The sequence below is a fragment of the Arachis hypogaea genome, chromosome 18, assembly GCF_003086295.3.
Source record: "Arachis hypogaea cultivar Tifrunner chromosome 18, arahy.Tifrunner.gnm2.J5K5, whole genome shotgun sequence".
Taxonomy (NCBI): domain Eukaryota; kingdom Viridiplantae; phylum Streptophyta; class Magnoliopsida; order Fabales; family Fabaceae; genus Arachis; species Arachis hypogaea.
In genome coordinates this window covers 95,722,610-95,794,698 of record NC_092053.1, presented here as the reverse complement: position 1 = coordinate 95,794,698, position 72,089 = coordinate 95,722,610, and the positions used below count along the sequence as shown (strand labels likewise).

At 32.8% G+C, this 72,089-nt stretch overlaps 1 protein-coding gene and 1 pseudogene across 1 annotated transcript; both read left to right on the top strand.

The window, feature by feature from the left end:
• Window positions 1–16,675: 16,675 nt before the first annotated feature.
• LOC112770175 (proliferating cell nuclear antigen-like) lies at window positions 16,676–19,146 on the top strand (annotated as a pseudogene).
• A 20,149-nt stretch (window positions 19,147–39,295) lies between these two features.
• Window positions 39,296–67,919, top strand: LOC112771912 (uncharacterized). Its single transcript, XM_025816768.3, has 13 exons — window positions 39,296–39,444; window positions 43,108–43,285; window positions 43,754–43,804; window positions 47,149–47,279; window positions 47,377–47,493; window positions 48,413–48,532; window positions 51,867–51,973; window positions 52,328–52,500; window positions 53,069–53,122; window positions 56,426–56,535; window positions 56,630–56,743; window positions 66,864–66,989; window positions 67,663–67,919. Exons 2-13 carry the CDS (start codon window positions 43,109–43,111, stop codon window positions 67,688–67,690), a joined length of 1,308 nt encoding a protein of 435 aa, XP_025672553.1. The 5' UTR covers window positions 39,296–39,444; window position 43,108; the 3' UTR covers window positions 67,691–67,919.
• The last annotated feature ends 4,170 nt before the right edge of the window (window positions 67,920–72,089 follow it).

Below are 72,089 nucleotides of genomic sequence, written 5' to 3'. Positions count from 1 at the left end.
GCTCTGTAAACTACTTAGAGAACAAGAAGAGCAAGGGCGTGAACTGAAGGAACTGAAGCACCAGAAGCTATCTCTTGAAGGGCCAAGCACTCCACAAACTAAAGAGGCATCCACCTCCCAAATTCAAGGTTGTTGAGTTCTAATCTTAGCCTTAACTCTGTGATAATTGTTCTTATTAGAAATTTACCTTAGAAGTTATATATGAGTAGTAGTAATTAGTATCTCTATTTTGATTTATCTCCAATTAAGCTATAATTTATTTTTCTCATCATCATCAAACATGAATAAAATAGCAGATTTTTAGAATAAGGAGGCAATATTTTTTTCGAGTTCTTAATAGGGAAAATTCTAATTATCTATATGTGGTGGCAATGCTTTTTGTCTTTTGAATGAATGCCTGAACAGTGCATGTTTTTTATATTGAATTTTATGAATGTTAAAATTGTTGGCTCCTGAAAGAATGATGAACAAGAGAAATATTATTGATGATCTGAAAAATCATGAAATTGATTCTTGAAGCAAGAAAAAGCAGCAAAAAAAAAGAGAGAGAAAAAGAAAAAGAAGAAGGAGCAGTAGAAAAAGCCAGTAGCCCTTAAAACCAAAAATCAAGGGTAAAAAGGATCCAAGGCTTTGAGCATTAATGGATAGGAGGGTCTAAAAGGAATAAAATCCTGGCCTAAGCGGCTAAACTAAGCTGTCCCTAACCATGTGCTTGTGGCATGAAGGTGTCAAGTGAAAACTTGAGACTGAGCGGTTAAAGTCGAGGTCCAAAGCAAAAACAGAGTGTGCTTAAGAACTCTGGACACCTCTAATTGGGGACTTTAGCAAAGCTAAGTCACAATCTAAAAAGGTTCACCCAGTTATGTGTCTGTGGCATTTATGTATCCAGTGGTAATACTGGAAAACAAAGTGCTTAGGGCCACGGCCAAGACTCATAAAATAGCTGTGTTCAAGAATCAACATACTAAACTAGGAGAATCAATAATACTATCTGAATTCTGAGTTCCTATGGATGCCAATCATTCTGAATTTCAAAGGATAAAGTGAAATGCCAAAACTGTTCGGAAGCAAAAAGCTACCAGTCCCGCTCATTTGATTAGAATCTGAGCTTCACTTAAAAATATGAGATATTATTGCTTCTTGATTTCTTTTCATCCTATTTTATTTGTCTAGTTGCTTGGGGACAAGCAATAGTTTAAGTTTGGTGTTGTGATGAGCGGATATTTTATACGCTTTTTTAGGGTAATTTCATGTAGTTTTTAGTATGTTTTAGTTAGTTTTTAGGATATTTTTATTAGTTTCTAGGCAAAATTTATATTTCTGGACTTTACTATGAGCTTGTGTGTTTTTCTATGATTTCAGGTATTTTCTGGCTAAAATTGAGAGAGCTGAGCAAAAATCTGATTCAGGCTGAAAAAGGACTGCAGATGCTGTTGGATTCTGACCTCCCTGCACTCGAAATGGATTTTCTGGAGCTACAAGAATTTAAATGGCGCGCTCTTAATTGCGTTGGAAAGTAGACATCCAGGGCTTTCCAGCAATATATAATAGTCTATACTTTTCTCAAGGATAAATGACTTAAACTGGCGTTCAACGCCAGATCCATGTTGTATTCTGGCGTTAAACGCCAGAAACAGGGTACAAGTTGGAGTTAAATGCCAGAAACATGTTACAACCTGGCGTTTAACTCTGGAAACAGCCTAGGCACGTGTAAATCTCAAGTCACAGCCCCAGCACACACCAAGTGGGCCTCAGAAGTAGATTTCTGCACTATCTATCTTAGTTTACTCATTTTCTGTAAACCTAGGTTACTAGTTTAGTATTTAAACAACTTTTAGAGATTTATTTTGTACCTCATGACATTTCAGATCTAAAATTTGTACTCTTTGACGGCATGAGTCTCTAAACTCTATTATTGGGGGTGAGGAGCTCTGCTGTGTCCTGATGAATTAATGCAATTATTTCTGTTTTCTATTCAAACACGCTTGTTTCTATCTAAGATGTTCATTCGCACTTCAATACGATGGATGTGATGATCCATGACACTCATCACCATTCTCAACCTATGAACGTGTGCCTGACAACCACATCCGTTCTACCTTCGATTGAATGAGTATCTCTTGGATTCCTTAATCAGAATCTTCGTGGTATAAGCTAGAATCCATTGGCAGCATTCTTGAGAATCTGGAAAGTCTAAACCTTGTCTATGGTATTCCGAGTAGGATTCAGGGATTGAATGACTGTGACGAGCTTCAAACTCACAAGGGTTGGGCATAGTGACAGACGCAAAAGGATCAACGGATCCTATTCCAACATGAGTGAGAACCGACAGATGATTAGCCGTGCGGTGACAGCGCACCTGGACCATTTTCACTGAGAGGACGGATGGTAGCCATTGACAACGGTGATCCACCAACACACAGCTTGCCATAGGAGGAACCTTGCGTGCGTGAAGAACAAGACAGGGGGAAAGCAGAGATTCAGAAGACAAAGCATATCCAAAACTCCAACATATTCTCCATTACTGCATAACAAGTATTTAATTCATGCTCTTTTATTTTTCGCAATCCAAACTGATAATTATAATTGATATCCTGACTAAGAATTACAAGATAACCATAGATTGCTTCAAGCCAACAATCTCCGTGGGATTCGACCCTTACTCACGTAAGGTATTACTTGGACGACCCAATGCACTTGTTGGTTAGTGGTACGAGTTGTGAAAAGTGTGATTTACAATTCGTGCACCACGTAGTGACAGACACAAAAGGATCAATGGATCCTATTCCAACATGATCGAGAATCGACAGATGATTAGCCGTGTGGTGACAGCGCATTTGGACCATTTTCACTGAGAGGATGGATGGTAGCCATTGACAACGGTGATCTACCAACATACAGCTTGCCATGGAAGAAGCCTTGCGTGCGTGAAGAAGAAGACAGTAGAAAAGCAGAGATTCGGAAGACAGAGCACCTCCAAATCCTCAATCTGTTCTCCATTACTGCATAACAAGTATTATTTAATTTATGCTATTTACTCTTCATAAACCCAATCATTTTTATTACTAATTTTCTGACTAAGAATTACAAAATAACCATAGCCTGCTTCAAGCCAACAATCTCCGTGGGATCGACCCTTACTCACGTAAGGTATTACTTGGACGACCCAGTGCACTTGCTGGTTAGTGGTACGAGTTGTGATAAGTGTGATTTACAATTCGTGCACCACGTACGCGTCGTCCACGCGTTCGCGTCATTCATGCAGACTCCACTCCACGCGTTTACGTCAGGCACGCGTTCGCGTCGCTGCGATTTCTTCATTTCGTGCGCTCGCGTGAGCCATGCGATCGCGTCAGTGTTCGCTGGTCATCTCCTTAGTTTCTCTTGTTCCTTCCATTTTTGCAAGCTTCCTCTCCATTCTCCAAGCCATTCCTGCCCTATGAAGTCTGAAACACTTAACATACGGATCACGGCATCGAGTGGTATAAAGGAGAGTTAAAATGTACTAATTAAAGGTTTTTAGGAAGAAAGTTTTCAACCATAAACAACACTAGGAAGGAATTATAAAATTCATCCAATCTATATGAAAAAGTAGGTAAATACTTGATAAAACCACTCAATTAAACACAATATAAATCATAAAATAATGGTTTATCAGTTTGATTTCAATTTTGGTTATAATTATGATTATGTTTGATTGAAAAGTGGTTGTGAATTGGCAAAAACGGAGGTTTTGTCCCGCTTACGTGTTCGTGATTGATAATGATTATTTAGTGGCAAGGTTGTGAGTTTCGTCTCGCTTGCGTATTGATTATCGACTGAATGTGGTCTGAAAGATTGAATTGGAAAGGTCAGAGGTTTGTCCTGCTTGTGTGACAAGGTCGTAGGTTTCGTCCCACTTGTGTATTGATTTGTCAGCTACACCAGACAAGGATGGTGGTTCTATCCCACTTGTTCATGGTTACGGTGTGATGTGAGAATGGTGGTCTTATCCCGCCCACATTCTCTCCGATGAAAGGTAAGACGACACTTTCTGTTGTTTTGGCATGGTTTTATATCTCCAGGGAAAGGTGAATTCTATAAAAATTATAGAGTTTGCTGGGGGTTTGGTGAACTTGCTTTAGACAAAAAAAAAATCGTATTTAAAAAATTAAAGTTGAAAAGTGGGATTTTGAAAAATAATAAATTTTTTATTTTATTTTAGTGAAAAATCCCCCTTTTTTATTGTTTTGAATTTTTCATCAAACTTGTCAATTCAAAATTCAATATAATATTATATAGCTAATTAAATATACTACTCTATGTAATGTTACATACCATATTCCTACTCCTTAGTAGTATGCTTCCTTTTTCATCTCTTGTTATATTTCTTTTTCCTAATTCATCATCTTAAATAGGAAGAAGAAAAAACAAAAAAAGGAAACATCATTTTCATATGGAGACAACCCTTTTCTATATCCTCATGTCTCTAAGGCTGTGTTTATTTTTGGAGACAAGACAGAACATGACACTGAGGCAGAGACAATAGAACGGAGACACTAAAAATGATCTTTTGTATATTGTGTTTGGATACGATATACATGACACTAATTTAATGTCCTGTATTATGTTTGAATAGACATGAACAAGATTAAAATATTATGCGAAATAACTAAAATAGCCATGTGATTCCAAATTCAGTACAAATTAATTTAATAAAGAATAAAAGTATGTAAGAGTGCAGAAAATCACAAGAAGAATTGGTCTATGAACCAATAAGATAAAAATGGTATTAAAGTAACAAAATAAAAAATAAATAAACATAAAGTAGAAGAATAAAATGCCAAAGAGAAGAGAATAAATGATAAGAAGGAAGAAATTAATTATCCAATCAAGTAAAAGATTGTACAAGGAGAAGAGAGTATCTGAAAAAAATAAGAAAGAATGCAAAAATGGAGAAAGAATTAAGAGAGCCTATCTGAGAATGACGATTAGAGAAGAAACTCAAATTAGAGAAAATAAGAAGGGGTAATAGTGGAATAATAAAAAAATATCTATGGACAAAAAGAAAAAAAATTTCATAAAAAAATCAATGTCTACCTTCTTAAATCCTGTGTCCATCATTGTCCTTCGTAAAAGAATGGGCACAAAAATATAAAAAACTGTCTCGAAAATAATGTGTTCAGTATCTATGTCTCTACTTCCAAATATTTTTTAAACATTTATTGTCCATGTCTTTATGTTCTATTTCTGAAAACAAACGCTACCTAAATTATTATTGATTATATATGTCTATCTACTTTAATTAATTATATAAAGACTAAGATGCATTTATACCATGGAAAAAGCTAAGGTTCATACATATATAAATTGTAAAGTTGCGAAGATTTTATTACAATTTTCTTGAATTAATAAGTTACGGATATCAAATTTAAATTCAAAGATATTTAATTATTATTATATAATATATAATTTGAGTGAAAGGTGCCAAAGAAAATCCAAAGCTTATCAAAGGGGTATATTCTTTAAGAAAGAAGACAAATATTGGATTTATTTTGTCATGAAAAAATATTTAAATCTATATATTTAAGAAAAAATATTTAAATCTATATTTAAGAAAATTTTTTAATGCTTTATGTCTTAAATTTTTTATTAATAGAACAATAAAATTACTTAACACGCGCGTCAATAAAAAATTATTATTTTTATATATCTAGATATTTAAAAGAGACAAAAACGAATTGTTTTAATAACATTTTAATAACTCATAAAAGTTAACACAATAGATGGTTATAGATCAAAGTGATAGATCAGATTGAAAATTGTGATAATAGTGCTTGGTGATAATTAATTATAATTGGGCGAAGAAAGGGTGGGAGCAAAAAAAAAAAGAGAAAGGAGAACAGGGCAATATAGCAGTTGCGCTGAGACAATGACAGATATATGTATAAATCAGACCGATTAACCATTGACTCTGATACCACTTGTTGGGCCACCGTGGGAGCTCTCGAACAATGGGGAGACTTCGGAGAGGAACCAAGTGAGAGAATATAAGATGAGAAGACACCACATCCAACTCAAAACCTTAACGCATTAAGTTAATAGACCTCTCATCTTATAAACTCCTCACTCTAAGTACTAGCTCTATAATTTTACTGAGAATTCATGCTTGTAAATGTCAGATAATTGAAAGGACAATAATTTGTATGATAGTTTACTTTAAGCAAAACAAACTACCAAACTTTGAAAGGAATATTTTTTCTATTATGGAAAGCTAAACAAAAATAAAAGGAGAGCAACATTCTTCTTCTTTCATGATGCGAGAGAACAAAAAAGGTACAGAGAGTTCATACCAAAACTATTGCATAGATGGCTCATCTCAAAATGATTGCATCTTTTTTTTTATCATGTGTGCGCGTGTATTATCTAGTAATAATGATAATGAGATTAGTCATAAAGAAGCTGTGTACTTGTTGAAGTTTAGAAAATGCCATACACAATCTTCCCTCTAATTGGTTCAACAATAATACTATTATGTGCGAATGGGTTGGTGTGATGTGCTGTTACTTTCCAGCCACTAATTCTCGATATCTAGAAAAGATCGAGCTCAACTCAAGGCAGCTTAACGGAACAATCCCATTAAATATTAACGAATCTCTCGTCAATTTACGCTTTCTCGATCTTGGAAACAACTTTCTTAGTGGCCCTTTGCCTTCGTTTTCGGGCCTCTCCTACCTCCAATCTCTGTACTTGTCCCAGAACAACTTCACCTTTATTCCTCACTATTGCTTTCAGAGTTTAGAAAATTTGGAGCTCCTTGACTTGAGTTACAATACCAACCTCTCACCCTAGACCTTTCCCACTAACTTCAATACCAACTCACGCCTTACCGTCATCGTACTCGAGACTACAAACCTCATAGGCTCCTTGCCGGATATCTTTGATTCTTTTCCTGTATTGCAAACTTTTTATCTCTCTAAAAACAATCTCACGGGAGTGTTGCCTAAGTCTTTTTCAAAACTAACCAGGCTAATTAGATTGAAACTCAACCACCCAAAGGATAATAAGTTGTCGAATACAATTCAATTTCTTTCATCTATGCCACAATTGTTTGAGGAGTTTATAAGATGAGAGGTCCATTAACTTAGTGCCTTAAGGTTTTGAGTTTGATGTGGTGTCTTCTCATCTTATGTTCTCTCACTTGGTTCCTCCCCGAAATCTCGCCGTTGATCGAGAGCTTCCCATGGTGGCCCAACAAGTGGTATCAGAGCCAATGGTGGTGTCATCTCATCTTATGTTCTCTCGCTTGATTCTTCCCCGAAATCTCCCTGGTGGTCGAGAGCTCTCCACGGTGGCCCAACAAGCTCCTTAAACTAGACCGATTAACCATCGGCTCTGATACCGCTTGTTGGACCACTGTGGGGAGCTCTCGACCAATGGAGAGACTTTGGGGAGGAACCAAGTGAGAGAACATAAGATGAGAAGACACCACATCCAACTCAAAACCTTAAGGCACTAAGTTAATGGACCTCTCATCTTATAAACTTCTCACTCTAAGTACTAGCTCTATAATTTTACTGAGAATTCATGCTTGTAAATGTCAGATAATTGAAAGGACAAGAATTTGTATGATAGTTTACTTTAAGCAAAACAAACTACCAAACTTTGAAAGGCATGTTTTTTCTATTATGGAAAGCTAAACAAAAATAAAAGGAGAGCAACATTCTTCTTTTTTCATGATGCGAGAGAACAAAAAAAGCATAGAGAGTTCATACCAAAACTATTGCATAGATGGCTCATCTCAAAATGATTGCATTATTCTTTTTTTATCATGTGTGCGCGTGTATTATCTAATAATAATGATAATGAGATTAGTCATAAAGAAGCTGTGTACTTGTTGAAGTTTAGAAAATGCCATACACAATCTTCCCTCTAATTGGTTCGACAATAATACTATTATGTGCGAATGGGTTGGTGTGGTTTGTTGTTACTTTCCAGCCACTAATTCTCGATATCTAGAAAAGATCGAGCTCAATTCAAGGCAGCTCAACGGAACAATCCCTTTAAATATTAACGAATCTCTCGTCAATTTACGCTTTCTCGATCTTGGAAACAACTTTCTCAGTGGCCCTTTGCCTTCCTTTTCGGGCCTCTCCTACCTCCAATCTCTGTACTTGTCCCAGAACATCTTCACCTCCATTCCTCACGATTGCTTTTGGGGTTTAGAAAATTTGGAGCTCCTTAACTTGAGTTACAATACCAACCTCTCACCCTAGACCTTTCCCACCAACTTGAATACCAACTCACACCTTACCGTCATCATACTCGATACTACAATCCTCATAGGCTCCTTGCCGGATATCTTTGATTGTTTTCCTGTATTGCAAACTTTTTATCTCTCTGAAAATAATCTAACGGGAGTGTTGCCTAAGTCTTTTTCAAAACTAACCAGGCTAATTAGATTGAAACTCAACCACCCCAAGGATAATAAGTTGTCGGGTACAATTCAATTTCTTTCATCTATGCCATAATTGTTTGAGGAGTTTATAAGATGAGAGGTCCATTAACTTAGTGCCTTAAGGTTTTGAGTTGGATATGGTGTCTTCTCATCTTATATTCTCTCACTTGGTTCCTCCCCGAAATCTCGCCGTTGATCGAGAGCTCCCCATGGTGGCCCAACAAGTGGTATCAGAGCCGATGGTGGTGGCATCTCATCTTATGTTCTCTCACTTGATTCATCCCTGAAGTCTTCCTGGTGGTCGAGAGTTTTCCACGGTGGACCAACAAGCTCCTTAAACCAGACCAATTAACCATCGACTCTGATACCACTTGTTGGGCCACCGTGGGGAGCTCTCGACCAACAGGGAGACTTCGGAGAGGAACCAAGTAAGAAAACATAAGATGAGAAGACACCAAATCCAACTCAAAACCTTAAGGCACTAAGTTAATGGACCTCTCATCTTATAAATTCCTCACTCTAAGTGCTAGCTCTATAATTTTACTGAGAATTCATGCTTGTAAATGTCAGATAATTGAAAGGACAAGAATTTGTATGATAGTTTACTTTAAGCAAAACAAACTATCAACATTGAGAGGCATGTTTTTTTCTATTATGGAAAGCTAAACAAAAATAAAAGGAGAGCAACATTCTTTTTCTTTCATGATGCGAGAGAACAAAAAAAACACAAAGAGTTCATACCAAAATTATTGCATAGATGGCTCATCTCAAAATGATTGCATTATTCTTTTTTTTATCATGTGTGTGCATGTATTATCTAATAATAATGATAATGAGATTAGTCATATAGAAGCTGTGTACTTGTTGAAGTTTAGAAAACGCCATACACAATCTTCCCTCTAATTGGTTCGACAATAATACTATTATGTACGAATGGGTTGGTGTGATTTGCTGTTACTTTCCAACCACTAATTCTCGATATCTAGAAAAAATCGAGCTCAATTCAAGGCAGCTCAACGGTACAATCCCTTTAAATATTAACGAATCTCTCGTCAATTTACGCTTTCTCGATCTTGGAAACAACTTTTTCAGTGGCCCTTTGCCTTCCTTTTCAGGCCTCTCCTACCTCCAATCTCTATACTTTTCCCAGAATAACTTCACCTCCATTACTCACGATTGCTTTCGGGGTTTAGAAAATTTGGAGCTCCTTGACTTGAGTTACAATACCAACCTTGACTTTGGAGACTGGAGTGAAGAACCCAGCCCCAAACCTCCTTGGAGCAGCACCCAGCCACCATCCACTCTTCGTCGCCAAACTCTTCTCCTCGGCAGGAGGGTGCTGTCGTCACTCAACGTTCCTCTTCTCCTCACCCTATTCTCGTCATCTGCTCGTGGTTGCTCGATCCTCCTCTGGCGACGTTCCTCCCTCGCATCAGCTTGGTTCCTCCCTCGGCAGATCTGCTCGGAGCCACTCTCATCATCAACGTCTCTGCCCTCGTCATCAAGCCCGCCTCTTCCCTCATCATCAAGCCCGTCTCTGCTCGGAGCTCTTCTCGTCGCCATCGTGTCTTTCTCTTCAAGCTCTCTGTCTCCCTCCCACGGTTGCTTACTCACAGTAGCAACCCTTGCTTTCACCTTCATCCTCCGACGGTTGTTCAAGTCCACTGCTCTTCTGACTTTGAGTTAATTTTTCTGGATTTGAGTTTTTTTTTTTTTTTGAAATAATATGGTTGATTGTTGATGGTATTTTGTTAATTTTGTGTTGATTTCTGATTTTATTGTCTAATTGTAATGGATTTTAATTCCTGAGTTTGTCTTCTGAACTTCTGTTGATTGTTTTCTGAATTTCTGATGTTGCATGTGTTGTTGGTTTGTTAATATGACTAGAAATTGTATAAATCCAGGTTGATGTGTTGGTGTTGTTAACTGTATTTGATTTATGCAAGTTTGTATTGGTGATGGTTGCTGATTATAAATTTTTATTGCAAGGTGTCTGAGAAGAAGGCTGAAGATCATGCAAGGAAGTTGAGCCCTCTTGAAAGCTGAGCATTGGCTTGGGATGAAGCAGAACGTGCTAAGTATCTGTCCAGATATATTATTATTATTTCAGAATAATAGAGTGTAGGAACATGAGTGATTTTTGTGACAGAGAAATAATAGAGATGATTGATTTTGTGACAGAGATTAAGATTTGAGAGAAAGCAAAGCTGAAAAAATAATAGAGATGATTGATTTTGTGACAGAGATTAAGATTTGAGAGAAAGCAAGGCTGAAACTTGCATGTGCTTGTAACATGGTAAGCCCTTCCAATAAGTTAAAGAGTGAGCATAATTATAATCAATATATCATTGTCCCGTTGTTACATTATTTTTTCTCCATAATTAGTTATAAATTATTATGTTGTTTTTGTTTATTTCTATTTTATTTCATCTTGCAAATTTAATTTAGTATTAAACTAAAAATAAATAAATAAATAGACTTAATAAAAAATTAATAAATAATAATAATAATATATCTTTTGAAATTAACCAATTAATTCTCTAACTAAAGATTAATTTTTAACCATAAGTGAAATTATTAATACCTTTTTTCTGTTATAAAAAATAGAGAGATAAGAAATGACATTATTTAATTTATTTATATAAAAAGAATTTTGCAGATGGTTCAGGTCACAGTAGTCCTTGTGTCAATTGTGTGAGGGTGAGGCACATGTTTAAGAATGGGATGACACCAATTGCTAGCCAAGAGCCTTCAAGAACCGGTACGCGAATTCGAGCCACTACTCCGGCAATTAGGAGTCTAATTCACTCTGGGGCTTCAACTCCGATGAGGCCCCGAAATGGTGGGATGGAATCTCATTCTGGTGAGGGTCATCAAGGATCATGGAATCCTTATTGCAAGGTGTTTGAGAAGAAGGTTGAAGATCATGCAAGGAAGTTGAGCCCTCTTGAAAGCTGAGCATTGGCTTGGGATGAAGCAAAACGTGCAAAGTATATGCCCAGGTATATTATTATTTACATGATATGATCTGAACTTGTTTTGCAACAATGATTCTACTAGTTTGTTTAATATTTCAACCCTTTAACTTGATATAAACTTTTCAACTTTTTAAAATTTCTCTTATAAAAATATGCCTTAGTCTAGGTGAGTTTTCAGAAGTAGTCAATGAATTGATGTAGTTTGTTTGTGAAAATTTGAATGTATAGGTTCAATCGTGAAGAGGTGAGGATTCAATCATATTATATGTACGGTGCCAAACTGCCATTCAACACCACTACCATTCAAAAAAGCGGTGAAGATATTATACAGTATTTGGACCTGGAAAATTCTAAATAGTAGTAGTTATAGGAAAGTTGGTACCTCCATTTTCTTCATATCCACTATGCTTGTAAATCTTGGGACTTGTGAGTACTAGCTCTATTGTAAGTGTCCTTGTAAAGTCTGATAATAGAAAGGATAAGATTGTATGATAATTTATTTAGGTCGAGCATTTGGACCTGGAAAATTCTAAATAGTAGTTGTTGTAAGAAAGTTGGTACCTCCGTTTTGTTCATTTCCATTATGCTTGTAAATCTTGGGGCTCGTGAGTACTACCTCTATTGTAAGTGTCCTTGTAAAGTCTAATAATCGAAAGGACAAGATTGTATGATATTTTATTTAGGCCGAGGATTTGGACTTGGAAAATTCTAAATAGTAGTAGTTGTAGAAAAGTTGGTACCTCCATTTTCTTCATTTTCATTATGCTTGTAAATCTTGGGGCTCGTGAGTACTAGCTCTATTGTAAGTGTCCTTGTAAAGTCTGATAATCGAAAGGACAAGATTGTATGATAGTTTATTTAGGCCGAGCAAACTGCTAACATTTAAACGCATGTTTATTCTAATATGGAAACTAAACGATAATAAAAGGAGAGGAATATTCTTCCTCTTTCATTGCGAGAGAATAAAAAAATCACAGAGAGTGAGAGAACAAAAAAGGCAGAGTGAATCCCAAAATTATTGCATAGATGGCTCATCTCAAAATGTTTGCAACTTTCCTTTTTTTTTTTTTAATCATGTGTGCGCATGTATTATCTAATAATAATGATAATGAAATTAGTCATAAAGAAGCTAAGTACTTGTTGAAGTTTAAAGAAGTCGTACACAATCTTTTCTCTAATTGGTTCGACAATGATACTGTTATGTGCGAATGGGTTGGTGTGGTTTGTGGTTACTTTCCAGCCACTAATTCTCGATATCTAGAAAAGATCCAGCTCAATTCAAGGCGGCTCAATAGAACAATCCCTTCAGATATTAACAAGTATGTCGTTAATTTATGCTATCTTGATCTTGGAAACAACTCTTTCAGTGGTCATTTGCCTTCTTTTTTGAATCTCTCTTACCTCCAATCTCTGTACTTGTCCCAGAACAACTTCACCTCTATTCCTCACGATTGCTTCTATGGTTTAGAAAATTTGGAGCTCCTTGACTTGAGTTACAATACCAACCTCTCACCCTTGACCTTTCCCACCAACTTGAATACCAACTCACGCCTTATTGTCATCATACTCGAGAATACAAACCTCATAGGCTCCTTGCCGGATATCTTTGATTCTTTTCCCGTATTGCAAACTTTTTCTCTCTCTGAAAACAACCTCACAAAAGTGTTGCCTAAGTCTTTTTCAAAACTAACCAAGCTAATTAGATTGAAACTCAACCACCCCAAGGATAATAAGTTGTCGGATACAATTCAATTTCTTTCATTTATGCCACAATTGTTTCAAGTGAATCTTGAGGGGAACTCCTTCGAGGGTTCTATTCCAGACCTATCTAATTGCAAACACTTGAAATATCTATTCCTTGCAAATAATAGGTTAACAGGTGTAGTTTTACCTTTTCTGGGACTGCTCAATAAAATCTATCAAGTTTCGTTAGAAAACAACTGGTTGCAGGGTCCTCTTCCTTTATTTAATAAAGTTCGGACTCCAAAAGTAAATCTTGCTTCTAATGAATTCTGTTTAGATCATTCTGGACCTTGTGATCACAGAGTCACTACTCTACTCCAAGTTGTTCAGGAATTTCATTATCCATATCTATTGGCGCAATCATGGAGAGGAAACAATCCCTGTGAAACTTGGAATTTCATTACTTGTGATGAGAATGGCAACATCAGAACCGTTAATTTAACAAATTCGAATTTGACGGGGTTAATATCCCCTTCATTCAAAAATTTAATGGATCTATGTCAATTGTATCTTGGTGAAAATAGATTGAATGGGTCCATACCAGAGAGCCTGACAAGCCTACAACAACTCAAGTTTTTGGATGTGTCCAACAACAATTTATCGAAAAATCTTCCACCATTTTCAACAAAGATCATGGTCATTACAACGGGGAATGTTTTTCTTTAGCAGCCTCACTCATCTAAAACCTCGCTATCTTCTACTTTCATTATAGGTACGCTCGTTATTATTTTTATATTGAGTAATGGTAAACTTACAAAAATAAAAAACAAAACAAAATTAAAATGTTAAACTTATAAATTTATACAAATAAGAGATTGCTTGTAAAAGTAGTAATTTAAAAAAATTGTATGTGGATGATGAGCTTATAACAATAGAATGTAACATTAAAATAAATTACATAACAATTATTTTGAAGTGAGTTTTTCGATGCCAAAAGATTGTGTGCCGAATTTATCAAAAACCTCACTTCTATTAATGGAGTTAGTTGGGCTGTGTAAAGTATTGGAAAATAAAATTTGTTCTATTATAAAACTAAAAATATATGTAGTTGTCATGAGTGATGTGCTATTTGGGTCCTAACGTTTGCTATATATATCTAAGCTTTCTAAATAATTCATAACTAAGAGACTAGGATAAAGATGTACCTTTCTGGAGAAAAACTTCCTTTATTTAGTATTTTTTTTTTTTGTTAAATATGATGCTTTTAAATTAAAATATTTTAAAATTTTATTTAACTAGTATGCAAATTTGCATTACCAAACAAATATAATTTCATTTGTCCATATACAATATTTGTTGGCTTATAAAAAAAATTATTCACTAAAATTATTATTTTCACTTTTAAATATAATATATATTTATTTTATATTTTTACTCTCTACAAAATTACATGATACATTTAGAAATAATTAATTATTAAATATCCATACATTGGTGTTTTTAACTCTAAAGTTATTGCTTTATAGTTTTTTTTTGTTTATTCGGTTGTTAAATATAAAATAAATAATAATAGTTTTGTAATTTTATAATTAGGTTTAACTCTTAATTAAGTTTCTCAAGTAGCATGTCATAATTAACTAAAATAATATATTTAATATTTTTTGGTAGATTTGTAAAATTAGTTAATTTATTACCTATTTTCTAAAAATTTATAAAATAATATACAGTTAATTATTTAATAAGATGATACTTAAATAGTATTTTAATCTAAATTTCTATTTTGTAATTATTTTTTACTTCAATGTCTACATGCAGGTATTTCAATTGCGGGTGTTGGTGTTATTATAATCATCTTTGTTGTGATTGTTTATTATTATAAGAAACATTTATTACAAAATAAAACTTCTATTGATCAGCAAGTTGATAGATTGATAGAAAGTTATGGTACTATAACACTAGTAAGAAGATATACTTATGCAGAAGTAAAACAGATGACAAATTCATTTTGTGAAAAATTGGAAGCAGGAGGATATGGTATTGTATATAAAGGAAGTTTAAATGATGGTCGTCAAGTGGCAGTGAAGATACTTAAGGAGTCAAAAGGAAGTGTGCAAGAATTCGTAAATTAGGTTGTTATCATCAGTAGAACATCTCATGTGAACATTGTTTCACTTTGGGGATTTTGCTACGAAATGAATAAACAAGCTCTTATTTATGAATTTATGTCCAATGGCTCTTTGGAGAGATATAAATATAAACAGGGACGTTCCTCTCTCAGTTCTCTCTTTTCTATTTTAGATTGGAAAGAACTATATCATATTGTAAGTAGCATTACTCAAGGATTAGACTACTTACATGAAAGATGTAATACAAAAATTTTACATCTTGATATCAAACCTCAAAATGTGCTTTTTGATGAAAAGTTTTGTCCAAAAATTGCAGATTTTGGATTAGCTAAAATATGCAAAAATGATAAAAGTAGTAGGCGAACATTTAGCATAAGAGGAACTCCGGGTTATATTGCACCAGAAATGTTTAGTCGAGCGTATGGTGGAATTTCTTACAAGTCAGATGTGTATGGTTATGGAATGTTAATTCTTGAAATGATGGAGGAAAAAGATGATCCACATATTAGAGGATCTCATGGCAGTGAAGGAAAAGTCTAGGGGACAGCAACTTTTGTGTTTTCTGGCCAGCACTTAACCATCAAAACAAAAGTGAGTGATCTCCCACCATTAGATGTAATCTCACACCATTAAAAATACTATTGATGGCTAATTGATGGTTACAAAACACCAAAATTGCTGACCCCCTAACATTCCTCTGGCAGTGAATCCTACTTTCCTGATTGGCTTTATAAGGATCTAGATGAAGATTTTATTTATTACAGGAGTTTGGCTTTCGATAAAGAAGATGAAATTATAATACAAAAGATTTTATTAGTGGGCTTATGTTGTATTCAAATAGATCCATTAAAAAGACCATCAATAAAAGGAGTGGTGAAAATGTTACAAGAAGATCTTAATTTAATATCACGTCCTCAAAAATCTGTCATGTCTTCTTCTCCTACATTCCCTCTTTTATCGTATTCAAGTGCATCTTATAGCGATGTATATAAAACAAATTCGATAATTGAAGAATTAAATGGTTAAGTTTACTTAAGTAGAAGGTATGTATTTATAATTTAATACTTAATTTTTTTTTTAATTTTAATTTTATTGTTAGAATTTAGTTTAAATTTAATTGAACCTAAATTTTTAAATTTAACTTAGTTTAAAATTAAGATTTTTAAATTAAAATTAATTTTAGTTAGTAAACTTTAAATATGTTATTTTAATTTTTGAGGTTGATATTGTTGATAATTTGGATAATAATTTTTTATTGATTTTGATTTGTTCGGTCTAAAATTAAAGAATTACTTGCATTTGATTTGATTGGACTGTTCTAATTATTCAGTGATATGTCTCTATAACACTTTGAATTTTGAATTGCATCTTTGATTGTGTATCATGTTTGCATAATTCTAAAGTAACAATTCAGCTAAAAGATTACTGATTCTGTTCAGACATAATAAAAAATCTTAAAAGGCAAGAAAGCAAGAAAACCTGCAACACCCCCATTTTCAAGATGCTGGCTGGAACTCCGTTTGGTGCAAGGCTCTTTGCTGAAGAAGGTTCTAGAAGCAATCAGGGAGCTCGTGAACGATGCGAACTTCGATTGCTCTGCGGCTGGGTTCTCACTCCAGGCCATGGACTCGAGCCACGTTGCTCTCGTGGCGGTCCTACTGCGGTCCGAAGGGTTCGAGCACTACGGTGCGACCCAACATCTCGATGGGGATGAATCTCAACATGGCCAAGATGCTACGGTGCGCCGGAAATAATGACATCATCACTGTCAAGGGCGATGACGGCAGCGACACCGTCACTTTCATATTCGAGTGCCCAAGTACTATTCATTTTCCCAAGAAATCTTGATTTCAATTTTCATTTTAATTTTGTCCGATTATTTCTAGGGTTTTATATCTGCATGGTTCATTTTCCTGTTTCTGTTTGATCTTTAGTTGCTAATTTTGATATGGTATTATTTTAATTCGTTAAACTTTTTATTGACGCTTAGGATTCTTTCTTGCTAGAAAACTGTACTGGAAAGGGAAGACCTATTACATTGTTTTTTGTGTGTTTGAAAGTTTAGTATTCTGCAAGGGGATGAGAGGCATGATCTTGATTCTGTAGTTGATATGAGTTCAGTTGTTAATGAATTGCTACAAAATTTAGTGTTTGGTGATTGGATTTCTAGGATTGTAAAAATTTATATGCAGGAATTAAGCTTTAGTGTTTAATTTCAAGCAAGATAGTGTTCAGCTGTGTTTCTTTCATGTATTGGAATCTGTTTCTGGTAGTGCAGCTGTTAATATTACATTTTGATTCAAGATCTGAATTATGAAGTTTTGGATATTGAAAATATTTGTAATCTGACTATTCTTTTTTTTTTTTTCTGTTTATGTCCTGAAGCACAAGATAAAATTTCTGATTTTGAGATGAAGTTGATGGATATCGACAGTGAGCACCTTGGAATTCCTGAGGCAGAGTACCATGCCATTGTTAGAATGCCGTCTACCGAGTTTGCTAGGATTTGCAGTATTGGTGACACTGGTAATTTGCTTTGCTATGAATTTTCGGGGGTTTTATGGTTCTCTTTTGGAAGTTAATAGTTTAGCTGAAACAATTTGTTCAGTGAGCGATAAATATTGTAGTTGTCATTTCCGTTACTAAGGAAGGTGTAAAGTTTTCCACAAAAGATGATATTGGAACTGCAAACATTGTCTGCAGGCATAACTCTTCTGTGAACAAGGTAACAGAGATTTATTTGTTCTTTTTTAATCATAACTTTATTGTTTGTACAATTTAGTTCTCGTATAATTTGAAATACATACTGATTGATATTGCAGCCTGAAGAAGCCACTACTGTAGAGATGAATGAGCCTGTGTCCTTGACATTTGCATTGCGGTACATGAACTCTTTCACAAAGGCAGCACCATTGTCTAACCAAGTTACCATCAGTCTTTCAAATGAGCTTCCAGTTGTGGTTGAATACAAGATTGCTGGACGGATGGATTCATAGCTTCCAGTTGTAGAATTTGAAAAATTACTGAGTACTTCTCAGTAAAAAATTTAGTTGCCCCCACTCCCAAAATAATTTTGACCCCACTCCCAAAATTGAAATCCCTAAGCCGTAACCTTCTCCTTCTCTCCTGTCTAAGTTTTTGTCTCTGCTATCTTTCTCCCCCTCGCGTAACCCTTCTTCTCCAGTTCTCCCCCTCGCGGCCTCGAGTAACTGGCTAACTGCACAGCTCGCCACCCACCTCGGCACCTCCTGATCTGTCCGCAATCCGCGTCACTGTCGCAGAATCGTCGACGCCGTTGGCTTGTCGCTGGCTTGCTGTCCCGGTGTCTCCTGACCTGACCTGCCCTGCTCGCTTGCTTCGCTGACTCGTCGCTGGCTGCTTGGCTCGTTGCTCGGTCATCGCCTCTCGCAGTCTCGCCACTCGCCTCTTGCCACTCCGTCGTCTCTGCCGCTCTGCCTCTGCGTCTCTCTCTCTCTCGTTCTCGCCTCTCCACTCTCCAGTGAGAATTGATTTTATCAATTTAGAAATAAGAATTTGAATAATTGATTAATTATTGTGATAATGTGATTCTGTGAAACTGTGTATCTGATGCTGTTTGAATAATTGGATCATTGGATTTGGATGATTTGTTTGTGTATATTTATGTATAATTGAATTAAGATAGGGTCACTCTAGTCTACAGATTGTAGATATACAGAGATGTATAGTTCATCAACACGTGTTGTGGATGTGTGGTGTCAGGAAGCAGGTTGATAGCACTGTTACATCTGCAAGGCTTGGTAGAGGTTTAGCTTAGGCGGCTTTTCTTTTTGTGTAACGGGATTTTTTTGGGTCGTCTCTATCCAGCTGCTTGTTGGGCTCTTTGGGCTTACTTATAAGATTGTATGGCAAGGGTCAATTTGTGTTGGGACTGGAGGAAAAATTTGTTTGAAATAGCTGCTATTAGAATATTGTTGATACTTCATATTTCTATTTCGAAGGGAAAAAAAAGAACATTATTCATGTGTTAATAATGGTGACATCTACATAATAAGTGTTGTGAAATAAAAGATATATATATAATAAAGTTGTATAAATAGAAGACTCTAGTATTAAAATAATTAGCTCAATAATAATTTATATATATATAATAAAATTATATGTTGTATTGTGTATATATATACAAAGATAGAAAGAAGTATTAAAAATAAAGAGAGAGAGAATCGCATTTGTTTATTGTTGCAATCTCAATATAATAAAGATGGTTAATATTGCTATTAATATTATATGCAAAGAGTAATAGAAAATAGAATTTAAAATACTTATAAAATAAAAGAAGAGAAAGAATTGTAGTAAAAATATAAGGAGAAGAGTATTTGATTGCAGCATAAAAGAGGAGTGATTTTGTTATTTGCTTGTGTTGTATCACGTACAGAGGTTTAGCCTCTATTTATACAAGTTCAAGGTTCACATTTTCAAAGGTTGGAAAGCATGCACCGCACATTCTTAAATGCATGTACTTTCCAAGAGTGCTTGCTGAGTAGACATAGAATGGATATGGACATCCATATCGTAACACTCCCCCTTGGATGTCCATTTAGGATTATTGCCTCGTTAAAACCTTACTAAAGGAAAACCCTGTGGGAAAAACCTTAGTGAAGGAAAAAGAGTACAATATCCTTTGTAATGGGGACTGCCTCATTAAAAATCTTGTCAAGAAAAACCCAATGGGAAAAAACCTGACCAAGGAAAAAAGAGTACAGTCTCCCCCTCTTGCCGACATCATTTAATGTCTCGAAATCGGCGCATCCCAACCTCATGTACCAATCTTTCAAAGGAGGATTTTGGGAGTGACTTTGTAAATAAATCTGCCAGATTGTCACTTGAACGGATCTGTTGGACATCAATTGTCCCTTGATTTTGAAGGTCATGAGTGAAGAAGAATTTGGGAGAAATATGTTTTGTTCTATCACCTTTGATGTAACCCCCCTTAAGTTGAGCAATGCATGCTGTATTATCTTCAAACAGGACAGTAGGAGCTATCTTATGATCAATTAGTCCACATGATGACAGAATATATTGAATCAGACTCCTCAGCCAAAAACATTCGCGACTAGCTTCATGAATCGCCAGTATTTCAGCATGATTAGAGGAGGTTGCTGCTATCGTCTGTTTCGTGGACCTCCATGATATAGCTGTACCACCATATGTGAATAGGTATCCTGTTTGAGACCTCCCTTTATGTGGATCAGACAGGTATCCGGCATCTGCATAGCCAACTAGTTGTGACTTGGATCCATAGGGATAAAACAATCCCATATCAACCGTCCCATGAAGATATCAAAAGATTTGTTTGATTCCACTTCAATGTCTTCTGGTTGGAGAGGAACTATATCTTGCTAGTAAATTCACAGCAAATGATATATCGGGTCACGTATTATTAGCAAGATACATTAGCGCTCCAATGGCACTAAGATATGGTACTTCAGGACCAAGGATATCTTCATTTTCTTCTTTAGGACGGAATTGATCCTTTTTCACATCCAAAGATCTTACGATCATTGGGGTACTTAATGGATGTGACTTATCCATATAAAATCTTTTCAAGATCTTTTCTGTGTATGTTGTTTGATGAATAAAGATCCCACTTTTTATATGCTCAATCTGCAGGCCGAGACAAAATTTAGTTCTTCCAAGATCTTTCATCTCAAACTCTTCTTTTAGAATTTTTATAATTGTTGGAATCTCTTCAGGAGTCCCAATGATATTTAAATCATCAACATACACAGCAATTATAACGAATCCAGATGCAGATTTCTTTATAAAAACACACGGACAGATATCATCATTCTTGAATCCGTTTTTGGCCAGATACTCAGTAAGACGATTATACCACATTCGTCCAGATTGCTTTAGACCATATAAAGATCTTTGCAATTTGACTGAGTATAACCCTTGCGAATATTCATTGGATGGTTTGGATATTTTTAATCCTTCTGGGACTTTCATATAGATATCCCGATCTAATGAGCCGTACAAATAGGCTGTTACCATATCCATTAAATGCATATGCAATTTATGATATGCAGATAAACTGACCAAATAGCGCAATGTTATCGCATCCACTACAGGGGAATACGTTTCTTCATAATCTATACCGGGCCTTTGTGAAAAATCTTGTGCCACAAGTCGAGCTTTGTAGCGCACAACTTCATTTTTCTCATTTCGTTTTCTCACAAATACCCACTTATATCCAACAGGTTTTACATCTTCAGGTGTACGGACTACAGGTCCAAAGACTTCACGTTTTGCAAGTGAATCTAATTCAGCTTTCATGGCTTCTTTCCATTTTGGCCAATCATTTCTTTGTCGACATTCTTCAACTGATCTTGGCTCAAGATCCTTACTTTCATGCATGATATCTAATGCCACATTATATGCAAATATTTCATTGACAATTGTCTTATTTCGGTCCCATTTCTCTCCTGTAAAGACATAATTTATCGAGATCTCGTCATTTTCACAATTTTCAGGTACCTGAACGTCTTCTGGCGTTATATCAGAATTTTGGACAACTGCCGGTGTCTTTACTATGTCTTTTTCAACAGGAATATTATTTACCTCTTTTCTCTTTCGAGGATTTTTGTCTTTGGAACCGACAGGCCTGCCACGCTTCTGGCGTGTATTTGCTTCCGTGGCTATTTGCCCTACTGGGACATCAATTCGAATTGGGGCATTTTCCGTCCTGCCACGCTTCTGGCGTGAATTTGCTTCAGTGGCTACTTGTCCTACTGGGACGTCAATTCGAATTGAGGCATTTTCCGCTGGTATGTAAGATTTGGTTATCCTCTTTGTATCGGAAAATGCATCAGGCAATTCATTTGCTATTCTTTGCAAATGTATAATCTTTTGAACTTCTAGTTCACATTGCCCTGATCGAGGATCTAAATGCATCAACGATGATGCATTCCAATTAAGTTCCTTTTCAGGAAGCTTATTCTCTCCCCCTAATGTTGGAAATTTTGATTCATCAAAATGACAATCCGCAAACCGGGCTTTAAACGCATCACCAGTTTGTATCTCAAGATACCTCACTATAGAGGGAGAATCATATCCAACATATATCCCCAATTTTCTTTGGGGTCCCATTTTGGTGCGATTAGGTGGTGCAATGGGAACATATATTGCACACCCAAATATTCTTAAATGGGAAACATTTGGCTGCTGGCCAAAAGCTAATTGCATAGGAGAGAATTGATGATAACTCGTTGGCCTCAAACGAATAAGTGCTGCGGCATGTAAAATAGCATGCCCCCAAACCGAGGTTGGGAGATTTGTTCTCATAAGTAAGGGTCTAGCAATTAATTGGAGGCGCTTAATAAGTGATTCTGCTAACCCATTTTGCGTGTGAACATAAGCTACTGGATGTTCAACACTTATTCCATTAGCCATACAATAAGCATCAAAAGCTTGGGAAGTAAATTCACCAGCATTATCAAGACGAATTGCTTTGATTGGATTTTCTGGAAATTGTGCTTTTAATCGAATAATTTGAGCCAATAATCTCGCAAACGCCAGGTTGCGAGAAGATAATAAGCACGCATGTGACCATCTCGAAGATGCGTCTATTAGGACCATAAAATATCTAAAAGATCCACATGGTGGATGAATAGGTCCACATATATCACCTTGAATCCTTTCTAGGAATTCAGGGGACTCAAATCCAATCTTTACTGGTGATGGCCTTAAAATTAACTTTCCCTGAGAACACACAGCACAACAAAATTCACTAGTTTTAAGAATCTTCTGGTTCTTTAGTGAATGTCCATGAGAGTTTTCAATAATTCTCCTCATCATGGTTGTTCCCGGATGACCCAATCTATCATGCTAAGTTATGAATTCATTTGGGCTAGTAAACTTCTGGTTTACAATGGCATGTGATTCAATTGCACTAATCTTGGTATAATACAACCCAGATGAAAGTGAGGGTAATTTTTCTAATATAACTTTCTTATTTGAATCATGAGTTGTGATACATAAATACTCATGATTTCCCTCATTCATTGTTTCAATATGATATCCATTTTGGCGAATATCTTTGAAGCTCAACAAGTTCCTCAGAGACTTGGTAGATAATAGTGCATTATTTATTACAAATTCTGTTCCTTCAGGAAACAAAATTATAGCTCTTCCGGAGCCTTCTATCACATTACCCGAGCCAATAATAGTATTAACATACTCTTCTTTTGGCATAAGATTGGTAAAATATATATATCACTTTTAAGAATAGTATGCGAACTTGCACTATCCGCAAGGCAAATATCTTTGGAATATATCCTTGCCATTTCTCTTCAAAGACAAATAATAATTATAATAAAATAAGCAAAAGTACATGCACAGTAAAAATTATTCACATGAATACTTAACAAACACATATTAAATTATTCCATCATTAATTAAATAGCCAATATTTCCTTCAAGATCCTCAAAGAAATCAGATACATCATAATGAGTGGTGGAGTTCTCAGCATCATTTGAAACAAAATTTGTTTCCTTTCCTTTGTCGTTCTTTTTCAAAGATGCCTGGTAAAGATCAACTAGGTGCCTTGGGGTACGACAGGTACGTAACCAATGATCCTTTCCACCACAACGGGAGCATTTATCCTCAATTAATTTACTTTGCCCAATATTTCTTTCTTCATCCCACTTCTGGTGAGATCCTTTGTGAACATAATTCCTTTTCCTTCCATAATTTTTCTTACTACCAAAATCTTGCTATTTACCTCTTTTGGAGTTATGATTTGCCGCATTTGTTTCAGGAAATGGGGCGGCACCAACTGGGCGCGCTTCATGATTTCTCAAAATTAACTCATTGTTGCGTTCAGCAATAAGAAGGCAAGAAATTAACTCAGAATATTTTTAATTTCTTTTTCTCGATACTGCTGCTGCAGGAGCACATTTGAGACATGGAAGGTCGAGAAAATTTTCTCTAACATATCGGGTTTGAGGAAGTATCACATGATTGTACCTTTCTTCAAGGTCTTTCCACAGATCTGCAGGATCTTTTAATGTGGAATATTCATTTTTCAATCATACTTCAAGATGACGATGAAGGAAAAATATGACTTTGGCTTTATCCTTCTGGGATGTATTATTTTCAGCTTTAATGGTATCTTCAAGATCCATTGAATCAATATGGATTTTAGCATCTAGTATCCATAGTAAATAATTGTTTCCAAATATATCAAAAGCATTATATTCAAGATGAAAGAGTTTTGACATAATAAAAATTTGTTACCTGAGTCTTCTAAAAATTTGATCAGAGTCTCGTGCTGATAACGTGTTGTGAAATAAAAGATATATATAATAAAGTTGTATAAATAGAAGACTCTAGTATTAAAATAATTAGCTCAATAATAATTTATATATATATATAATAAAATTATATGTTGTATTGTGTATATATATACAAAGATAGAAAGAAGTATTAAAAATAAAGAGAGAGAGAATCGCATTTGTTTATTGTTGCAATCTCAATATAATAAAGATGGTTAATATTGCTATTAATATTATATGCAAAGAGTAATAGAAAATAGAATTTAAAATACTTATAAAATAAAAGAAGAGAAAGAATTGTAGTAAAAATATAAGGAGAAGAGTATTTGATTGCAGTATAAAAGAGGAGTGATTTTGTTATTTGCTTGTGTTGTATCACGTACAGAGGTTTAGCCTCTATTTATACAAGTTCAAGGTTCACATTTTCAAAGGTTGAAAAGCATGCACCGCACATTCTTAAATGCATGTACTTTCCAAGAGTGCTTGCTGAGTAGACATAGAATGGATATGGACATCCATATCGTAACAATAAGAAGGTTTTTATTTTCTTTTTTCCGTTTTAACTATATATCCTTTGACTCATAATAAAAGTAATTATACACATTAATAAGTTATTTTTTCATTTCAACTAGGTATTTTTGAAATGTAATTTTTTTTCAACTTATTTTTAAGTAAATTAAAAAATAATTGCAACAAAACATACATAATTTAATGTTTCATGCATTATCTTTTCGATATTTATATTTAAAAATTTTAAAAATCTTATTTGTCTAAAACTATTGAATTCATTAAATAAAAATAAAAAAAATTGCTATAAAAAAAAATAGTATTAATAGACCTCAACAGGGACGGATCTAGAAATGATATTATGTGGGGGTCAATAATACATATAATATTAAAAATTATGTAAAAAAATTATATAATATAAGATATATTATAAAAATATATGGATAGAGAATATATTTTAAAGTAAAAAAAATATGTGTATACTTTTTACTAACGAAGTGGTCGATTCTTCGTATCATAAAATTCACCGATAATAGAATTTGTGTCAAAATTTTCAACAATTTTCTTTTCAATATAATTAAAAGACAATTAGCAAGAAATTCATCTTTTATTTTGTTTCTAAGTTATTTTTCACAATATTCATAGTTGAAAAATATCTCTTAATTGTAGCAGTTGAAACAGAGAGAATAAATACCAAACGAATAAAAAAAACGGCCACAAAAAGAAAAAGAATTCACTTTATGAGATTTTTAAAATTTTTTATTTAATTAAAAAATATTAATATTAATATCTTTTTCAGATTTTTTTAATATTGTTACTTATTTTTTAGATATTAAAAATTATTAATATTTAAATTAGATTGAACTTTTATTTATATTAGACTAAATACTAAATATTTTTTTAAAATAAATTAAATTATACATAATAACTTATTACTATTAAAAAAAATTGGGAGGCCGAGGCCGCCACTCGTCCCCCTTATGTCCGTCCCTGGACCTCAATAAATATAAAATATATTAGTATACAAATAAATAAATATTTTTTAATATATAATATTTTACAAAGACAAGTGTAACTTTTTTTTAAATAAATAAAGATAAATCATATTACTACATAAAAATATAATTTTTTTTCTTTATTGAGATCAATTATAATATAGTAAATTTTTATAATATTAAAAATTTCATAAGATATAATTTTTAGTTACTGATATGACCAGTAAACATCGGTTACACGTTATAGCTCGGTTATGCCTTATAGCTCGGTTACGTCTGAGACCCAATCATAACCGACGATTTTATAACGGCCATGAATGGTCTTAAATCAGTAACGTTGGATTTACAATTAATCCTCTTCCTAGACGTTATATCTCAAGGAAAACGGCCGACCTTTTTCTGTTAATATAAAGCAAACGAGAAAGCTAAAAGAGGTAGGTCACTTTTCTAAAAATACAATCTATTATTCACTCAATTCTGACTTGAGCGTTGGAGTGCCTTTGCAGGTACCCTTCCCCGCCGTTCACTCATCGCCGACGTATATCTTGCTTCACTCTGGAAATCAACCGATCTTAGCAGAGGACGAGCTATACCTCGGGAGAATCAGGCAAGAACATTTGGCGCCCACCGTGGGGCCGAAGAGTAAAAGACATAACTCACTAAAGGTCCCAGAACACCCTAGCATTCGCACATGGCCGACGTTCCCCCTCCTACCTCATCCGAGCTTCTGAGGATGGTGACCGAACTTCAGCAAGCAAATCAACGGATGGCGGAAGACAATCAAAGGATGCAGAATCAAATTGCGGAACTAATTAATGCCCGAATAGAGCATCATAATAATCACCATGAGCGACAAGAAAATGACGAGCGTCAGTCAGCTCGGACCCATGTCTCTGAAACACCTCAGAGTAATGAGGAAGGAGGCCACCATCATGAGGAGGGCCAACCCGAAGCTGACGAGGATGGACGCGACAACTCTGCTGGCCCATTTACGGCCGATATAATGAATTTCCAATTACCTCGATAGTTCACCCTGCCGACGACTTTGACACCATATGATGGGCTTGGAGATCCCAAGCAACACATTAAGAAATTCCGATCTATTATGATCGTTAACGGTGCATCAGATCCCATTTTATGTCGTTGCTTTCCCTCATTTTTAGATGGACCTGCACTTGACTGGTTTTGCTCTTTGCCTGCAGATTCCATATCACGCTTTCAGGAGTTCGCGAAGCAGTTCGAGGATCACTTCGCAGCGTCAGCAATATACTTGCATGATTCTGACTATCTGACGACCATTAAGCAAGGTCCGCAGGAGAGCTTGAAGGATTATATTACCCGCTTCACCAAGATCGCTATGAGAATACCTGATCTCCATCCTGAAGTCCATCTCCATGCAATTAAAAGCGGCCTTCGTCCGGGCAAATTTAAGGAGATAATAGCTGTAAGCAAGCCAAAAACTTTGGCAGAATTTCGTGAAAAGGCCAAGGGACAAATAGATGTTGAGGAACTTCGGCAAGCTCGCAAAACAGAAAAGTCAGCCGCTGTCAAGGATGATGATAAACTTCGGGACAGCAAGAAGACCTTTAAGCCTGTTCCCCGGTATGAGTCGTAGACACAGTTCAACGCAAAAAGTGATGACATTATCAAAGAAATACTTAACTCCAAGTTGATCAAACCTCCTCGTAAAGCCGGCGCCTATCCAGAATCCAAAACTGTTGATAAATCCAAATATTGCACTTTTCATCAGAAGCACGGTCACACAACCGATGAATGTGTGATCGCTAAAGATCTCCTAGAACGTCTCGCAAGACAAGGTCACCTCGATAAGTTTATCGCAGGCCGCATGCAGAAGAATGTAACCTCGGCCTCCGACCCCCCAGCAGCAAGCCACTCATCAAGGGAGAAAGACAAGGCACCATCCCAACCCAGAGGAATCATCAACTGTATTTCAGGAGGATATGCAGGAGGCGGACATACAAGCTCGGCTCGAAAAAGAACCTATAGAGCCATGTTGGCAGTTACAGATGTCCCTAAAATACCTCAGCCGATTCAAGATTTTCCAGAAATGACTTTTCGTTCAACCGACCTTAATCATACAGATCCTAATTATGATGATCCAGTCGTAATTTCTGTTCAGCTGGGAGACCTAATAGTCCGCAAAGTACTCCTCGACCCCGGAAGTAGCGCAGACGTATTATTGTTTACCACGTTTGAGAAGATGAAGCTGAGTAACAATATTTTACAACCATATCATGGAGACTTGGTCGGATTTTCCGGGGAACGAGTTCCCGTTCTCGGTTCCGTGTGGTTACAAACCACACTCGGTGAGCAACCATTATTTAAGACACAAGACATTCAATATCTTGTTGTCGACTGTTTTAGTCCTTATAATCTCATACTAGGTAGACCATTTTTAAATCGATTTGCAGCAATTGTGTCTACAGTTCACCTTTGCGTGAAGTTTCCTGTGCAGGAAAATTTAGTAGCAACCATCTACGGAGATCTCCATGAAGCTCGGCAATGCTATAACACGAGCTTGAAGCCTATCAAAAGGAACAACACAGCACAGGTCAACTCCATACAGCCCGACCAACCGAGACTGACAGAAATAGATCCAAGAGCTGATTTTGAAGACCGACCTATACCAAACGAGGACTTAACAAAGGTTCCCCTAGCAGAAGATCCCATGAAATTCACCTTCATAGGAACATCGACCACCACCGAGGAAAGAGAAGCACTCGTAAGATTTCTGCGTGAAAACGCCAACTTATTTGCTTGGACCCCTGCAGACATGCCCGGCATACATCCCTCTGTTGTCACACATAGGTTAGCAATCAATTCAGGCGCTCGCCCAATATCTCAAAGGAAAAGAAACCTCGGGACAGAGAAGCGCCTTGCATGCGTTGCCGAGGTTAAAAAGCTCATTACTGCCAATTTCATCCGCGAAATCAGGTTCACAACATGGCTCGCTAATGTTGTCATGGTAAGAAAGAGTAACGGTAAGTGGCGCATGTGCGTCGATTTCACTGATTTAAACAAAGCATGTCCTAAAGATGCTTATCCTTTACCTTGCATTGACAATTTGGTCGATAACTCCTGTGGTTTTGGTTCCTTAAGTTTCATGGACGCATATTCTGGTTATAACCAAATCCTCATGCACCCATCTGATAAAGAGAAAACCGCCTTTATAACTGAATATGGAAATTATTGCTATAATGTTATGCCATTTGGTTTAAAGAATGCAGGAGCGACGTATCAGCGGTTAATGAATAAGGTCTTTCAGAACCAAATAGGTCGGAACATAGAAGTGTACGTCGACGATATGGTCGCAAAAACAATGATCGGAAAGTCGCACATCGACGACCTAACCGAGATCTTTGGGCAGATCCGACGATATAATATGAGACTGAACCCAGAGAAGTGTGCTTTCGGTGTTCGCGGAGGAAAATTCCTCGGGTTCATACTTACCAGCCGAGGAATAGAAGCAAACCCCGATAAATATCGGGCGATACTTGAAATGAAAAGTCCAACAACACTGAAGGAGGTTCAACGGCTAACAGGCCGGCTCGCAGTTTTATCCAGATTCCTACCATGTCTGGCCGTAAAATCTTATAATTTTTTCCAATGCTTAAAGAAAAGCACAAAACATTTTGAATGGACTGAAAGCTGTGAAGCTGCTTTCCAAACTTTAAAACAATTTCTTTCCAAACCTCCTGTTTTACAAAAGCCAAAGCCCAATGAGCCATTACATATATACTTATCTATTACTGATGTGGCTATTGGTTCTGTCCTTTTAACAGAAACAGAGATCGGTCAACAACCAATCTATTTTGTAAGTAAGTCACTGCAAGGTGCCGAGCTTCGTTACCCAAGATTGGAAAAACTTGCATTGGCTTTAGTCTTCTCATCAAGACGGCTCCGACCATACTTCCAGGGGCACACAATCCTCGTCAGAACTGAACAACCTCTTCGGCAGATCCTTTCAAAACCAGAATTAGCAGGCAGACTTATCAAATGGGCCATCGAGCTTTCAGAATTTGATATTCAATACCAACCAAGAGGGTCCGTTAGGTCTCAATACTTAGTCGATTTTGTAGCAGAACTTACCCAACCATTGCAGGAAGAAGAAAGCTCGGACTGGAACCTGTTTGTAGATGGAGCTTCAAACCCCCAAGGGTCAAGAGCAGGGATATTGCTAGAAAGTCCTGAGGGCATAATCCTCGAGCATTCTCTCCGGTTCTCCTTCAAAGCAAGCAATAACCAGGCCGAGTACGAAGCCCTCGTCGCTGGGCTCAGGTTAGCAATTGATTTACATATCACCAACTTAAAAGTTTATTGTGATTCCTTGTTAGTAGTTCAACAAGTGAATCAGGTTTTTCAAGTTAAAGATCAAATTTTGTCAAAATACTTGGACATTATTCAAAACTTGAAAAGCAGTTTTTCAAAAATAGAGATTCACCACATTCCTAGGGAACAGAACAATAGGGCTGACATCCTATCAAAGTTGGCCACTACACAAGCACACACAGCAACACTACTCCAATCCACTTTAGATAAGCCGAGCATACATACTATGAGCATTTTAAGCACTTTATGTAAAAACAGCTGGCAGCTACCTTATCTGCAATACTTGAAAAACGGCTCTGTCCCGGATGAAGTTCCAGATAAGAAAAGATTCCGACGACAAGCCTCTTTCTTCACATTAATAAATAACGTTCTATATAGGCGGGGATTCTCCCGACCACTTTTGAAATGCCTGGACAGGAAAGAAGTCGACCTTGTGTTAGCCGAGGCTCATGAAGGAATATGTAGGATACACTCGGGGGCAAGAAGCCTAGCACATAAGATACTTCGAGCTGGTTTTTACTGGCCAACTCTTTGGGAGGACAGCAGCAAGAAAGTCAAAACTTGCGACAAATGCCAAAAGCACGGACCGATCATCAATATCCCGGCCGAGCAGCTTCACCAGTCAGTAATAAGTTGGCCATTCAATCAATGGGGGATCGACATCCTCGGCCCTTTCCCCACTGCTCCTAGGCAAATGAAGTATTTGGTAGTAGGAATTGATTATTTCAGCAAGTGGATCGAAGCACAGCCATTAGCAAGAATAACGTTCTCCCAGATGATATCTTTTGTTTGGAAGTATATCATATGCCGATATGGAATTCCCAGACATGTTATCACTGACAATGGTCGGCAGTTTACCGACCATAACTTTAAACTTTTTTTGCAGAATCTAAAGATAAACCAACACTTCTCATCCGTGGAACACCCACAGTCTAATGGTTTAGCTGAAGCCGCCAACAAAGTTCTGTTGCACGCTCTGAGAAAAAAGCTCGACGAAGCTAAAGGACTCTGGGCCGAGTTGGTTCCAGAAATATTATGGTCATACAACACCATAGTACAAACGTCGACTAAGGAAACACCATTCCGCTTGGTATATGGGTCTGAAGTGATTATCCCTTTGGAAATTTCACAGCAATCCTTGAGGACACAGATAGAAAACCATGATCAAGCTCGACAAGTTGAGCTGGACTTAGTGGAAGAAGTTCGAAATACAGCAGCAATCCGACACCGAGCTTTACAACAACAACTCGGCCGGCGATATGCGAAAAAGGTACAACCAAGATCCTTCAACATTGGCGATCTGGTTTTGAGGAAAACTGAAGAAGCTCGCCGACCATCTGCCCATGGAAAGTTTGCGGCAGCTTGGGACGGCCCTTATCGCATACTGGATATTCTCGGAAAAGGAGCTTACAAGCTAGAGCAACTGGACGGTACTAGGATCCCAAGTACATGGAATGTCAGTTCTTTAAAGCAATACTTCAGTTAAGGCAAAGCAGAGTGCTGGTACTCTTTTTCCTCACTTGAGATTTTTCCCAAAAGGGTTTTGCTCAAAGAGGTTTTAACGAGGCCAGCCTACCCAAATTAAGCTTGTAAGGTACTGCTTTGAACAAAATGTAAGTACATTTATAAAATTTCTTTTGTTCCATTCAACCGATTTCAGATTTATATTATAACATCATGAGGAATTTGTCACCAAATTACTCCTGCTACAGACAAAACAGATAAATCATCAAAATACAGACCAAATCCCTCTAACGGGTATCAGACAAAGTAATTAGGATCATCCAAAGCCTAATTACGCAGATAAATCAAACAAAGTAAACAGTCATGGACATTGGTTTCCCAAAACAAAAGCAAAACTACTAAATATTACAGCTAATTAACTAAGTTATCACCACCCTCTTCAATTACTTCTTCATCATCTACAAGCTGGCCATCCCGAACAACTTTACTCGGATCCATAGCTTGAAAGTCAGCATCAGGCATCAGGAACTTTGCCTGGGTTACAGCACGATAAAACCCTTCAGCAAAAGCATCAAGAACGTCACCCTCCCTACTTGCTTCAAATTCCTTCATCTGTACGGTAAGCTCAATAACTCGCTTATTTATGTTTTCAACATCAGTATCTTTCTTTTTTAACAGCTCAGCAACCTTCTCACGACTTTCCTTCTCAACTTTTAATTCCTTTTCTAAATTAGAAACACTTTTCTGCAATTCGGTTAAGGCTAGTTCTTTAGAAGAAAGTTGTTCCTTTAAAGCAGCAACTTGTTCAGCCTCCGTAACCATTTTCTTGTGCCTTTTTTCTTGGCTACGGCCAATACATGCCAATCGAAAGCCCAACACCTGAAATTTAAAGAATCAACTTTATGAGAACCTACAATACAAATGTTTAACCAGGATAAATAGTTACAATAAGATCACCTGAAGAAACTGGTCAACTCCGACATCCCCGACTTCTTCCACCCGAACTATGTCAGAAACACTTTGCACAACCTCGTCTGCAATGACGTTGAACGGAAAACCTCGGTCCCAGAGAGATGACCCATCTCCATCATTGTCGAAAACATGAAGCTTGTCCTATTTTGTACTAAAACAAGATAGGTCATCAAGTTGAATAACACCTTCTTTACCCTGTTCTCTTGCAGTTGCAGTTGTCTCTGTCTTTCTCTTCTTAAATACAATCCCTTTCTTCCTTGGTGGGGGCTGATCAACTTCTCCCCCAACATCCATTTTTTCAGCATTCGAAGATGAACCTTCAAAGTTCTTGGATTTAAACCGAGCCCTAAGAGTAGAGGCAGTAACTCCAGGAAACTTTCCAGCTGCCACAGACCAAAGATAACGTTATCAAAAGAATACTCATTCAGTAAAACGAAAACCAAAATAAAACTATACCCTGATAACCTCACCAAGGTATTCTACCACAGCTGACTTATTCTCCTCCCAAGGAAGCAACTCCGAGACAGATATCAATCCCCCCTTGGATACCATTTCAATCAGAAAAGATATAATACACTCGTTCCGACCAGATATCATTTCGGGACCCAGAATGTGTTGAGGTTGACAACACCAATACAAGGGAAACTTTTCCCCAAGATTTTCATCCAGGTAAAAAGGAAAATCCTCATCCACTGACTTAACTTTCAGAAACATTTCTTTAAAATCCTTAAAGGAAGATTTATATAATTTGAAAATAGAGAAACCAGGTGTGCTGTTAAGATTTACCCACAGTCCCTTCCATACCCCTTTTGCCTGAAATAATGAAAAGAAAAGTTCTAAATCTGGTTTGACTTCCAAAAATTCTATCAAAATCTGAAAACACCTTATGAATGCCCAACCATTAGGATGAACTTGCGAGGGAGCACAGTTCAATTGTTTCAGAATATCACATTCGAGCCGGCTAAAGGGGAGTCGAACCCTCAATTCCTCTAACACACAACTATACATAAAGAAATTTTCAAAATCCTTTTTCCTATGAAACACGCGATCAGAACGATTGCATGGCAATAATTCCAGGCGGAAACCAGATTTCACTATCCTAGCTACATTGATTTCATTAACACTATCCTTATCAACAAACAAAGAAGCCCTTATTTTGACATCATCATCAACCCAATCGTACCACTCGCCATTCTCAAACTTGGGCAACGGTTTTCCTTTCTTCTCACTCATGGCTTTCGATGAATTCAGAAAAAGGGAAGAAAGGATTAGACGAAAGAAAAGGTAATGTTACTAACCTCTGGTACTCATGGTGTTTAAAAACTTCTGAAACAAACACTTCGAATGTAGTGGAAGAAGCAAACTACTGAACTCTTCAGTTACTTAAAACCTTCCCAATACATATTGAAAATTAAAGCCATTAAATGAACTACATTACCAACGGTTAAAATTAAACCTTTGGAACTCGCACCTATCTAGAAAAGCAATAATTAAAGGTTTTACATTTCTCGAGACTGGGATAATAATTACAGCAGCCAATCTTTTCAGTTCCCTATCAATAACTTTAAAAGAGCTATGCTGACCTGGGGGCACAGTGTACCGAGCTATAACTCACCTATTATAAAGCTCAACCTATCTCTTTAAAAGTCAGGTCAAGCTTGGGGGCTGTGATATGACCAGTAAACATCGGTTACACGTTATAGCTCGGTTATGCCTTATAGCTCAGTTACGTCTGAGACCCAATCATAACCGACGATTTTATAACGGCCATGAATGGTCTTAAATCAGTAACGTCGGATTTACAATTAATCCTCTTCCTAGACGTTATATCTCAAGGAAAACGGCCGACCTTTTTCTGTTAATATAAAGCAAACGAGAAAGCTAAAAGAGGTAGGTCACTTTTCTAAAAATACAATTTATTATTCAATCAATTCTGACTTGAGCGTTGGAGTGCCTTTGCAGGTACCCTTCCCCGCCGTTCACTCATCGCCGACGTATATCTTGCTTCACTCTGGAAATCAACCGATCTTAGCAGAGGACGAGCTATACCTCGGGAGAATCAGGCAAGAACAGTTACACATATAAATTATAAAATATAAAATAATTTTATTTTATTTTATAATACTTTTGACAAATAATTAGATTGTTTCATTCTTATATTGAGAGATACAAAATGCAAGAGAGTTGATCACAAAAATAATTTTAATTTATTGTTTGAGTTGGTTATTATCTTGATGATGATAACCGAAGTAGTGAGAGAAACATTTAGTTTGCTCTCCAAGTTGAGTATGATAGGAATCTAAAAACCTGCATCTATATTAGTTCGACTCACGTGGATGAAACCACAAATTTTTAAGTATTTTATTTTTGACCCAATATTTTTAAAAAATTATTAATTAACTCTCACATATATTAATATTTACAAAAATAATCCAAAATTTTATAAAATATCCATTCATCTCTTAATGCTTACTTTTTACTCAAAATACTCCTAAATTTATTTATTTATAAAATCAACCTCAATTTTTATCAAAATATAAATTTATTTCCAAAATAATAATGTTATGTTGGTGGCAAACACAGCTCTTAAAATTCAAAAATCCTTTTTTGTAATTTATCCGAAAATATATATGATTTTTAATTCGTTTTCAAGTACGGTTACCAATTTTCACAGTTTTTTTTTTCCAGTTAATCTCTTGGCTATCAAATCTCATCAATTTCTATCAGTCATTTTCATTCGCAACAACCTCAAAATTATCAAAATACTCCAGTTGGACTGTTCCTCATGGCCGAACCAACAATCATAAGCAATAACAATAAGGGCAATACTACTGTGCTGAAACTTTTTTTTTCAGTAGGTGCTGAAATGAGTTGGTTGTGCCGAGAGAGGGATGCGTGTTGTTACGGCTGCCAGACGCAAAGACATGAACTCAATCAAATCAGCAGTGGCAGAATCTGTTCAAACTGATGGAGTGTGTTTACGACTTTACGTTATGGAGTGACATAATTAGTATGAATTAATTTGTTCTTAATTATGCTAACAATTGGGTTGAATTTTTTTTGTTGGAGTTAGACTCTTATTTTTTTTTCAAGTGGTCTGGACTGAAAATATATATACTTGATCCAAGCAATTTTGGCATAAGACTTTTTAATAATAATAATAATAATAATAATAATAATAATTGAAGATGTGGGAGTGCTAGAACTTTATCTCAAACAAAACTTACATCCAAGAGTGTCCCACCTTCTTTTTATGAAGTGGGCCAAAAAAAATGAAATAAAATTTATTATCATTTTTTTCCTAAAAGAATTTGTCATCATGCCTATTTTTAGTTTTTTATCCATTATTTTACACATCATTTTTAACATGTAGATATTTAATATTTATACAAAAATTTTATTCCAAATATATATTTTTAAATTTGTAATATAAATAATAATTTTTATGTTTTACTATTTTTATTTTTTATATTTATACAACTAAATATTAAGTTGTTAACGATGTATATTTATATAAATATGTAAATTATTATTATAAATCCTAAATATAAATTTCATTTTAATAAATACATTAAAAATTTTAATGTATGAATTAAAATAAAAATTTAATTATAATAAATTTTTTATTTCAATTCATACTTATTTATTATGTATGTATTTAATTTACTGTGTATATTTTGTGCATAATAAATCAAATCAACCTGATTTAATTTATATGTAAATGCCTAAAAATTAAACTTGTCTGATCCAATTTATATAGATTTATTTAGGATATGCATGTAACTAATTTTTATTCAAGACATCTATGTAATTTTGACTTTTAATTAATTTATTAACATAAATTATCCTTATTTTTAAATCTAATATATATTTATTTTAGTTTTATTTTTTCATAAATTCACTATCCTTTTAAACTTTTAATGATTCATTAATTACTTTGTATTTACTGTGCTCTTCAAATTTTTTATAAAAAAAATAAAAGATCAAAATCATAAAATTACAAAATACTAACAAAAATTATTTTTTTTAATTCCTGAATATAATTTAATTTTAATTACGATAGCATATTTTATACAAATAGAATAAATCATATTAGATAATAATATTTTAATTTCTGAATATAATTTAATTCATTATTAACATGAAAAATTAAATTCTAATATTTTAATTTTTTAATATAATTTAATTTTAATTAACGATAGCATATTTTATACAAACAAAATAAAGCATATCAGATAATAATATTTTAATTTTTTAATATAATTTAATTCATTATTAACATGAAAAATTAAATTCTAATATTTTAATTTTTGAATATTTAAAAATTAAATTATATTATTATTATTAAAAAGTCTTATGCCAAAATTGCATAGATTAAGTATACACATTTTCAATACAGACCACTTGAAAAAAATAAGAGCCCAATCCCAACAAAAAATCTAATTCAATTGTTAGCATAATTAAGAATAAATTAATCCATGCTAATTATGCCACTCTATGACGTAAACACACTCCATTAGTTCAGACGGATTCCTGTTGATTTGATTGAGTTTTTGTCTCTGCGTCAGACAGCAGCAGCAATGTAACACCCTACCATACTTAGTATTATGCTTAAGTCATAAGACTGAGATAGTAAGGTATTACGTTATTTGCAGGCTGAGTCAGGGTCTAGTTATGCTGTTCCTTGGCTTTTCTTTATCCTTTCGTTTATTGTTTTATCATGTTCCTATTAGGTTTTTTAGCACGCAAGTAATCCTTTTCTGAGCGTTGCGCTTTTTATTTTGCGATTTTGTTTTACCCGTTTTTCAAGGCTCCTAGTTAAATAATTTTTTCTTTATTATTATTATTATATATATATATATCACTATTCTTAGAGGTTGTATATCTCAATCTTATGACTTAAGTATAATACTAAGTATGATAAGGTGTTACAAGCAACACGCATCCCTCTCTCGGTACAACCAACTCATTTTAGCACCTACTGAAAAAAAAATTTCAGCACAGTAACATTTTCCTAACAATAATTCATACCTAAAATATCATATATATACTTGCTCTTAATATTATTCAAAATTTAAATTGAGATCATGTTTAATAAAGTCTTAATACTGTAATCGAGATATAATTAATACCTAAAATTTTAATAATTAAATAACTAAAATAAGTTAATTAAATAACAATAATTAATACTTAAATATTAAAAAATAATTTTTAATAAATGTAAAAAATAAAAATAATAAAATTGATAAATAATAATAAATGTTATTATTATATCAAAAAGAATATTTTTATTTGAAAAAGAAACTCATAAAAAATTGATATTTTTTTATTAATTAAAAAAATCTAATTTTGATATATTAAATAAATAAATAGATAAATAGATAGATAATTGCTAAAATCACAACTTGTAATAACGAGGCCCAAATCAAGTAACTATAGTTCACGTCAATAACATAAGCGGCTAATTGGTTGAACTTGTAAAGTTACTTAGCTATGAGCAGTAACAATCTTTGAACTAGAAACTGCTGATTTATTTTTTTCTTGTAGACAAATTTATACATGTCAACACCGCATATAAATTGAGTTGTGTTAGCGCCAATAATTTTTGTGTTTTGTAATTATCAATTGGTCATCAATAATATTTTAATGGTGTGAGATTAATCCAATAATATAAGATTATTTAATTTTTTTTATGATTAAATACTGACCAACTTTTTAAAAAATTGCTGCAAAACTTTTCCTAAATTGAGAAAATATGTGTATATCTATATACTTTTTGCTCTGTACACTATAATTCACGATTAGGATATTGCATGGCATTTTGTTGTTGAAAATTAATTTAATGATTCCTACGGTGAATCTTTTCATTGAAAATGCTATAAGATAAGGAACAAAATGTTGTGGAGCAGTTATTTTTTAAATTCACTGTAATTAGTTGGTGGTTTATGCTTTGATAGCTTATTATATCATGCATTATTTGAAAGATTTTTTTCTATTATGAGCATTGTAAAGAGTTTGTAATCTTTAAATAATTATTTAGTAATATATATAATAATTATATTGATAATGAAAAGATTATTTAATTTTCGGGCAAATTTTATAATTTTGATAGAGTCCGTCTAATCCAATTTCACTTCAAATTTTAAAATAAATGGCTAACTCAAATTCTTAAACTTTACAATAGACAATAACAATTATTATCATCGGTTTTAGAGTATATAAGAATATACAAGAATTTATAAAAATAAATCATATTTTTATTAAGAAAATAATGATAAATAAAAAAATCTTTATTAAATATAATTTTTTATTATATATAATGTTATTTTTACGTCGATCTCAAAATTAAGGAACTTATTATGGCAAGCCAAGAGGCGTTGACTAAACACCGTGAAATGATCCTTGTCACCACAAAAATGTGTGTTATCTTTTGTAACCCTTATTTGATGGCAACCGTAAATTGGTAATGGCCAAAACAAACTCGACTCCAAATCTCATTCCTGGCAATAATTGTTATTCATTCATATTCTTTTGTTGTCACCGAAAAGAGGAGAACGCATCCCATTGTCTCTTTGCAAATCCTTCTTGCTAGCCCTGAATCATCTCATCTTTTTCTTGTAAGTATGCATCTATTTTTTTAGCACTTATTACTATTATTATTATCTTTAATTTCAGGTGCATCTTAGGTCAGTAGAATTTTGTTGCAACATACATGGATAGTCATGATTCATTAACTGGTATAGGCTTCATCATGTGAAATATATAAAAAATCAACTTGGTTTTCATCTTTTGTATTGAAATTACCATGTCTTTATGGTCTATCTTTAAATGAATAATTATTTCTTCTTTTTGTGATTATTTTCATTACTTACATTTTTAAACGATAGAAAATTATTAGAATTTATTATTTTTAGCTATTAGTTTTAGTCATTAATTTATTTTTTTAATTTAATAATTTAATAACATATTTTAATTTATATTTTTAAATATTAATAACTAATTAATGAGTAAAAATCAATAAATTATGATAATCATTTAGCATTTCTTAGCATTTCTCTTTTTAAATATATATGATTGTTGTTGTTTTTTTTTTTTTCGGTTCCGGTGATCCTTGTAAATATATACTTATTAAATTGTCGTACTTCATAGTATGTCAAATTTGTAGCTATTTTTCTTATAATTCTCGGCTCGGCATATTTGAAATTGTTAGTACTTTTATTTGATAGTTGGTATCTCTCTCCTACTTTGGACATCTATTATCTATTATATATCTCTAATTTTAAGGCCAAAATATGCCACATGTCACTTTTTTATTATAATTGAAATCAAATATTTCTCTCCAAAATTAAAGAACTCTCCCCTCTTCTCTCTTCCTTTCTCTATCTCTCTCATTTCTTCACTCACTCTATCTCTCTTATATATCATTATCAATAACTAATTACGAATTCGACAATCAAAATATATAACATAACATTCTCTATTTGTATTTAAATTAAATTAAAATTAAAATCTATTATATATCTCTAATTTTAAGGTCAAAATGTGCCACATGTCACTCTCTCATCGCAATTGAAATCAAATCTTTCCCTCCAAAATTAAGGAACTCTCCCCTCTTCTCTCTTCTTTTCTCTATTCTCTCATTTGTTCACTCACTCTATCTCTCTTATATATCATTGTCAAGACTAATTACAAATTTGACAATCAAAATATACAACATAATATTCTCTATTTATATTTAAATTAAATTAAAATTAAAATACTAAAATTGAAATATAGCTATATTATATATTATATTTATATATTACTAACTAATTTAATAACTAAAATGTGTCACATGACACTCTCTTATTAAAATTTAAAGAAAATATTTTCCTCTAAAATTAGTAAACATCCTTCTTATATTTTCTTATCTACCTCTCTCTTTTTTTCTATTTCTCTTTATCCTTTCCACTCTATATATAATTTATAATTCATATTTTATATTAGTAATTTGACAAATCAAAATGTGTCACCAGATATTTTCATTATAATTAAAATAAAAAAATTTCTTAGCTTCCAAAATTAACAAACTCCCTCTCTCATTCTTCTTCTTTATCTTTCTCTCTCATTTCTCTCATTCTTTATTTTTCTCTACCTTTATGTTCTATAAAAAATAAAATTAACAACATAATATAATTTAAATAAAAAATATTATTATATACATATTTTTTATTTAATTTTAAATTTTTATTGCTTATCTTTTTAATATATATTTTTATTTTTTTAATATTTATTACATATAATTTAAAAAAATATTAATATTGTGTTTAAAAGTTAAAATTAAGATTCAATTATTTTAAAAAAAATAAGTTAATTTTATGACTATCAATATAAATTTTTTTATGTTAATATCTAATTATATTTTTTTATATATAAAAAAATATTATTTTTAAATAGCAAGCATAAAAATTAATTATTTCTATTTGTACAATAAACTTAATATCTAATTAAATATAAAAATATACACGTTAAATTCTTTCAAATTTTAGATAACGAATGTTAAAATTAAGTAAAAAAAATTAAACTCTTTCATTTGAAAATAATAACTAAAAAAACTTATTATTTAATTTTGTTTAAGACTCTGGTCTTTTTAGTCGACGGAGACTTTTGTCCCTTACGACTATTTTATAAAAATAGTTTAATGCTATAAATTTTTTGTGTCATAATCTATAATATCAAGATCGACGTAATTTTAAAAGATTTATATTCCCGTAATAATATTACGGGTAAAAATACTAGTATTCACTATTACATTGTTTGAGAAGAGTCATTTGCAATAGATAACCTATTGATCCAATAAATCTTACTCTATTACGTTATCACTTTACAAATTTTTTAGATCTAAACTCTAAATTATTATAAATAATTTCCCGCACACATATATTATATAAGTTATTATGCAGAATTAGGCTATGTAATTTGATTATAATAATTAATTGGGCGTAACTGTGACTTTACCTGCTTTGTCTTTGACAATCTTGTTTAAAAATTGTTTTGAGTCTTTGACTTTCAATTTGTTTGTTTTTAAGTACAAGAAAAAATAGAACTTAAGATCACTTTTGAAGAAAGTTTGTTCGTTCTTCCTTTTAGTCCATAAAATTCAGAAGAACTGAGTTTTCTAATTACATTTTGTAGGTCAATAGAATCCCAAAATTAAACGTACAAAACATGATTTTAAGGACTAAAATCACCTACGGAATATAACTTCAAAATTTTGGTATTTTTAAATTTTTTTGATAAAAAAAAAAAGATGAAATGTATTTACCATTTTAGGAAGTCAAGAAAGTACTAGTTTTATCTGTTTATTTATTTTTGGTAATTCTTGATATTCCAAAAGAAAAAGTATAAAAAGTTAATTTTTGATTAGTTAATATTAGTTCATTTTTTAAATTTTAAAAATTTTTAGTTTTTGAAAAATTTAGAATTCATGATATTGAGTAATTTTAGGTATCAATTTTTCTAAATTAATATTAGCCATTTTTTAAATTATTTTATTTATTTTAAATTCTAGACCTTAATTCATAAATTTTTAAGGCCTTAACCCTACATTTTAAATTATAAATCCTAAATTTTAAGTTGGTTAATGTTAGCTAACTAAAACTTGATTCTCCTATATCTTTTTATAATTTAGAATTAAAAATTTATAATTTCTTAAAATAAATAAAATAACAAATTAGCTTAATTGAGTGAAAAGAAATTGACTCCTTAATATTACACATCTCAAAAATAGTCAATAACGTATAACAGAAATATTTGGTAATCAAAGAAAATCAGCCAGAAACAGCCTTAAATTGTCTTATTTAACATTTATTAATTGTTGCGACAATTAATTAATGCTAAATAAGGCAAGTTCTGGCTTTTTTTTTTTTGTCTACCTAACATTACCCAACGTATAATTTATAGAGGAATAGACAAATAAATTTCTAAATTTTTTATCAAAAAAAATAAATATCTCATCAAGTTAAAATACAAACAAATTCCTAACATTTATAAACGGGAGACACATAAAATCTCTTCGCAATGGTTTAAATCTGATTGGAAGAAATCTATGTTTTTCTATTTATAAAGATGAAGAACTTATTTGTAATTAAATTTAGTGAACAATTTATTTATTTTTTAGATTAAAAAAAAGGGTAAGGAACCTATTTGTTATTTCTTTTAATTTTTTTTCACGGTTTTGATAATTATAGTTATAAGTGCAAATTTAGAATTTTTATTCATCGAATTGGTATATATGTTAGGATGGCCACAAGTTTTAGCTATTGGGATGATTGCGTTAACCATCGTGACTTAGAAGCAATGTGGAGGGTACCTGAAGTCAAAGCCGAATGGTTAAAAGCTGGAGAAGTCAAAGGTGAAAAGGTTCACCTCTCACGTGATCCTGATGGCCAACCTTATCTAACACAAACTGAAATGAGGGTAAATTAATTTCATTGACTTTGAAATTTCTTGATACTAATTATAAAATGTATATAAAGTGTTATGATGGCGTTCATGGAACCATGAAAGAAAGTTGCCGTTATTAGAATTTGATTAAATTTTTTTTTTAAATTTATAAGTTTTTACATTTTCAAGTTTGTACTTGAATTTTTAAATCTGTAACTAGAATCTTATTAGCAAATATGTCTAAACATATTTTATTAAATTAAATATTTTTAGAACAATAAATATATAATTATAAATTTAATTATAAATATGATGAAATTATAAAGACTAATAAAATAATTTAATTCAGAATATGTTTGAAAGGCCCGTTTATTTATGAGCTTCCTTTAAATTTTTTATTGGTTTGTGGAAAAAAAATATAAAATGGTGAAAATAATAAAAATATATATTTAGATAATGAGTATGTTATTTTTTACTTTCTTTCATGTTGAATATTTTCAGGCTGTCACAGACATTATTATTAGAAGAAACTTTCCTTCACAGATAGACCCTGTATGTCTTTATTTAATTTCAGTATTTTATCTGTCTTTACTCTTTATTTTCTCAACTTTGACTAATATATTGAAGAATGTTGAATAGAATTATGGATATTATCGTTAGATGTTAAGCGTGTATGAGTTGTTACGTTAGTTAACACTGTTAGGCATTTTTAGGGGTAAGTGTAGTCATAGGGTAGTTATATTTTAAAGGAAAAAATATATTTTTTATCTTTAAAATTTGTTAAATATTTTAAAAATATTTTTAAAATTTATTTTGTTTAAATTTTATTTTAAAAATTTTCAATTTGTATCAAATATATTTTTGATAGTTAAAGTTTTAAGAAATTTAAAACTAATTCAGTAATAATACATGACAATTATATCTGATTAGCTTGTATTAAAATTTATTCTTATGAAATTGTTATGACAAAATTAAAATAAAATAAAATTTAAGAATATTTTTAAATTTTTTTTAATAAATTTTAAGAATAAAAAATATACTTTATCTTATTTTAAAATAAAAGTTGAAATCTAGTATGTATATTTTTATAGTCTACAGTGACGACAATAATTATATAAGTGTTGTTAAAATAAAAGTTATATATTTTTTTATATTTTAATAATATTTTTTTTAGTAACACTTTTTAAAAAACATTGTTAAATAATAAAAAATATTATTTTAATTTTAATAATACTTTTTAAAATACCATATTCACCATGGCCATCATAGCATAGATATTCTAGAATAATCCATTTAAAATGCCAGTTGCTCCCATACATATTCCAATAGTGCAAAGATATAAAGTGAGAGAAAATAAGAATAGATCTCTTTTTTTTCTTTTCTACAATGAATATACTTTGTATTCTATTCTATACACATTTTTACTGAGTTCCTACCTTTTAAAATATGACTAATTATATTTGTTGAATGATGTACTTATAGTTTATCTCTCTCATTCTATTGAATATGCAATAGAGTAACTTTACTAGTGAGAAATCTCTTCATTCTCTTCTTTCTTTTCGAACCTTTTCAAATTACACTCTCCTACTCCTGTTTTGTCTGACATTAGAGTTATTAAATGTTATTGATTATTTTGCTAAAGGTTTAATTAGTATTGGTTTGAATTAATTTTTTTAAGTGAAAAAGTACTTTTTTTTATAAAGTATTTTTATTTGATTTAAAACATATTTAAATGCATCTTTTAAAAAAATATTTTAATTAAAAAAATAAATTATTTGCTTTTTCTAAAAACTAACAATATATTACTTTTAAAAAAAGCATAAATAAAAGACGTTTTTAATACTTGAAGGATTTGTTTGTGTGAGTTTCTAAGAAAATATCTTTTTTTTGAGTTATCTTTTTTTAAAATATCTTATAGAAAAATAAAAGTAATTTTATATTTGAATATCTTGTGAAAAAAAAATCTTATCAATTACATTTGGATATAACAAAATATAAAAATATTTTTTTGTTTATTTATTATGTGAAAAAATTATTTTTAAAGAAAAATCTTTAAAAAAATATGTAAATTGTAATTTCTCAAATAAGATATTTTTATTTTTCTAGCGTTTTTATTTTTACTACTAGAAATGTATCAAATACACTAAAAAATAGAAAAAAGATTGTTTTATTGAAAAAAAAATTTATCAACTTAATGACATCCAAACAAGCACGAAAATTCTTTTTAAAAAGCCTATCCAAATGTGAATAATTTTTATCTATTAAAAAAGATCTTTTTTGAAAAAATGAAAAAAATAAGTACTTTTTTTAGAAGCCAATCCAAACTTCCCTTATTCTGTTAGTTTTTATAATTTTATCAAATTTACAATTAGATTTTTGTATTTTTTTTCAATTGAACTTCTACTTTGCTTTTAATTTTATAGTTAGGTCCTTTTCGTAACAAAAATATTAAAATTAATAAAATATTCTTTTTAAAAAATATGTGATCAAAGATTTAATTAAGTTCTTAATTATGGGTAACTTCAATTTGTGAAAAAATATTCTAACATTTTTTATACCGATAAAAACTTAATTACAAAATTAAAAATAATGTAAAGACTCAATTAAAAGGAAAAAAATATCAGAATTTAATTATAAATTTAGTAAAACTATAAGACCAATAAAGTAATTAAATCCTTTCTAAAATAGCAAAAAGAAGAAGAAACATAACTCTCTAATATTGAATAAAATTAGGGCTATCAAACAGATTAGCTTGGCCCGTTTAGACTTGGACCGCTTAAGATTACTTTATTTATAGGCTATAATTTTCAATCCAGACCGTTTATGGCTAGCTTGACGGATTAAATGGGATGACCCGTTTATTTTTTTATTTTCTTTTTAAAAAAATATTTTAACAAAAAAGATTATCTTTTGACTAAAAATCTTAAACAAACAATATTTTTTCAGTTGATGAGTCGGATTTTCGAATCAAATCGAAAAAAATATTGGCAAAAAATATACAATTTTTTTGAAAATATAAAATGAAATTTAAATGAACCACCTATTTAATCTATGGACTAACCCATTTAATCCGTCATTTTTTAGATTAATCGAATTTAACCAAAAATTTAAACAGACTTAATTTTAGAAATAAAATTAGGTAAATAAGATGGCTCAATAAACATAGCCCATTTTGACAGCTCTAAATAAAATGATCTATTAAATTATAATTACCAATGTTTTATTTAATTTGAGGATCTATTTTTCTTTAAAAGGGACAATTAAAAGGGAGTAATGCAAAAAATGTTTTAAATAAAAAAAAGTGTACACTTGAGATGTATACAAAAAATAGTGGTACAATAAGTATCATTTTTCTACTGTAACCACTTTAAATTTTATTGATTTCCATTACTTTCATAATAGAAATCAATAGTAACTCTAAGGGTTAAGTACGATTTTGGTCCTTAAGAGATAAGTTAAAAAATTTTTTTATCTACAATCTTTTTTTTTATAAAAAATCGTTTCTAAAGTTTAATTTGGTTTTAAAATTGTCCTTACCTTAGAGACCAAAATCGTACGGAGATGACGACGAAAACGGAGGTAAAGGTGGATCGTGGACAGCTTCCTCTTTTTTCCTTTCCTGGAGCAAAAACATTTTTTTTTATTTTATAATTTTTTATTATGGACAATTTAGTCTAAAATTTTAATATTTAAGTAAAAAAGACAATTTTAAAATTTAGTTTTAAATCTTAAAGACGATTTTGTATGAAAAAATGATAAAAATAAAAAAATTTTCGAGCCATATCTTAAGAACCAAAATCATAGTTAACACTAACTATAATTATTAAGAGCATTATACTTAGACATTATCATTTAAAGGGTCTCATTATTATTATATCCCTAATTATTTTTTGCAGAGAATGGTTTGTGCTATTGCTGAACTTGAAAGTGATAGACAATTACTTGTTATGCGAACTACCCCCAACTCTAAAGAACTTACTGTAGGCCTTATGCAAATCTTACCAAAAACTGCTCATTGGTTGATGAGGTATATATATATTGCCAAAATTAAAGTTCTTCATTGATTTAATAATTTTATGATTTTCTATGATCATTAAGGTTAATTAATGTACCTTAGCTTACAGTGACTTAGGTTATGGCGCTTATGGAATAGAAGGGAGTCAAGCTCTCCTTTTTCAACCATTTACAAATGTATACTTTGGGGCTGCTTATATTAGATGGTTATCAAATTTCGAAGATATGTAAGTTCTATATATATATAGACTTCAACTTGCTTTTCATTCAAAACGTGCTCTGAACTTTGCATGTTACCTAATTCATGTCTGAAGGGGTGTTCAGGGTCAAGTTTAAGTAGATTTGGATCCAATTTTAAAAGGTAATTGAGTCTATTTTGATATGACCCGATCCAAAAATAAATTAAATCGACCTGATATAAAATTAGCATACAAATTTGTAAATTTTATATATTAAAGTAATAAAATTTTATTTTTAAAAATTTAATTTAACAAATATTATATATTTTTGTATCAAAATAAATTATTCTAAAACAAAAATAATATCGTATAATATAAAAAAATATTAATTAAAGTATAAAAGTATAATATAATATTACTAATTTCATTGTAAAATGTATATTTTTATTGTAAAACACAACTTTGAACGAGACCAGATGACTCGAAACATAACTCAAACTCGACCCAAAAATAACACTGATTTAAAATGGCAAATCTGAATCCGGCAAAATATATCTCGAGTCCAAGCCGGATCTTGAACACCAGTGCATGCATGTATATGTTGTGACTTGTGTGCCATCAAGGAGTTTGTGATGAAAATTACTTTTTTCAAAAATTTAAACGAATAAGAAGAGATACATAAATAATTAATTAGTTATATTTTTAACATGTTCCCTCATATATCAACTTCTTTTAAGTCTGCTTGAATTCTTTATATATATTTTTTTATTTATCTTATACTATAATTTTTTTTAAGAGTTAACAAAAATTGAATTTTAGACTTTTAAATCATAAAAATTCTGGTATCATATCATAAAACTATTCTTTTTAAAATTTATACCGATAAAAAGAGACACATAAATAATTATACATTTAACTGTTTTTGCTTACAATAAATGTTTCCTCTGAAATAATTGTTATCTTGCAGAGCAAGAAGTGAAGAGTTTATTGTGAGAGCATATAAAGGTGGTACAAAAAAAGTAACTCACAAATCAACTTTGCAATTTTGGAAAAGCTATCTCTTAGCCAAAGAAAGTTTTCCGTCAAGGTGAACCCTCATCTTGATAGATTATTGAAAATTTGTTGTTCCTTCGAAATTCTCAAACTTTAATATGGTAATTTAGAAACGTTTTACTCTTGTTATTCAGTTCTAATAAGAAAAGAATAATACAATTAAAATCGATTCATAATTAGTCAACAAAACTTTAAATAACACAATGTACAAAATTTGTGATAGACTGATAGTTAATTATTATTGACTAATTTTTCTTATTTCTCCGTATTTATCCTTTATTCTTATGTAAACTTATATAAATGTTAGGATCTATTTGTTATATATAGAAGATAATCTCAAAACTGTTTGCCGTGTGATATGTAGAAAGATTGAGAAGTGTGAGAAGTGAATTGATGAGGAGTGTGAATAGCAATAGATGATGAGGGACTGTTTGAGGTCATGTAAGTGGTGCGGCGACAAATGCTATCTGTTGAGATCAAGAGTTGATTTAGTCTTGAGGGAGGTGAAGGGTGGGAATTGAGATGAGGTTGTGATTGCATTGCTTGAGCTGACTTATGAATAATAGGAATTCTGTAGTGAACTGACCATCCTTGAAAGAGAATTTCTACTCATCAAAAACAACATTACATGTGATAACCACCTTTCCAGTATTGGTAAGGCATTTGTAATCCTTGTGCCAAGTTCCATAACCAAGAAAAACATATGGTGATGATCCGAATTTGAGTTTATGCTTATTGTAGGGTCTAAAGTGAGGACGAAACAAGCACCCAAATACTCTGACTTTTAGACAAACAATTTCTCACTTGGTGACAGATTCTAAAGTGTTGGTGTTGGATGAGTATTAATAAGTTGAGTAGCAGGCATTCCATCCCCAACAAGAAGAGTCAACCCTATTTCTACCACATGTCTATGCTTCCTCTCTGCAATGCCATTTTGTTGAGGGATGTGTGGACATGAGAACCTGTGAATTATGCCTTGCTTCTGTGAAAACTTTAACAATCTATCATACTCAACAGCATTGTCAGACTGAAAAATTCAACCATCTTTTTGAAATTTTGAAATACTGATTTGAGTTGTCTTTTAGACCTCAACAAGTATAGCCAAGTAAATTTGGAATTTGCATCAAAGAAATTAATAAAGTAAAAATTACCAAATTGATCTGAGACTGGGACAGGTTCCCAAATCTCAGTACACTAATTTTAAGGGAGTAGTATATACAGACTTTGAAATTGGAAATGGGAGTTGATGAGTTTTTCCCGAATTACATGTTGTACAAACTAATTTATTCTTAAGAAAAGATAAAGTACAAGACTTCAACACTACATTTACTACTTTATTTGATGCATGACCCAGCCTTGCATGCCAGAAAAGAAATTGATCAATTGTCGTGAGTGCAGTGCTATAAGCACCTGGGTTTATTTTCAAAGGAGTAAAATTAAAAAACTTATACATTCCTTTCTCTACATTTCCTTGAAGAATCAACTCTTTAGTTTTTTGAGATTTCACATAGCATTGGTCAACATGAAACTCAAAATACACACCATTGTCCCAGCATAATGTATGCAAATAAGCAAGTTGTTGGTAATTTTAAGTACATACAGTAACTTAGCCAACAAGAATTGCCTAGAACTTAAATCAGTTTTGAAATATGAGTTTCCAACAGAGTTGATTTGTAACCTGAGCCATTTCCTATAGCAACTTGCTCTGATCCTGGATAGCTTTCTCCTTCTGTCAAGTTCTGAGGATCTAGAGTCATATGATGTGCGGCTCCACTATCTGGGATCCAATTCTGATCGTACATTGTTGCTGGTGTGGCCACCACATTGCTGAGATTTGCCAGAAGAATGGCTTGTGATCCTAAATCACCATACTGTGATCTCTGGCTTGACTCTCCTAACATCAAAATAAATTTGCATTAAATCTGTACCAACACCTGAGAGCTATATGACCAATCTTTCCACAGACTGGACAAATTGACCTGCCTCCACCATCATTGAACTGATAATACTGTTGCCTCTCACCATTAGCGAATCTTTGACCACTATCACTGAATCCTGAATCAATATTGTCATACCTTCCTCCATTTGAAAAGAATTGTCCACCCCTCACTGATCTGCCTCCTCGAAAGCCACCTCTATAATCACTTCTAAAGCTTCTTCTAAAACCTCCTCTACCATTATAAATTATTGGAGTGTTGAGCTAAATTAGCCTGAATTAATGAATCTGGTTGTCTGAACCTTTCAAGCATACTCTCATGTGGAACAAAAAATTCTAACTCTCCAACTGAGAGACTGGTTGGTCTTCACACCACAGCTGTGGTCAGAGGTGCATATTCCTCTATCATTGCATTAATGTGATTACTTTCTCGAATTGTTTCACCTACTGAGGCTAAGGCATCAATCGTTCCTTTTATTGCTAATACATATTCACTTATTGCACTTCCAATTGTTATACTACTTAACTTATTCATCAATTGCATTATTCTAGCTCTAATTTGAGATGAGAAATAATCTTCTAACCTTTTCCACTTTTGATACGCATATACACACCTACCATGCGAGTAGTGAAAGGTTTTGACATGGAGGCTAGTAACAAAGACCATAACAATGCATCTTATCTTTTTCACCTTTGAAACTCTAGGTTTCTTGCTCCAGTTACATCAATTTGCTGTGGCATATCTTTACTAGTAGTGTGATTCAACAAATCATGACCTTCTATTGTTGATTCTTTTTTATCTTTCCATTGGAGAAAGTTGTCATCATCAAGCTTCATATAGATTCATGATGAGTTGAGATTTGGTGCCATAGATGATTGAACTTCAGTTAGATCTGATTGTGAGCTTGCTTCCACTAATACCATGAAAGGTACCAGACTCAGTTAGAGAATGAGGGAAGAAAGGGAGAGGGAGAGAAGAGAGATCGAAGTTGAGACAAAGAAGGAGCCGTATATTATTGCTAAATCTGTGAAATGAATCTTAATTACACTGTTAGTTAAGCTCTTAGCTATATATAGTAACTTCTAACCATAACTAACTAACAGATGCACTCTCTCTTCTAACTAATTTACAACGGCTTAGACTCATCTGCTCCGCGGTGCACATATTCTTATCATGCAAAAGTATCTAAAATTCGATTTTTATTATTAAAAAAATTCAGTATGTAAGATAAGAAAAGGCATATATAAAATTTCTTTCCCAAATAGTTTCACACAAACGCAATCGTCTTTAATAAACTTTAAACAGTAAATTAAAGAATAAGGGAAATATCCTAGATATATTATTTCTTTTTTAGGCTGTAATTTAGGGAAGGATTGAATATAATAGGAGTGGATTAGAATATCTTATTGCCATTTTTTTAAGTTTGTGCAGAAATTCTTTTGATGAAAGAAGATCTGAGTTCAGGAGTGGTCTATCTCAAGCTCATTCTCGTACTGGATCTGTCGGATCTTTTGTACTTTTATCAGATATTTCAAAAGGTAAGTGATCGATTCATCCAAGTGCACCATATATATATACTGTCATTGCTCTTTTTGATAATTTGAATTTCACTTCGCTTATTCTATTATTGTATTGATCTTAGCAGACAATAATACTTTTCCTATTTTTTTTTTACTCCTTGTCCCCCTTCTGTATACCGATGGATGAAATTCTGGAAAAAACGAAATGTTATGTGGGGTTTTAGATTCATCTCTCTCTTCTGCCCTGGTGGTTTTAACCTGCGTCATTTACAAATGGATTGATAAGTTTATTGTTTGGTTAGTTACGTGGCTTTTGTGAGAATGTTGTATCCTCTTTCATACTCTCATAATTTTGTTCCCCTTCAAATATAGAAACAAGTGGTGACACATACTGGGACTCTAGAGTATCTGCAGAAAATATGGAAGATATGTGGAATCATCCTGTTGTCCGAAAAGAGTGGATTAAATCCAAACAGGAACCAGGGAAAGTGCTTATGGCTCGTGATGAAAAGAATAGGCCATATCTTTCTCGAGCCGAATTGAAGGTTTGAATATATAGTTTTTATTTGATGACATAAATTTTCAATATATATAAGTTAAGCTAAAATAATCCGTTTATAAATGAGTCGTACTTTTATTATTAACATGACTCGCCTATTTTTACGAGCAAATAAAGTAGATTCATGGTCTCTCTTTTTTAATTTCTCATAAAATGATGATATTGTCCTTCTTATTTCTTAATAAAAAATACACACTCTCTCCCCAGTCCCCCTCCCTCCTTTTTTTAATTTCTCATAAAAATGATGGTTTTGTCCTTCTTAATAAAAAAACAACCAAATGTTAGTATTTGCGGAGAAATTAAAGAGGCTTACAAAATTAAAGAAAAATTGCCCTAGTGACATGGTCACACATAATGGGTACCAAATCTGTTAATAATTGAATAGAATTTTCTTTACTTTTATAAACTAAAGCCAAAATATTTTCTCTCTTATTTTTCATATAATTAAAGATAGAACAACTCCTTTTTTCATAAGAAAATGTATCTTTGACATAAAATGAATTTGAATATGAATTGGTTCTTTATCATACTATTCTTTTTTTTTTTCCTTGCAGGCAGTTGCAGATATAATTCTATTCAAATACCTTCAAACAAAGAAAATGAAATCTGTGAGTAGACAATTTTACAAGAACGATTTTGATTCGTGCATAAGAATAATAGAAAATTATTATTAGGATATATATATATAACCTGTTGAAAAAGTTGACAACCATTATAACTATATTGAAAACTTTTATTTGGGGAGCTATCTTCTTTTATCATTATAACAGTGACAGTTTCCCCTTCTTCGTCTCTGTCTTGCTGATCATGACAAATAACATTAGAATAATGGCACAGACATGATCAAATGAATTAATGTAGTAAAGATGTAATATGAGAAGGAGATCGTGCTAGAATATTTAACAAGTAAATTATGAATGTTTACCAAGTCTTTGAACTTGTATGCATCACAATATATTAGCATATAGCTCAAAAAATCCTTTTGCTAGTTTAAAATAACTTCTGAAGTTATGGACTAAAATATTATGATCTGAATTAGAGTTAAATAACAAACTTAACTACAATCATCAAAATAACTTCCAAGACACTTTGGATTACAAGACCATTACTAAGGTCTTTAAAAGACTTCAGATTTAGACTAACTCCCCACCAATTTAAAAATTTTAGATATTATTGTCTTAAGTCTTCTTAGATTAAGAAGTGACTTAAATTAAATATTTCACCAACCTATCTAAGAACTTTAAATATTCTCCTGACCTTCTTATACAAGACTCAAATTAGACCAGAGTCTAACTTAAGAATGTTAGATATTATTTCTTTAAAATTTCTCAAGCCAAGTCTTGATGACTCAAATTGGATATTTTACCCATTTAAGAACTTTGGATATTTTCTTACTTGCAAGACTTAGATTAGATCGCAACTTAATCTAAGAATATTAAATATTCTTTTCTTAAAATTTCTCAGGGTAGAGATCACTACCACATTAGGTTACAACGAAAAACCGTTGAGTTCAAATACTCCGTATTATCCAAGGTGTTTAGAAATTCTCAAGTTTAACAACTTAGTTGAGAACCCTTCTTGGTTATGAGATAATTTACAGATTTTACCTAAGAAACCAAACATATCTCAGATATACAAGAGAATTTATTGGGTAATAGGACCAATAGTGTGTGCAGAAATATTGGTGAGTTAATAAAGTCAGCAACTATAGTCTAAAGATGCTTTCTAACCAATGCATGGCTTACACAACTTATCGGAATGTAATCTAGTTGGAGATGTATGCCTAAATTACAAATTATGTTCTCTTGATATTCATAAGTGCGTAACTTATGAGGTGAGAATACGGAGAGGAAGTTTTGAGAGCAGATTCTTCAATATCTTGATCTTCTCAAAATCCTTGTCAACCTAAAGAGACTCCATGACATTTTTATTAAAATAGTCTTCAAGTCACAGAGTATATTTTGGAAACCTTTTCCACCCGTTGTCCTTATATTTTCCTAACAATAAATAAACGGTGATACTTTTGTTTATATCGGCGACTTTGGCCATATATAAAAGTTTGCACAAATAGAGAAAGCATTTGATCTCTAAATAGTTTGTCTTATTTAGCACAGTCACAATTTAAAGGTTGGAGCCAAAACGTGTGTTTTTTTTTTTGGTGACTGACTGACTGCTAAAACGTGTGTTTTATTAATGACTTTTTGAGGTTAGCAATTTGGCACTCTTATTAATTTTACAGATGGGAATAAGATATATGAAGTTTTGAGGTGTACTGTGTTATGTTGCTTCTAAGATAGGTTGACTACTTCGAGAAATTAAATAATCTAAGAACTGGACCGAAGTGGCCAAGGCCAATTAACTTAATCGGGTTAATTGGAAACTAACCACCAGATCAGTTTGCATTGGTTTAGGGTAAAAATTGGATGTTAGTGAACCAATTAAAAAAAAAAAATAGTTAAACGGACCTTATTTTTAGCGATTAATTAGTTTAAATAAATCACCAAAAATGCACTCGAATTATTTTATGACAAAAATGCTCTTAAATTTTGTTATTGACTAAAATATATTTAAATTATTTAAAACGTGACACAAATGCATACCTATGAACTGAGATGTCATATATTAACCGAAAAAAATAATGTGGCAAACGAAGCTTAATTCTGATGTGGCCAGTGAGATTTTGACATTAGTAAGTAAGTCACATCACACTTTTTTTTGTTAACAGAGAAAGTATTTGATCACGATCGGACATTTTTGGCATGTTTTTAAATTATTTGAAAGTAGTTTTATCGATAACAAAATTCGAAAGTATTTTTGTCAGCATCAAAATAATTCAAATTTATTTTCAGTGGTTTATCTTTAAAATAATAAAATACTAAAATTTCATATTTTTAATTTTATTATATACTATTCAATTTCCGTTCCTAAATTTTTAAATCTTTAGTTTCACCCATTTTATGATTGGATTGATTTTCTGAATCTTGCTTTTGAGGTAGTCTTATTTACTCAACTTAAATTCTGAAATTATATTCTTATATTTTTTGATATTTAAACTTTTTGAGTTTGAGAAGACACCTAATTTACTTATATTACTTATGGAAATAAATGACGTCGGACGTCATTTGGGTCACCAATCTTAGCGAGGTTAACAACCCCACTATGGTGAAAATAGCCATAAACCCATCTTAGTTGGCTAAGCCAAGGATGCACCTCTTACTCTCAAAGATCCTAGAGGAAAATAAGCACACAACTTATTTCATATTCAAATCAACTTCAATTGTATTTCATAAATAAAAGGTACATGAGACGATGTGAGACTAATACATAACACAAAGTTCACTATTCTAAACAATTTGGGACTTGTATTCCCTTATTATTTGTGTTGTTTTCTAGGTGTTGGTAGTCTGTTTGTTTATTGATTTTTGCTCCACTCTATTGTGTTGAGTTCTTTTATTTCAAAAAAAAATTAACTAATATAATTAACCTACTAATTCTACTTACTTCCGTGTCAATAAATTTAGTTACATATAACACTAGAGCAATCGTTAAATAATATTTTAATAAAATTATTCAATGATATTTAAGTTTGCTATTTATCAAAACTTAATTTGAGATATCTTGAAGTTACGAACGAAAACAAGAATCCATTTGCTACAATGGTTATTATATATGTTTTCTTCATGGGCTTAAATATGTTCTTGGCCACTAACAATAATATTGCATGTTTTGAAAAACTAGGAAAGGAATTTATATTTTTCTTGTGGTACAAGATTTCTAGTGTTCTTCATGTGCGTTGATTTGGTGTAAATGACAACACAATTTTCAATCTTGTTCTTTCAAATTGTCAATTACTGTTAACATTTGAAATGTTGATTCCCTCTCACTGTCTCTAAATATTCTTTGGTTCAAAGACAATACTTTGTGCCATTTCAGAAGTTGTAAGCATGCGTTTTCTACATGGAGTTGGAGAGCGACCAGGAATAATGGGAATTAGCTATTCCACAGCCTACTGGATTTACATGTATGTATTTGATATATCAGTAAAAAAAAATATTCTCGATTGTTGCTAGATATTATTTTAGCCTTAATTATGGTAAAACTTCTTGCTTTCTTAGGCAATTGGGCTATAGGGCTTATAAACTTGAATCCCCTGAAGATTTATACAATCCATTTATTTCCATGTACTTTGGTGCTGCCTATGTGACATGGTTATCCGAATATGAAGAGAGGTATGTTAAATTCAGCTATATACTTGCATATTCTCTTTCAGTTGTATCAACTATGCATAATATTTTTAGTAGTTTAAATAAATTAAAGTATATATACATATACGTTTGGAGAAATCTCCTTATCTCCTTAATATATTAAAACTATATCTTATTCCAAATTATTTATAGTGAGATGTTATTTTTTCATTTATCATATTTTCTCTTAAAATAAGACCTGAAATAATTAATACTTTTCTTATTTTTTATTTATTTATTTACTTACCTAATTAATTTGTTTATATTATTAATTACCTATAATTTCAATTCTTACTATTTTGGGTTTTGATAAACTGATTTTTGCAATAAATCCATAATTATGATTAGTAATTTTGGAAATAGAAGATTGAAAAAAAAATATACCTTCAGTAATAAAATTCATAAATAATTAAATAATTTTTGCTTGACATACTTCAAACCTACTATATATGTATTATTTTATTTGTTTCTAGGATAAATCAAATAAATAAATAAATTGATTGCCATGCAATTAGGGATAGTAAAGCGGGTCAATCCGTTCTACCCCACTCCGTTAAAGTTCGTCACAAAGCAGAGCAGATTAGCTCACTCTGCTAAAGTGATATAGACTGAGTTTGTTATCCCATCCCATCAAAAGGCGAACTAGCTTAGTGGGCTAGCGAGCTTGCCCGCATTCTCTCTCTATTTTTTTTTAAATAATCTGTATTAATATAATAAATATATATCAATAGTAACAACTAAAAACGGGTTCAACAATCAATATAGTCCCGCATTGAAAATCAAAACAGTAGATCAGAGGGTAAGCAAAATAAAAAAAATGGACAATTAGGAACAGATAAGCAATCATAATCCAAAAATTTAGAGACAATCAATACCTATAATAGAATCAAAAGCTCCACAATAGAACTAGCATAGCAACAAAGAACTGGTTTAGTAAAATTTTAATAATAAAAGAAACGAAGCATCAACTGTACGAATCTGGAAAAACTACTGGAGTGAGGGGTTGGCCGGCTAGGCCGTGATTGATGGCTTAGCTGAGACACAAAGAGGTTGTTGGTATGTGTTGATGGCGGAGGAGAGAGCTAACTGCTTTGATTTACAACAGAGGAGGAGGTTGGTTGCTGGGCGTCCAGGGTGGAGGAGGCTCGCCGCCGCTAGTGTTGCTAGACTGCAGTTGGTACTAACACCACAGCTGATGCTTGTTTGACGTCGCGCGATGAAGAATACACTCGTTTTAGAAGCTTCGAAGATGATGAAGATGATGAAGATAATGAAAGCGTTAGTGCATGGAGCTTCGATGATGAAGTTGACGAAGAGAGAATAAGAGAAAAGGGGACAAGCGGTGTGATTATGATTCTGAATGTTTGATGGGGTGAAAGAAAGGAGAGAATGGTGTTTTAATTTTAGGATTTTTTTTGGTCAAGTGGATTAGACAGTCTTAATCCTAGGCATTATCCATGCGTCACACACACACCCACATAACACATTCACACATACTACATGAATTTATTTTTTTGAGTTCATTTTTTCTCCTGTGGGACTTGAACCCAGGTCTGGTTGTTAAAGGAGGCATATGATATGCAACTCAACTAAGCCTCCAACCATTAGGATTTGACATATTACCAAAATACCTTTTGTTTTTAAAAAATTAAAACCTCATCCAGCTGGCCCAACTTGCTCTGTCCCGCCGGAGCCCACGGGTTCAACAGTGCAGTTAGGCGGGGTTTTTTTTTTGCAGGTTTAAAATTTCATCCTAGCCCGCCATTTTGGTGGATTTGGCAAGCCGGCCCGACAAGTTCGACCTGTTTTTCCAGGATAAATTCTGAGAAGCTGCAACAATTTACTATACGTAAACTCCACGTTAGTAAATCGTTACTAAGTAAATTTAGTATAATGGGCCTACCACCTACCAAATTGTTGTAGGACGATGCAACGATGTACAAGTAATTTGTAAATCGTGTTACCTTACAATAATTTACATGAAAGTAAACTGAGAGAAAAATATAACTAAATTTGTTGTAGCCTCTCACGATTTACTAGGAAGGTGGCTTGCTCACACTAAATTGTTGAAACTCCTGCTATTTATCAAGGATCAGAGCTGGCTTTATCACTCTAAATTATTGCACCCTCTAACAATTTAGTGGGATACTCATAAAACACAATATGTTGCAATGTGTTAGCAGACAATATGGGCTTATAAATGACACACTTAAGTTTGTTCAACGGGAATGTGAGTTGTTTAGTTGCAAATACAATGGCTGAAAGCTAATTTTTAGCCCTTGTACACCATAATCAAAAGATTTAGAAAAAATATGGAGAGGAAATAATTTTACTGATGATAAGGATCCAACTGGTATCTTTATTCGTCCATCAACTAGGTTTACAGAACTGGAAAATAGCATACCACAAAAACTTGTAGTATGTGAAATCTAGATGTAGCCAACTTATTTTACAAGATTCAAAATTCTCTCCTGCAAGATTTTGTGAAATATGATTCTTTTGTGATAGAGAGTGATAATGATTTTCAAGTTAAATTTCATTATTCCATAAAAGTTTTCTAAAGGTAAAAGTCACAAAATTGTATGTCAAGATTGAGGATATGGTAGCCCAACACTGGAGGATCTGCTTCAAATCCTCAATATGGTCTATTGGAAGAGCTTCTAGTTCAATGTCTATGGTTGCGTCGAATGTAGCATTAGTGCATCTCCTTGTTTTGGAGTAGATTTAGTTGTACATTTAGTGAGTTTGCGGTTGCAATGACATCTCCATCTTCCTCCTATGATTAGATCTTCTGTGGATTCCATAGAACCAAATCTAATAGAAGAGGCACTTCAAGAGGATAACCAGGACGAGGTGTCTTCCATGATAGATCATAACAACAAGAGGGCACAAGTTGCATTGCATCTAGCCAGAAGGAATATTTCTCAAGATCCAGAAAATAGTAATACTTGCTACACTTTTCAACTTTGAATCTAGAGGGTCAAGATACAACAAGAATTTCTAGATGTAGAATTAGGATTTAGGCGCAACAATTTGTTTGTCATGAATTACTAGCTACTTATATTTCATTTTTATGATCAAAGAATCACCTTTCGAAAGAGAAAGGGTATCTGGAAAGTTAGAAGTTATAGTGGACCTTACATGTGTTAGGCAACTCAAGTTTCTAGTGATCACAAACAGGGTTAAGTACGATTTTGGTCCCTAAGGTGTAGGACGAAAATTTTTTCATCCCCAACATTTTTCTGCATACAAAATCGTCCTTAAAGTTTAACAAAATTTTAAAAATGTTCTTTGGACCAAAATACCCTTCTCTTCTTCTTATTAATCATATCATCTCTTCCTCTTCTTCACCAGAAGCAAAATCAGCACCCAACCCTTCCCTTCCTACTTGGACCGCCCCTCCTCCCTTCCCCCACCTTCAAAACCCTCTGCCATATTGTCTCCACCACTACCTCTCACTCCATCGAGCAATCTCTCCATGACTCCTCCCTCTCCGTCACTCCCTCCAACGTCGAGCTCCTGGCCTCACAACACCTCGCCCTCGCCGTTGCTTGGCCCTCGCCCTCGTGGCGCCACGACTCACACCCTAATCTCGCCGCGATTCGCCCTTGCCTCATAGCACCTTACCCTCGCTGTTGCTTGGCCCTCACCCTCACCCTCACCCTCGCAGCACAAAGACTCGTGCCCTAGTTTTGCCGCGACGCGCCTGGCCGACGCCCTTGTGTTCCTCATCGTTGTTGGGGAGGTGGTGGTGGTGGTCGTGTTCCTCGCGCTGCGCCTCCCTTCCCCTTCCCTCCCCTCCTTCCCTGCCCTCCACCACCCTTTCCCTCCCTTTCCATTTCCCTCCCTTTCTTGTTAATGTTTGTTTTGACGATGGTGATAATTTTCTTGTTTCTTGTTCATGTTTATTTTAGTGATAAATTGCTATTTTGATTTTGATTTATTTAAGGTTGTTGTTGAAGGTTATTTCTTGGTACAAATGGTGATGGCGTGGTAGTGGGTGGGGTGGTGGTGGTGGTGAGAAGCGAGAGAATCGGTATTTTTTTATTTAAAAAGTTAATCTGTTTAAAAGGATGATTTTAAAACTATGTTGAATCTTAATGACGATTTTGTATGTAAAAGAAGGTTAAAAAAAAATTCGGCCTAAACCATAGACACCAAAATCGTACTTAACCCTTACAAACAACTTGGTTACAGTTTGATATGTGCATTGAATTTTTAATCTTTCCAGCATACCACATACTCCAATTTAGCCTTATCTATTGTAACTTAATCTAATCAAAATTATCACTACTATTCTAAAACTATTTCAGAATTAACCTACTTTTAATCTAATTCAAAATCTACCAAATCTATCAAGAATATTTGCACTAACCTCTTCGTTTATATAACCTATAATTTGAGTAATGTCGTTTAATCAGTGCAGACATTCTATTTCATCCATTACGATCACTTTTTCCTCTTTGTTTTTTCTTCCATCAATGCTGTAAGAATGGAGGAAAGAAAGGAAAATTATGATAAATCTTGAGGGAGCAATGATTTTAGGGCCTTTCTTACTAGTAGTGTGGGAGGGGGCAACAATTTACAACACTCGACAACTAAATCACTACAAGGGCAACGAATTAAAACCATGTATGCCCTAGTAAATCGTTGAAAGATGCAACAGTTTATCGTGTAGCCCCTACTAAATCACTGGAGGGTACAGTTAAAATAACTGAACATTATTCTCCCAACTAAATCGTTGGAGCCTACAATAATTTACTTGTCTAACAGCTATTCCTAATAAATTATTGCAAAATATAACGATTTAAATAATATACATTGTATGAAAGAGCCCAGTAGTGGAAATAATACAAAATATCCAATACAAGAACAATATGGAAGCAATCATAACATAATATGGTAGCAACTATGAACAAGCAAATATAGCAAGTAAAATAATAACAAAAACACACTGAGATTTTAACGTGGAAAACTCCCTCAATGTGAGAGGTAAAAATCACGAGTTATCTAGACCAATGAAATAGCTCCACTATAATCAAATGAGGTACAAGAGAGTCTCAAACAAAGCACAAATCGTGCATATAACCAGTCAAAATATCAAAGCACCAAAGCTTACAAATGAGAAGTAAGAAGATAAAAAAATACCCAATAAACAGAGCTGCTACTCGAAGCCTATTTCTCTCTTTGCAAACCTCCAACCAAAATCTTCACTGTTCAGAATGAAGAACAAGATGAGAGAAATCTACGGTCCAAATTTCACATTGATCCAACGGTGAAAGAATGAGAAACTGCTATTCAAAGATTGTTGCTCTGTGTAAAATTGGAAAACCTATTTTCTCTCTTGCGAAGCCAATTTCTCCCACTGCAGACTTTCAATCAATATCTTCACCATCCAAAATGAAGAACAAGATGATAGAAACATGCAATTTAATATCAAGCCGATCCAACGGTGAACGAATGAGAAATTACTATTTGAAATTTACTGTTTTACATAAAAACGAGAATTCTGTTTTTCCTCTTCTATCTCACTTTTATGGCTACACTTTCTCACTCTCAATAACTCCAAAAATCTTATTAGGGTAGAGACACAAGGGTGCAAGAATAAACCTCCAAAAAATTGGACTTGACTCTCACAAAGAAGAGAAAAAGGTCCAACAAATCTCCCCCTTCTCGACTAGGTGGAGGCCCTCGCCATTCCGGTGATCAAACAACATGTTTCAAGCTTATCTCTTGACAATGCTTTTGTCATCATATCAGCACCATTATAATCAGTGTGAACTTTCTCAAGTTCTAATGACTTAGAATTTAACACATCCCGTATCTAGTGATACCTAACATCAATATGTTTAGATCTAGTATGAATAGTAGAATTCTTGGCAAGATGAATAGCACTTTGACTATCACACAACAACACATAACAGTCTTGCTTGAGACCAAGTGCTACAAGAAACTTCTTCATCCACAACAACTCTTTACATGCTTCTCTTGCTGCAATAAACTTTGCCTCTGTGGTAGAAAGTGCAACACAGTTATGTAGCGTTGACTACCATGAAATAGCTCTCCCTGTAAACTTGACCAAATAACCTGAAGTAGACTTTCGAGAATCAATATCTCCTGCCATGTCTGCATCAGTAAAGCCAACTAGAAAAGGTTGCTCACTACCAAAACTCAAACTCAAGTTACTTGTACCTTTGAGATATCTCATAACCCATTTAACAGCATTCCAATGTTCTTTACCCGGATTAGTGAAAAAATGACTCACAATACCAACCGCATGAGCAATGTCTAGTCTAGTACACATCATAGTATACATCAAGCTTCCAACAGCTGAGGTATAAGAAATTTCATCCATTGCTTGTTTCTCCTCATCAGTGGTTGGACACTGCTTGGTGCTCAACTTAAAATAAGGAGCAAAAGAACTAGCAACACATTTGGTATCATTCATGCCAAACCTTTGAAGCACCTTCTTTATGTACTTCTCCTGTGACAAATAAAGCTTTTTGCAATCTCTACAACGAGTAATAGTCATGTCCAAAATCTGTTTGGCAGGACCCAAGTCCTTCATAGCAAAGAACTTACTCAACTATTTCTTCAACTCATTAATCCTCAAATCATTCTTGCCCACAATCAAAATATCATCCACATAAAGCAAAAGAATGAAAAAATCACCATCAGAAAATTTTTGCACAAATACACAATGATCTAAAGTTGTCTTATGATAACCATGCTCCCCATAATAGATTCAAACTTCTTATACCACTGTCTTGGAGCTTGCTTCAACCCATAAAGACTCTTCTTAAGCTTGCACACAAAATCTTCCTTTCCTTTAACAACAGAGCCCTCCAGTTGCTCCATGTAGATTTCTTTGTCTAAATCACCATGAAGAAAAGTTGTCTTCACATCCATGTGCTCAATCTCCATATCAAGAGAAGCTGCTAATTCAAGCACAGCACGAACGGATGACATCCTCACAATAGGAGAAAAAATCTCTTCATAATCAACACCTTTTCTTTGGCTAAAGCCTCTAACAACCAATCTAGCCTTATACCGAGATTTAGAATTGTGTTCTTCATTCTTAATTCTGAATATCCATTTGTTCTTCAAAACTCTCATACCTTTAGGTAGCTTCACCAACTCATAGGTATCATTTTCAAGCAAGGACTTTATTTCTTCTTGCATAGCTTTAAGCCATTGAGCTTTGCTTTCATCTTCAACAATCTCTCCGAAAAATTCAGGTTCTCTCTCATCAATCAACAAAACAAACTCATGTGGTGAATACTTTGACGAAGGCTTCCTCTCTCTAGTAGACCTTCTAAGTGCATTTACAGGAATTTCTAAAGCTGGTTGTTTATCTTGATCATCATCACCAAATTCATCAAGTATTGGATCAACTGTTTCATCTTCACCTGCACTTGTATCATGCTCATTATTTTGAACTTCAACTCTACCATCTTTTACCATAGGCATAAAGGGAGTAATATCCAAGTCAGAAAAATCATCACTAGGTTGAACCATTGGCTTTTCCGCATTATCAACATCCTTCAATGTTTGGTCCTCAATAAAGACAACATCTCTACTCCGAATCACCTTCTTGCTAACAGGATCATAAAACCTGTAACCAAACTCATCCATGTCATAGCCAATAAAGATACACTACATACCTAGTCTTTACATCAAGCTTGAATCTCTCATTTTTGAGAATATGAACAAAAATTTTACATCTAAAGACTCTTAGATGATCATAAGAAACATCTTTACTTTACCATACCTTCTCTAGCACTTCAAATTGTAAGGGAAAACATGGTGTCCGGTTCAAGACATGAACGACAGTGCTCAAAGCTTCACCCCAAAAGGATTTTGCCAATCTAGACTGTGACAATAAGCACCTAACTCTTTCAACCAATGTTCTGTTCATCCTTTCAGCCAAGCCATTCAACCGAGGAGTCTTCGGAGGAGTCTTTGGATGTCTTATACCATGCTCTTTATAATAAGCATCAAATAGACCTGAGTACTCACCACCATTGTCAGTACGAATGTATTTCAATTTCTTCCCTATTTCTCTTTCAATAGAAGCTTGAAATTATTTGAACACATTCAAAACTTGATCTTTGGTCTTCAAAGTATAAACTCATAATTTTCTAGGATGGTCATCAATAAAGGTTACAAAATAGATAGACCCTCCAAGTGTTCTTGTCTTCATCGGTCCATATACATCAGAATGCACCAAGTCAAGTATCTCTAGCTTTCTTGAAGGTGGATGGCTCTTGAAAGAAACCCTGTTTTATTTTCCAGCAAAGCAACCTTGCAACCAGATAAAAGATTCCTCTTGGATAACATATCCATGCATTTTTCACTCATATGACATAATCTCTTATGCCATAAATCAGTTTCATCAACAAACTCAATAGCATTAACATCTTTTACAATATTTGCTTGAGTTAAATAAAGAGTAGAGTGTTGTGTACCTCTAGCAACAACCATGGAACCCTTGGTGAGTTTCCAACTATCACGAGAAAATGAGCTATCCAAGTCTTCATCACACAACTTACCAACAGAAAGTAAGTTCAACCGAATATCTAGAACATGCTTCTCACACTTCAAAGTCAACTTAGTACCATTGGATGTTTCTAAACAAACCTGTCCAACACCGGCACATTTTACAACACCTTGATGAGCCATTATCACCAAAATTACCAAGAGTATAAGACGTAAACAAATTCCTCCTAAATGTAACAAATTCCATCTTTGACTTTCACAAATCATAATTAGAACTATTAAGAGTGATCATCCTATTAGTATTAGTATTAGCTTCCATTGTTCACAGAATCACAAGCCCAGAAAAATACCAACAAGCTCTGATACTATTATGAAAGAGTCCAGCAGCGAAAACAACACAAATATCCAACACAAGAACAATATGGAAACACTCACAATATAATATGGCAGTAACTATGAACAAGCAAATATAGCAAGTAAAACAATAATAAGAACACACCGAGATTTTAACGTGGAAAACCCCCTCAATGTGAGAGGTAAAAACCACGAGTCGTCCATACCAATGAAATAACTCCACTATGATCAAATAAAGTACAAGAGAGTCTCAAATAAAGCACAAATCGTGCATATAACCAGTCAAAACATCAAAGCACCAAAGCTTACAAATGAGAAATAAGAAGATGAAAAATACCCAATAAACAGAACTGCTATTCGAAGCCTATTTCTCTCTCTACAAATCTCCAATCAACATCTTCACCGTTCAGAATGAAGAACAAAATGAGAAGAATCTGGAATCCGAATTTTACATCGATCTAACGGTGAAAGAATGAGAAAATGCTATTCAAAGATTGCTGCTCTGTGTGAAACCGAAAAACCTATTTTCTCTTTTGAGAAGTCAGTTTCTCCCCCTTCAGACTTCCAATCAACATCTTCGCCGTCTAGAATGTAGAACAAGATGAGAAGAACACGCAGTTCACATTTCAAGCCAATCCAACAGTGAACGAATGAGAAATTGCTATTTGAAATTTACTTTTTTGCATAAAAACGGAAATTCTGTTTTCCCTCTTCTTTCTCACTTTTATGGTTTTCTCACTCTCAATAACCCCAAAATCTTATTAGGATAGAGACACAAGATTACAAAAATACACTTCTAAAAAGTTGGACTTGGAAAATAACTTTTTAAATTATTCTTGAAAATTAAATTTAAATAATATTCAAAACAATTCTTTACATATCTAAACATTCCATTATATTCTTGCGATTTTTGTTAGTTTATAGTAGGTAAAAAGAAAGTCCTTTAATATAAAATTGATCAATTTGGTTCTTTTTGGGGATTTATATTTGACATAAAAAAATTTGACACATAAGAATCACCTTGATATGTTAAATGTTCACGGTAACAGATAACTTCGGTGTATCATGTAAGTATTAGAAGAATATTAAGCTGACAATAGTAATAACTTCCCTAAACAAAAATGCATGCTGAAAAGTATTTTTTTAAAAGGAAAAAGAAAAAGGATTGAATGTTGATAATCACTATTTTAATTGTTTGTTTTATTTTCAATTGTATAACCAAGTCAATTCAACTCTTCTATTTTAAATTTAGGGAAAGAACTCCAGAGTTCGTAGTTCAAGCATATTGTGTAGGGCCTCAAAATGTGAATCCTCAGGATACAAATACCCTTTGGCTCAAATTTGAGGAAGCTCTGAGCAGTTACGAAGACAGGAAAGGGTACGAATTTTGCATTTTTCATAAGAATAGATAGATGGATGGACAAAAAATAGAGTAATTCTATGAAATCAATTTTTTTTTTAATCAATGTCAGGTAATTTATTTAAAATTATTTTACTTACTTTAAATTTTAGTTTTTAAATTATAAATTTTTAATCTTAAATTATAAATTTTCTAAATCTCAAAACTTTCAAAAAAAAAAAGAACTTTTAAAATAAAAAATTGACTAAAATTGACTAATAAAAATTGGTTCTTATATATTTTTTTAAAAAATATTGTCTAAAATCGCCTACTTTTACTTAACTAAAGATAACTTATCAAATGACGTGGAAGTAGCGCTTTATTTGGATTATATTAAAAAGTAGGGCCTTTTTTTTTCACTTTTTTATTTATTGTTATTCTTTTGCAAATTAAAAGGTGCGAAAATGTTGTGTTTTGTGCCTAAGATTAGTTTAGTAAAATTGTAAAAAAAATTACAAATCTTTTTGCTTATTATAAAATGTTAAATTTATCTGAATAAATAAAACCAACTAAAGATATGATAAGCTATTTCAATTGTGGCAAATGTTTTGTTTTATATTTAGAATAGCTTTTCTTTTTTATAGAAAAATTATCTTATTTTTCAAATTTGAACTTCGGATAATCTTATGATCATATGAGTTTTTCTTTGTAGGAATAATGATAGCTGCTCCATTATGTAAGTTGCGTGTAATTGTTAGATCAATTATGCTTCCGGGAATAAGTTTGAGATTTTTGTATTTTGTTTAAGATCTGTATAACTGGGATAGGGAAATTAATTTCTGGCATTCATTATTGGAAAAGAAACAAGCGATACAGAAAACGTTTTCCATTTTTATTTTAATATTTTTATTTTTAAGACTTTATGAAAAAAATTGAATACAGAAAATAAAAATAGAAATTAATTTATCATTTTCATTTGCTTTTTCATTAAATCTTGAAAATAAAAATATTTAGAATGAAAATAATTTTTTTTCCAAATCAAACAAGTCTTATATATTCTTTTAGAAAGTTTATGTATAGTTATAAATGAGATATGTGTATTTATAAATACAGAAATATAATTTTTAAAAATAATAAAATATTAATAATTTAAATTAGACTAAAATCTTAAAAATGGAATGTTTTAAAATAACAGAAAAAATAAACGATTTCAAATAATAAAAAAGATGGATGATTTTAAAATAACAGGAGATAAGCGATTTTAATTCATTAATTAATGAACAACTGAGCGTATCATATACTCGAAAACTGCCCTTAAAATTAACATATTATTTTTTTAGAAATCAACCCATTTAAATTAATCGTAAAAAAGAGTACATAATTTAAATATTTGCCTCAACGTGCGCGTTCTTCGCCACCACCAGTACATGATATTTGCCTCGATGCATATAATAATACCAACACACACAATCAAATTTAAATATAATATAACAATAGTTATTATTATCAATATCGAATTATATACTGAATATCAAATTATATACTCATTAGTAATTTTGATATCTGATTTTTTTTTTAATTTTCTTCCGTATAAGTATTCTTTTTAAATATTAATTTAAATGGGTTGGTTTGTAAAAAAATAATATATTAATTTTAAATGGATAGTTTTTAATTACATGATATGGTTCAGTCGTACATTAATTAGTGAGTTAAAATAGTCTATTTCATAGTTATCAGAACCGGACCGGACCGACCGGTTCGACCGAAAAACTGGTGAACCGGTAATCTGACCGGTTCGGTTAGTGAGTTGAACCGAATATGTAATTGAACCGGTCAACGGTGGTCAAATCCGTTGAAAACCGGCCGATTTGAGCTCCAGACCGCATCAAACCCGTGCGGGTCCACGGTACACATGCGCGCCGCTGAACCACAGTAGGAGCTCCCGTCCACATCAATTTCCAAAAAACGCAACATGGAAGATTCGAACATGGAGTGATGAGTATGCAGACCCTCGCTCCTGTCGCTACGCTATCAAGCATCTTTATAATTCTTATGACAAAAATTAAATATATAATAATCATAAATGAATTTTTATTTTCTTATTCTTTTAAACATGAATTGACATGGATACCAAACAAATAACAATACCTAATATACAAACATATTGATATATTAATATTGATTTTGTTATCTTTTATTTTCTCTCGTTCATTTAAATTGAGAAAATATTTTATACTAGTGACTAATTTATTATCTATTTTTGCACCATAAATATTATCTAAGAATTGATATTTGATTAATGATAAATATATTTTTTGAAAACATGCATTTAATTTTTTAGTTTTATTTTTATTTTTATAATTTTATATTTTTATTTAATTATGACCGGGTCAACTGGGTAAATCAGTGACCCACCAGTTGAACCAGTGACCCAGTGACCCAGTCATATGACCGGATCAATTACCGGTTCGGTTCTGATAACTATGGTCTATTTCTCATATTATTTTAAAATCATTCATCTTTTTTTATTATTTGAAACCGTCTATCTCTGTTATTTTAAAATGTTTTATTTTTAAGAGTTTGGTCTAATTTAAATTATTAATATTTTTTATTATTTTCAAAAATTATATTTTTATATTTATAAATATACATATCTCATTTATACTATAAACGAGATAAATCAATGCGATGTAAATTAATAAATATGCTACAAATTATATATTTCGGTAATTAAAATAATTAAATTATTTATTTAAAAAAAGTCCCATTCTTTGTTTCATTTATTAATTTATTATTATTATAATTGAAAGACTATTATTATTATTATCTAATGTTGTCTTTTTCTTTTTTTTTTTCTACATTACTTTATTTTTGTTATTTAACGTGTCTTCTTCCTTTTCTTTTTATTTTATTTTTTTTAATTAATTTATTTATTATTATTATAATTAAAAGCTAAGATTCTCTCGTAAAGGGTTTTTGAATTTATTTATTATTTTAATAATTTAAAGATTTATGTTAAAAATGAAAGAGATGAGAATCAAACTCAACTCTTCTCATATAATATATACAATAATGCTCTACATCTATACAAAAAATATATTTATCCAAGCAGTTTTTGCTAGACGCGCCTCCCCCACCCCCAACTTGTTTATGATACACGCGCTCTAACATATTAACATAAACCTTCTCTACTGCAACCTAAACTATCTACTCAACGTAAAGCTCTCCTAGTTCTTCTCTGCTCGCATTCTTCTTTGTCGATTTGCATTGCATTCAACGTAATAAGTTTCAACGTTCTTCTCTGCTTGCGTCCATTTTCTTCGTTTTCTTCTTCGATCTGTTTATATTGCATTTATCTTCTTCCCATTCTTCTTCGTTTTCTTCTTCGATCTGTACATAGCATTTATCTTCTGAATTGAAACAATGAATGATTCAACTTCAAATCAGTTGAATGAGAGCGATTTGAATTATTCTTCTGAAACGAATCTAGCGGACGAGGTTTGAATTATTTTTTGAATCGAATTGAATTGAATGGACGCAGGTATTCTGAATTGAATTGAATTTAATCGATCATCTCTAAATTGCAGACACAGATGTTTTGAATTTGATTTTATATAATGGATAATGTTCCATTCATTTAGTACTATACAATTGTTTCACCTTAATAATGTGTTCGGTTCAGAAAGCTGTTTGAATTTGAATTTATATAACGGATAATGTTCCGTTCATTTAGTACTATACAATTATTTTATCTTAATAACATGTTCGGTTCAGTATGCAGACAGCCATTCGAATTTGAATTTATATAATGGATAATATTCCGTTCATTTAGTATTATATAATTGTTTCACCTTTCGGTTCATTCTACAGACCAGGTGTGTTATGGATAAATAATTTGTTCCAAAGGTTGGGATGACTTTCAAGACACTAGAAGAAGCCAAAAAGTTCTACAAAAATTATTCCAAACTTGTCGGATTTTCGACCAAAATAAGGAACACGACTCGGAAGGGAGACGAGATTAACAATCAACTAATCGTATGCAGCAGAGAGGGGAGTTGGGAATCCAAGATATCTCCAACTCTGAAGACAAATCCCTCAGCCGGCATAAACTGTCCAGCCAGGATTTAAGTACACATATTGAAGGACGTCAGTCTTTGTACAATTTCTAAAGTTGTTCTGAATCATTCACGCCCCTGCTGTCCAGACCGGGCAGAGATGCTCAAACAACACAGGGAGCTAAGCATGTTCGTGCGTCGCACCATCAAAACCAGCGAGGAAACCGGAATTAGACCAAGAAAAACTTACCAATCATTCGTAGCAGTAGCTGGCAGTCACCGAGAACTGAGTTTTATAGAAAAAGACGTGAGGAATTATATCACAAGGGAGGTACGGAATGTTTCCAAACAAGACGATGCCAAAGAATTCGGAAAGTACCTATTAAGAATGAAAGAGAAGAACCAAAATTTCTTTTTAGAGCTCAACCTTGAAGTCGATCACTCCATCAAAAATGCATTCTCGGCCGACGCAAGAAGTAGGGCTGCATGTGAGTATTTCAGAGACATGGTTTCATTCGACACCACCTACAACACAAACAGGTATTCAATTCACCGAAATTAAGTCTTTACATTCACATAATCTACACATTTTGGTTCATAACTGTGTGAGAGTGTCTATTTATGCAGGTACAATTTGGTTTTTGGTTCTTTTGTGGGCGTAAATTACCACGGTCAATCGACACTTCTCAGATGCGCCTTGATGAAAAACGAGGATATTCAATCATTCAAATGGCTATTCGAGTGTTGGCTCCGTTGCATGGGAGGGAAGGCAGTAAAAGGCATTTTCACTGACCAATGCGCATCGATGCAAAGGGCCATCGAGATGTGCATGCCAACAACAATTCACAGGTGGTGCATTTGGCACATAATGAAGAAGATCCCAAACAAACTAAACGGATAGAAGTGACACGAAGAAATCGAACAAGAGATGAATCACGTTGTTTGGAACTTGTTCACAAAAGATGCATTCGACAGAAACTGGAATGATTTTGTCACAAAGTTCGGCCTCAGAGGCAACAAGTGGCTCTCAGGTAACCGAGGTTTTAATTCGAATTATTTTCATGCGGTTACTTTATGGGTTAAA

Bases quoted from the DNA above. Each gene is read 5' to 3' on its own strand.
- LOC112771912 (XM_025816768.3), top strand. From the start codon at position 43,109: ATGGCCACAAGTTTTAGCTATTGGGATGATTGCGTTAACCATCGTGAC. The intron at 52,501-53,068 runs GTTTGAATATAT...TTTTCCTTGCAG, and splicing joins TTTCTCGAGCCGAATTGAAG to GCAGTTGCAGATATAATTCT. The intron at 56,536-56,629 runs GTATGTATTTGA...TTGCTTTCTTAG, and splicing joins ACAGCCTACTGGATTTACAT to GCAATTGGGCTATAGGGCTT.